General features: G+C 40.2%; 1 protein-coding gene and 1 long non-coding RNA gene across 7 annotated transcripts; one reads left to right on the forward strand and one right to left on the reverse strand.

Moving 5' to 3' along the window:
• Positions 1-11,920: 11,920 nt before the first annotated feature.
• On the reverse strand, positions 11,921-24,961 carry LOC102547683 (uncharacterized). Of its 4 annotated transcripts, XR_005501316.2 has the most exons (6): positions 24,819-24,961; positions 24,099-24,215; positions 23,578-23,774; positions 19,925-20,072; positions 15,107-15,223; positions 11,921-12,388 (listed from the first exon to the last, which is right to left on the reverse strand). It is a non-coding gene; the product is annotated as an uncharacterized LOC102547683 (long non-coding RNA). The 4 variants fall into 4 exon arrangements; XR_005501315.2 differs by lacking the exon at positions 24,099-24,215 and having other exon boundaries at positions 24,819-24,936; XR_005501314.2 differs by lacking the exon at positions 24,099-24,215 and having other exon boundaries at positions 23,578-23,926; positions 24,819-24,934.
• On the forward strand, positions 24,913-59,619 carry Gimd1 (GIMAP family P-loop NTPase domain containing 1). 3 transcript variants are annotated; one of them, XM_063282220.1, is made up of 4 exons: positions 24,913-25,262; positions 42,829-44,910; positions 49,659-50,053; positions 58,677-59,619. In XM_063282220.1, the coding sequence occupies exons 3-4, from the start codon at positions 49,661-49,663 to the stop codon at positions 58,935-58,937; spliced, it is 654 nt and encodes a 217-aa protein (XP_063138290.1). In that variant the 5' UTR covers positions 24,913-25,262; positions 42,829-44,910; positions 49,659-49,660; the 3' UTR covers positions 58,938-59,619. The 3 variants fall into 3 exon arrangements, with proteins under 3 accessions (XP_063138290.1, XP_038958650.1, NP_001107254.2); XM_039102722.2 differs by lacking the exon at positions 42,829-44,910 and adding an exon at positions 31,911-32,102 and having other exon boundaries at positions 24,923-25,262; NM_001113782.2 differs by lacking the exon at positions 42,829-44,910 and having other exon boundaries at positions 24,936-25,262.
• The last annotated feature ends 1,329 nt before the right edge of the window (positions 59,620-60,948 follow it).

Consider the following 60,948-nt stretch of genomic DNA (forward strand, 5'->3'; position numbering starts at 1 on the left):
TTGTTTAAAAAAAAAAAAACTGTGTACTGATGAGTAAAAACAACCATCGTTTTAGGTACAAGGAATAAAGAAAACAAAAAGCACTCAGTTAATTTCAAGACCGTTATTTTAAGTACAAGAGAAAAATCGCTGACACTAAAGGAGTTAAAGCAAATTGTTAATTATGCTGAACATGATGCACCTTGATTTTCTTTGGAGAGGGAGAGAGATTTTTCTATATCTCTAGGCCAGCTTTTTCCCCTGCTGGCTTAGTCAGCCATTTTGAGAGCCTGTATGTTAGTGTGCTCACCAGTCGAGCATACTGCTTACTGTTATGAATTTGTCCATCTGTTGACCTTTCAGTTATCACATTTTTTTTCATGTAAACTAGTAAAAATAAAAAGCTAATATCAGGAGAAAACCAGGTATAGTAAGTCTACTATTTTATCCCCTCACCCCTATGCACAGAGATGCTTTATTACAAACAATAGTAAAAATAAGGCTTTCAAATTTTCCAGTTAAAAACAGCAGAGCTGACTCCACAGATGCCCACAGAAGTTCTACATCATCTCCAGTCTGAGTCCAGAGTCTACCATTGTTATTAAGCTGCTGAGGAAATTATGCTTTCATTTATAGTATGTTTAGTTTCACAAACAGATTCACTGTTACAATGGCCTTAAAAAAGTCTATTCTTGCTCACGAGGTAGTCTAGAGCAAGGGTTCCTGGACAAAAATCTCTCTTGGATCCCTTTGTTTCAGAGATGTACAGACCCAAGACTAATCTATAGGTCCTTAGAGTCCCTGACACCCATCTGGAAGATGGGAAACGGAATGGAGAATTAAATGTGAGTGAGTTCCACCAAGAAATGCTAAACCATGGAGTCCTGTTTAAATGAATATGAAGCTTAAGAAGTGGAAAAAGTTTTTATCATAGACATTAATGTTTCCAGGTAGCCAGATATGTTGATGCTACATCAATTCTCAGCAGAATTCAAAAGAGTTGTCTAAGCACTCCTTACAACATTTATTTCTGGGTTTTTGATGGGACACCTGGCTAGCTCTCCTCTCCAATCTATGAGCAAGGCTGCTTTTCTGACTCCTCCCACACCCCAGCTCAGCAGCCAATGTGCTGTGACCCCGCACTCATTTCCATGCCTTATTATCATTATACACATCTTTCCTACAGTCTCAGTCAGCCTTCCAGCTACAGGTACAATTTACATACAAAGAAAATTATAATTCTGGACCCAGCTCCTCTATGACTCACAAGCTTCAAGAGGCATCCAGCAGCCTGCTTTAAATAATGACTTAGAAATCTGACCGGCAAATGCAAATGTAACACCAACCTACCTCACTAGAATTATGAATTAAGTCAACAGTGCAAATGCTGGCCAGAATGTGAAGGAAAGCAAATGATCCACATACTACATAGTGGGAGTGGATTGCCTCAAACTATCAAAACTACTCAGCGGTGGATCTTGTGAACTCCAGTACTGAAGGCCATGATAGGACATACCCATGGGTGCGGTATCAGCATGAATGTGATGGAAATGACCAACTGCTTTCTGATTGAATATAAAGCCTATTCCACAGGAACTAGCACATGCCCAGTACTGTAAATCTGACCAAGCATTGCTCTTCCTCTGTTAAATAGACATAGTATCAATCTGCCTTTTAAATTCCTATTTCCACTCCCATAGATCATACAGTTTTCAGACCTCATCGCAGATGTGTCTTTGTGTGTGCAGAAGATGGTGGTTAACGCAGAAACTCGCAACTTGTCAAAGTACAGAGTGTTCGTTGAGTATTCAGCCACAAATAAGACATCTATGTCACACCCCCGCACACATGTGCACACAAGGGTCACAAACCACTGGAAAGTGGGGAGAGACTATAAAAGCTACCAGTGGGGGAAGACTAGAGCAAAGCAGTGTTTTCTAGACAACAGAATCACTATGCATGAACTCATAATAGCTGTGGTTTCTTCCACAAGATCAAACCCTTCAAGATTCTAATGTGGAAGACTGGAGGGATGGCTCAGTGGTTAAGAGAACTGACTGCTCTTCCAAAGGTCATGAGTTCAATTCCCAACAACCACATGATGGCTCACAACCATCTGTAGTGGGATCCAATGCTCTTTTCTGGTATGTCAGTGACAGCATACTCATAGACATAAAATAAATAAATCTTAAAAAATATATAAGATTCTACATGGAGTGTGAGAAGGGAGTGTCACAAACCCCTACCTTTAAATGAGATCACTATGTATAGTCAATAGGAGAGGGGAGAGTAGGGGCAGCATAAGTCGGAATCAAGAGATATTTTTTTTAAGAGAATGAAGGTAGGCATGGTGGCTCATGTCTTCAATCTCAGCACTTGGGAGGCAGGCAGGCAGGCAGATCTCTTGTACGTTCAAGGCTAGCCTGGCTTACATGGTGAGCTTCAGGATATCCAGAGCTACACAGTGAGAACCTGTATAAAACTAAGTAAACAAATAAATGAGAGAGAGGGAGAGAGAGAGAGAGGGAGAGAGAGAGAGAGAGAGAGAGAGAGAGAGAGAGAGAGAGAGAGACAGATTGGGAAGAGTGGAGTGGATTGAGGAGTAGTTAGAGAAAGGAGTTGGAGGTGAATATGATCAAAATATATGAAATTCTCATAGAACTAAATATTTTAAAAATATACTAAGAATAGAACCATATGTAATATTACCCCATTCCTGTTTCTGGATGTATAACCAAAGAATGTTATCCATTACCCCACTCTTTATAATAGTTAAAATGTGGGGTCAGCTAGGTGTTCATTAAGAGATGAATGGACAAAGAAGTATAACACACACATACACACATATGTATGTGTGTATATATATATATACATATATATATATATGCGTGCGCACACACCCACACACACACAAATTTTATCTAGCCACAGGGAAGAAAAGTATTGGTGACAAATTATTATTATGTTAACAAGAGAGTGTTGACGTGGAAAGGTCCTTTTAATCCAACTTCCTCTTATATTTTTCCTTTTCTTATTTTCTTCCTTTATTTTTCAAACAATTTCTCTTTGTCTGCTGCTGAAATATGAGTGGGAAGTAGAATATTAGGCCTGGATATTTATCTCAAAGATACCTTAAGCTACCGACACCATGTAACTGAGCCTTAGCATTTGGCTTGGTTAGAAGACAAATGTGTGCCTAGGAGCCACCTAGAGGGATAGGGGACAGAAAGGACAGGTAAGGAAAAAAGTTTGTCACTTAACCAGGATCATCTATCGCTAAGGATGTAGGTCAATCACAGAGCACTTGTCTAACAAACATGGGCCCCTAGTTCCAGCTTCAACATCAGCATGAAAATAGTGACACAAATGAGACTCTGTAGCACTATAAGTGTGGCACTAACAGATGGGATGCAATCTGCTTTCTATTTTCCATGTACATACTTGCTTTTCTTCTCTTCCTGGCCTCTTCCTGAAGTAACCAGCATGTTCATTACACACTATTCATAACCCTGAATCCTCCTCAGTGACCATCAACATATGAATGATAAAGAAAATGTGCTATACTAATCTTTGAAAATGCCACAAGGTTGGAAGGATACTTAATATATTATATACATATGCATGTGTCTTAATTAGGGCTTTACCACTGTGAACTGTCCCTAAGACCAAGGCAACTCTTAAAAGGACAACATTTAATTGGGGCTGTCTTACGGGTTCAGAAGTTCAGTTTATTATCATCAAGACAGAATCATGGCAGTGTCCAGACAGGCATGGTACAGAAGGAGCTAAGAGTTCTACATCTTGTTCCAAAGGCAAACAGGAGAAGACTGGCTTCCAGGGAACTAGGATAAGGGTCTTAAAGCCTATATCCACAATGACATACTTCCTCCAGTAAGGCCACACCTACTCCAACAAAGCCACACCTCCATATAGTGCCACTCCCTGGACCAAGCATATTCAAAGCATCACAGAGTGTATTAAATGCAGTTGTGATATGTCAGTTAGTAATGCTCTCCTCAAACGTCATAGACTATAATCAAACCCTAGTGCCAGGCACAACTCCCCTTGAGTCAGTTATCAGTGGAATACAAGACACCCCCAAAACAATACAGACTATTAACATTGTCCTTGGTTCCCTTCCAGATATTAAAGGCAGGCCACATTGCTGAAGATACCACAAACTTTGGGCACAGGACTTTGAGAAATGCAGCTGGAATTGACCTGGAAGCCTCCTCCCTGAGAGCTATCTCACATAATATTGGAAGATGCTATGCAAGCTACCGAGGGAGGAAAGTAATCAGTAATCCTATCAGCTGTAAATTCTGTAAGCCACAACTGACCTAGCAAGAAATCCCCAGAGAGGCTGGAAAGATGGCCCAGTAGTTAAGAACACTAACAACTCTTGCAAAGGACGTGCATTCAATACCCAGCACCTACATGGCAAAGCACAACCACCTGTAATTATAGTTCCTGGGACTCTAATGCCCTTTTCTGCCTTCTGAGAATACCAGGCATGCAGAGGTGCACAGACACATGTGCAAGCAAAGCATTCATATACCACACACATAAAAGAAAATAAAAATATTTAATTAAAAAGGATATATCCAAGGATATATAATAATATATAGTAATAGTGCTACTTTTATCTTGTGGGTAACCAATGTCTAGTTTGACCTAAGACAATTCATGCCTGGTGCTTTAAACCTAGTAAACTACCCATGGCTGGAGACCCAAGAGGAGAACCCACTATCGCCATCTTTCTAAATCAATATAATTTCTAAACACTTATCCTTATGCCTACCAATTAGTGAAACTACCACTCTCATCAAAGCAAGTTTTTTTGTGGAAAAAATGGAGATTGTTACAGAGACACACAACTATTCAAAAGGTAGAAAATAGCTGACTGTGATGTCTAATCCCAACCAATACAGTTACAATGCAGCCACTACCCCTAAGGATGAGAAAGCATCTTGGAGGAAGAGGAGAAAAAGTTTTAAGAGCAGAGGACCGTTCTGTCACATGTTGCTTAGTAGTATCCTCTAAACATGACAGACAGGGAAGCCACACCCCTTACATGTCAATTATACCACTGCCTAAGCAAGAGACCTGCATAATGATAACACCAGTTAACATGCCAACAAGGACAAGGTCTCATTCCTAGATGAAGAGCTATAGGCAATCAGTGACTGATGAGAAAGAGAGAATCAATTTTATTTAGAGAGATTCCACTGATAAATTTTTCAATCCCAAGTGGCCAGCCCTAAACAGAACTATATACAAGTCATGCTAAATGCACTCAGTGGGTTTTATACATATGAACACACACACGTATGTGTGTGTAGCAATAATGTTTAAATAAAAAGAAGTAATGAATTCGAGAGGATGGACATTGGAGTAGTTAAGAGTTAGGAGAGAGGGTGCAGAAATTATGTAAATGCATTATACATATATGAAGTTCTCGAAATATTTAAAAATAAATAAGGCACAACTATAGAGGCAGAAAATATGCTACATATACACAATAGAATATTATTCCGTCATAATGCAAGATAAAATGCCATTTGAAGGAAACAATGTGGAACCAGAAGACATTGTCCTCTTCCTCCTTCCTCCTCTCTCTTAGATCATGTCACTGAATGAAGGTACACAATTTTGAATAGCACTGCACAGCAGAAGATGGCACACAATGAAGAAGAAAGTTTCTAGAAAGTTCAAGAAAGACAAAGCCACTCTGACTTTTCTGCTGCTTTTGCTGATGCTGCCCCACAGCCTGGCAGTGAGGATCCTTAGAGCTGACTTTGGACAACAGAACCACTGGCCTCAGTAAGTGTATCCTCGTGTCTGCTAAAGTCTTCACTCTCTGCTGTGGACTCTGATGCTTCCGGCTAGGTCCTTTCCCCTGAACTGTCCTGAGTCTTCTCCAGGGCCTCCTGGGTTTTGCCTGTGGTCTGCTTGTCCTTCTCCCCTCTTTATGTTCCTCGTACACTACACCACAGTCACATTTCAGCATTAAATAAAGAGAATGTGTTGAAAAAATGAAGGAGAAAAATGAGAAAGGGAAAGAAAACAATAAAAGGAAGTTGGATTAAAAGGACCTGTCTACATAAACATTCTCTTGCTAACACAGTGTGGTAAATTATATCGTGAAGCAGAAGCCCAGAGGGAAATAGGATGTTTGCAGCATTCTGCTACGCTTTCTGTTTAATTGACTTAGGAGCACTAATGGCCGTCTATAAATACTCTTTCTCTGTGATAAATTAAACTAATTATTGCTGTGCCAGTATATCAAGCAACTCAGCCAAGCATGGCTAGGTTAACCAGGAAGATAAACAGCCGTTTTCATTCTGAGGCTGTTTAAAGATCTGGAAGTTATCACAGAGGTCCATCTCCTTGAGTTTAGAAGGCCAAGTATTCTCAGGAAGCTCTTCGTCCTCCAGGGATGGTTCCAGGAATTTGGATTTCACCACAAGGTGATCACCCACAGATGGGAAATGGACAACGACATGTCTTTGTTTGGTCACTTGATAAGTCCAGTGAAAGCTTAATGGGACACAAATTAAATTTGCTGGGTGCCCTCAGTGGAAATGTTCAATGATATAGGCTACAGCCATTTCTCCAGGGCCATCAGCGATTACTTGCTTCATTACCACATTTATTTCAAGTCTCTATGAATAGACGTTTAAGCACACAAAGAGCTGTCATTTGTAGCAGATAGGTATAAATGGTCATACACCATGTAGCCATTTATCACATTATGAATTTTGTTAGACTGCTTGCTCCTGTGACTTACTGAGTCCTGGGAACCTGACCGAGGCAATTAGGAAATGAGTAGCAGCAGGTGCACCAACACAGTTTAGCATCTTTCAATAGACAACTTAATGTTTGTGCCTAAGCTGCCTAACTTTCTTGGGCACACAAAGCTTAACTCTATAATGTTAACTCAACTTCCTTTAATTATCTTCTTCCCTTTCTCATGTTTCTCCTTTATTTTACAGCACATTCTCTTTTATTTAATGCTGAAATGTGACTGTGGTGTAGTATATGAAACCTGTATATTTATCTCAAGGCTTCTGTTAGTCTTTTTTAGAATAGATTACAGTGATTATGTAAGTTGACATTAGTACCAGGCATAAAGAGAGACGGAGTACTGAAGAAATGACTGAAAAGGACCAAGTAAGGGGTTTTGTATGTGATTATTGAAGCTCAACAAATAACTTAGCTAGCCTGACCTTATCCTGCTTACTCAGCACAGGTACTGTGGAGTACTGAGCTGAGCTGTAGTCAGGTGAGCAAATGGCAGCCACATCTGTTTTTATTCACCTCTAACCTTGGAAAGAGGGCCAACATCTATACCATTCTCCATCGCTTCCCTGCATTTATGTGCGTCTTTGTTTGCTTGTTTATTGATTAATTTATGGAGAAAGAATCTTGCTGTGTATCCCAGGCTGGCCTTGAACTCACACTCTTCCTGCCCCGGCCTCCCAGTGCTAGGATTGCAGGTGTGCTCCACATTGTCTGGCTGATATTGACTGTGATTAATCAGTCTTTAGTTGTAGTAAATTCTTTACTTAAAAATGACATCCAGGGCCAGAAAGGTGCAGCTAAAGGCGCCTACCATGCAAGCTGGAAACCTGAGTTCAATCCCGAGAAGTAATACAAAGGTGGAAAGAGAATCAACACACACACACACACACACACACACACACACACATTGTGGTGTGAACACTCATGCAGAGTAATACATTGAAATTTGCTTTGAAAATAAATACAATTAAGAAAGTCACTAAATAAGCTTACTTGAAAGAAGTTTCAAGATTATAGCAAGTTTCTAAAATATAAGTTTCAAGAGTCATAATTTCTTTAGAAAGTGTTTGAAAATAGCTTCAATGATTATCATGGAGAATTGTAGTGTTTGGCTACTACATGCTCAGAGTTCATGTCAACAGACAAGACACAAGATCTAAACATAGGTAAATATGGTGAAGTTGGAGCGTGATAAAGAACTCAGGCATGGTGGCACATACATTTGTTCCCAGAACTTGGGAGGCAGAGTCAGAACTCTGTACAATTGAGGCCGGCCTGGTTTACACCGAGAGTTCAAGTTCAGCAGGGTGACAGAGTAAAACCCTGTCTCCAAAAGAGAAAGAGCACAGGGCAAGCCAGTTTAGAGAACAAGATTTCATTTTCAGTAGAATGGAGAAAGGTTCACTGGCAAGTTCATGGGTCAAGAAAGACTTGAAGAGTGAAGTTGATGTGGATATCTGTGGGATTTCAGGTGGAGGGATTAGCCTGTGAAAAAGTTCAAGTCGGGGGCTGGAGAGATGACTCAGGGGGTGAGAGTTCTGTGTGTGTGTGAGAGAGAGAGAGAGAGAGAGAGAGAGAGAGAGAGAGAGAGAGAGAGAGAAGAGCTTTCTTACAGTGCTAAGGAAACATCAGAGAAAGCAGTGGAAGGAATGAGAAGGTAACTGAAGTGGTCGGAGAACTATCTGGGGAGGCCTACATCACACAGATCCACAGGACCCTTCACCACATTTTTTTATATGGGACATAAAATATCCTTATGTTACATCCAGGCCATTGTAAGGTGACAGGTTTTACAGCTTAGTAAAAGTGAAACCATTGAAGATTTTTGATTGGAGAAGTTACATGATATAGCCTATTTTTTAAATATAAGATCACTGCTTTAAAAAAAAAAGCATAGCATTGAACAAGTTGGAAACAGTGAATTTATTTGAAGGGTTGTAAGCCAGTGTCCTGGGCAGCTGGCTACTGAAACCAAGGTTCTTCTATCAAAGTAATTCTTTAAGTGCCCATAGTCTGATGTTCTGAATGTGTTCAGAAGGCAAAACCAGCAGGATTTCCCAATTGCTTGATTGTGGATATTAAATGAGTAAGGCTTGGTAAGGAAGTAGCTGTTGTTGAATAATGAGCACACTAATTTTGTGAACGTCTCTTGGTAGCTAAGAAAGCAAGCATTGGGTTTTATGTATGACTCTGGGATGACAGAGCAAAATAGGGATTATAAAAACACACAAGTGGCTCATTTTTATGGATAGACATTCCAGTTATGAAACTGGACCACATCAAATGGGGATCAGAGATTTACTTTAGATGCCACTCCAACAGAAAACAGAAAAAAAAAAACACTTACATAGAAGGAACTTCATAGAAACTGGACAGGCTCTATTTATACATGTAGGAATATGCACAAAAGTATAATAAAAATAGAGACCATGCATTTAAGAGAGAACAAGGCAGGGTATAGCAAGGGGTGGAAGAAAGAAAGGCAGGGGATGATAAAATTACATTTCGACTTCAATAAAAACTGTAAAAAGAAAAGAGAGGAGAAAGCAGTCGACAAAGAAGTCTGACTAGAAAAAACACATGATGCAGGAGGAGAGCTAACATTTGGGATTTGAAGAAAAGAAAACACATGAGAGAAAAAAGATGCTCAGCTAAGTCCAAAGTTTCTAGAAGTTTCAGAAGAAAAAAAAAAGATAAGAACTGAGCAACAGATTCACCATGAAGATTATGTTGGAATTCCTTAGAGAAAACCAAAAGCTGTAAGAGGATGTACATGTTTAAACCACGGGTGAATGACTCGCTAAGTGCTCAAGGCACCCAGAAAATTATGCTGTAAATGGATGTACATACCTATACAGTGGACATATTAACATCTACTGTTGTCCCGGAGGCACATCCTCTGCAAAAAAACCTAACCTTTCCTAACACCCCCTAACCCTTCCCAAGCGGTTCCACCAACTTCAAACTAACTATTCAAATGGATGAGCATGTGGGGGCTATTATCATTCAAACCACTACAGTAATCTATTTTGGAGGAATATGAACTCCAAAGGAACTTACTGTGCAACGATAGGAAATAGACCACTAGTCTCTGCTCCAGTCCCTGCTAACGGAGCTTCGAAACCCTTGGAACCCAGAGGATGGAAGTGAGCGGTCGAGTCTCCGCCCCAGTCCGTGAGTCAGAGCCGCTAGTCTCCTCCTCCTCCAGCACAGTGGTACTACAGCGACAGTCTTGTCGCTGTTTGTGTTGACGCTCCTCTCCACACTGATCTTCAGAATTCCTTACAGCATCCTAGGATGATGAGAGCATCTTTTGCTCCACCATAGGACCAACTCGGGGTGTCCCTGTAAGGAACTGGGTGCCAGGAACTCCAATATTATAAACCTGGAGATTTCAGTTTAAGTCCTTAACTATCCAAAGATGGGGAAAGAGCTGGAAGTGGAATTAGTCATTTGCCATGCATACATGAAGCCCCCATAGAAATTTCTGGGCTGTGAGGTTGGGTTTGAGGTACATCTGAGATGGTGAACACATCGGTGAAGATAGGGTGGTACATTTCAACTCTGCAGCGTCAGACCTTCTCCGCTCAGGACCCTTGCAGACCAGGTGTCTTTCTGCACCTAGATATTCAAGCAAATCCTTTACTGTTTCCTTAATTAATAAACCGGCAAACACAAGTACAGTGTTATTTTGAGTGATGTGTACCACTTTTAAAAATCAACAGGACAGACAGCTCAGTGTGTAATGGTGCCTACTATACAAATGTAAGGGCCTGAGCTTAAATCCTAAGAACTCATGTAAAGATCGTACAAGTGACATGATCCTCTGTTTTCTCGGAACTTTCACAGAGAGATGGGAGGCAGAGGAAATGGGATGATCTGAAGCTATCTAGACTGGTGGCGGGAAGGGGGGAGGGCAAAAACAGACCCTATCTCAAGTTAAATGGAAGGCAAGGGTTACTAGCTGACATTTTCCTCAGCACCTCCACACACCTGTTTCACATGTATGAACACGCACATGGCTGTGCACACTGCACACACAAAAAGAAAAAAGGAAAGGGGGAGGGGGCAAAGAGAAAGTTAGTTTGCAAGACTCCTAAGAGAAGGGCATTATGGAAAACCTCATCCCATACCTGATTCATCAAAATCAGGTTTCAATCTCTACTTAACAATTGACATCCAAAGTAGGAGGCAAGGTTGAGCAGTCAAACTGTGGGATCTCACATTATCTCCAAGTAGAGACTGTGAAAGTTAAGTTCAGGGACGCTTAGCTGGTGACCTCTGGAAAATCAGCCAGGGGATTGCTTGCTATGTAAGGGAAATCCCTTTTCATCTGGTGTCAGGAGTGTTGAGTGACTGGGAGAGACAGAGTAAGAAAAACAACTTGGTTTTCCTACATGCTTCATACCCTATTGCAGAAAAACTATTATGCTCCCTTTTTGCAAAGGAAGGCAAAAAAAAAGAGTATAATTGGGTTTTACGAACGTATGTACTATTTTAGTCGGGTGATAGAACACGTTCAAAATCAGATTTTATTTTATTTCTTTAATAAGTTCTTTCTCTTGAAACATATAATTAAAATTAATAAGAGAAATACAATATAGCCTCAAATGAGAGCTTATATACTGCATTCCTTACCACAGCTGTTTCTATTTCATTTTAAATTAAGCAAACTTTATGGAGAGTTTGTAGCTGACCTCTCGAAACTGCCGTGGTATTAGTCCTGAAGCATATGTTTCTGATTTTGTATATCTAAGATAACATTTCTTATATTCAAAAATAAGTCTAAGTTCTCTCTAAAGGGAAGAAAATCTAGGTATTTTTTAGCTATCATTGAAATCAGTATGAATATTACCCTTCGAGGTTATGGAAAACTACAGACTTTGTCTCCTTTGCTTAATCCACGATTCCTAGAGATCCCACATGGAAAAAATAAAAACAAACCTTTCAAGTCCGGCATCTGAAATAAACCCTAGGAGCACAGAAAAATTAATATATTTAAAGAGCCATTCAAATATTTATTTCTAATTTTGTGTTTGTGTGTAGTAACTTCCTTCCATGATGTTTAAAAAAGACTCGTGGTGTAATTGTTAGTGAATCCTTTCAACATTTTGAAGAAACAGACAGGAAATTTGTATTGGTCAAGACATAAATGAAAGGCAAAGGCATGCTTTATTATGGACCGTGGAAAAAGAGATCTAATGAATTACTTCACCGAAACAGCTAATTAGCTATTCTTCCTCTTGAGAAGCAAACAGGAGGAAATTGGCTTAATATGTCTTAACAGTCAGGAGAATACAAGACAGCACAATGAAAGGCTCCTCTAAGGGCGAGAGCAAAGATGGGCTTCACTCAGGGTACAACATGCATCCCAACAGTGGAACGTAAGACAACAGCCATTTGGGGGGAATGCTCGCAGCCAACCATTGAACTGAGAACAGGGTCTGCATTGGAGGAATTGGAGGAAATGCCTCTACCACCTAGAGACATTCTTCCCGAGAAGTTCCAGGTCTCAGGGCAGTGTTTGTCCTGTGCCACTGGCCATATCCCAGGCAGGCACCAGAGTTCCATAATACCAACGTCTTGTGAGTCACTGCTCTTCTTGCTGGGGATAATAAATAAAGATAGATATTAGTTACAACTTTTTATATTTTATTGGATTTTTTTTTTACATTTCAAGTGTTATCCCCTTTCCCAGTTTCCCATCCATAACCTCCCTACTCCATCCCCCATTCCCCTTGTTCTATAAGGGTGTTCCCGAACCCATCCACTCATCCCTTCCTGCCTCCCTGCCCTAACATTCCCTTACACTGGGGGCGGGAGTCCATCCTTGGCAAGACCAAGGCCTTCTCCCATTGGTGCCCAACAAGCCCATCCTCTGCTACATATGCAGCTGGAGCTGTGAGTCTGTCTATGTGTACTTTTTGGATGGAGGTTTAATCCCTGGCAGCTCTGGTTGGTTGGTATTGTTGTTCTTATATTGCAAACCCCTTCAGCTCCTTCAATCCTTTCTCTAAGTCCTCCAATGCAGACCCTGTTCTCAGTTCAATGGTTGGCTGTGAGCATCTGCCTCTGTATTTGTCATGTTCTGGCAGACCCTCTCAGAAGGCAGCTATAACAGGCTCCTGTCAGCATGTACTTCCTGGCATCAGCAATATTGTCTGGGTTTGATGTCTGTATGCATATGGACTGGATCCCCAGGTGGGGCAGTCTCTGGATGGCCTTTCCTTCGGTCTCTGCTCCAAACTTTATCTCCACAAACCTGGTTTATAGTAGAAAATAATAACTCCTTTCAAACTCATGGAATTCTGTATCAGTAAAAATGATAAAAATAAGATTAGTCTGAGGGTGAAGGAGGAGTGTTGTGAAGAGTTCTTCTTAAGAATATTGTCACTACTGACCAAAGGGTTGGAAAACTTAGTCAAGACTGCAGGATCTTGTGGAACTAAATTAATGACTTGACATACTGATTCCTCCCTGGATTCAGGGAACAGCTATATTCACAGTTTTATCTGCCACTGTGATTAATCTATAATGTCTTAGAACATGCTATGGATAACGGGTTGAATCAGAAATGTTCCCCACAGACTTATGTTTGACTGGTCAGTCTCCAGCTTGCAGCATTATTGAGGAATCTCTGGGTCTCTTGGGGGCTGCGGCTTGGTGGAAAGCAGGTCATTGGGGAGGAGATGTCGAAGGTCATACCTGCCCTGGTTCTAACCTACTTTCTCTGTCTCTCAGTCCACCAAGATGGGAGAGCTCTGTCTCACGAGACTACTGCTGCAAAAGAACAATCCCCCACCACCAAGGCTTCCTTTCTATGATCAACTGAAATCCCTCAAGACTCCATAAAACAAAACAAGCCTTCCTTCCCTTAAGGTAGCTATGTCGGGTGGTTTTGTTAACAGCAATGTCAAAATAACTAATATACAACAGTTTTCCCAAATGGCTCAGAGCTCTAGGGTAATCATTCCCTCCATCAAACATGAGCTCATTAACTTAATGCAATTGGACTACATAATAGAATACAATCACTGTTTAATGTGAACCCAGACTCTTGGGTGTGCTAGGCAAGTACTGTGTCACCAAGCCACATCCTGGCCCTCTTTTCACTTTAGGTAAGGTCTCCTTACTTTTCCAGGCAGTCCTTGAACTTGCGACTTCCATGACTAACCATCTTGGGCATAATAATTAAAATTAATTATTAACAAATGAGTATTCAAAAAAGTACCTATGCAGAGTATAAGAATAGTTTCATGGATTGGGATTTCAGTAAAATAACCCCAGAATTTTATATGAGTACATGTGTGTCATAGGTATCCACCCAAATGACACAAATCAACTTGACTACATTCACAGGCTTATTCCAAAGGACTAGTCTCGTTAGAATTTCATGAATTCTTTTAAATAAATATTACCTAGGATCCAAACATTAATTAAAAGTTCTTCCAAATATGTTATCTTGCCTTATTTTTCACCCAGTAAAATTTGCAGGTTGAAGTTTTCTAGTATGATGACATTATCAATTTGTACCAAATTTTAAATCATGTACTTGTTCCTTGATTCAATTGTGATTGAAAAGAACAGAAATCTATACCTTTTGCTTACATAATTCATCAACAAATACTCTATTATAATCAGAAATCCAAACCAATATTATCACCAGTGTACCAGTTACTATTGAAATGAATATTTATTTCAAAGCACTTCATGAAGTATTTATAGTATTTCATATTCTTTATAAAAATAACTATGCTTTGTTTATTTTGTGGAGGGTGACACAACAGGCATGTGCATGGAGGTCAGAAAATAATTAAAAGGTTCTCTCCTTTTACTATGTGGATCCCAAGGATTGAACTCACAGGGTCAGGCTTGGCGTCAAGCTCCTTACCAGCTGGGCCATCTCAACAGCCTGTCATTCAGTAAACCATGCCTAAACCCAAAGGTACTCATTGCTGTGATAAGTCGAAAGAAAAATTATTTTTATAAAATATCTTAAATCACTTGAATATTCTGTTCTAACGTAAAAAAAGAAAGTCTTCTGATAAAATAATTTCTCAAAATTTTAACAAGTTTGGAGTACTTACACATAATATGCTTTTAAAGATTGACCTGTTAAAATGTTGGTTCTTAATAAAAAACATAGCCTTCTCCTTTTTTGAGTTATTTCTGGCTATAACTTAAGCTAACATTTAAACTGACATATCTAATTTAATATTTAATATCAATTTTATATATACAAATAATAGAAAACATCAATATTTGTCTTTGAGGGTCTGGGTTACTTCATACAGGATAATTCTTTCAAGCTCTACCCATTTACCTGCAAATTTCATAACTTCCTTTTTTCTGAACAGTTGAATGATATCCCATCATGCAAACGTGTCGTCTTCTCATTGTGTTCTCATCGGTTGCTGGACATCTGGGCTGTTTCCAGTTTCTGGGTATCATGAATAGAACAGCAATGAACATGGATGATCAGGTGTCTCTGTTGTAGGATATAGAGGTCTTCTGGTGTGTACCCTAGAGTTGTATAGTTACACCTTGAGGTAGATTGATTCCCAACTCCTGAGGAATCAGATCAATGATTAGTGGTTGTACCGGTTTGACTCCCACCAGAAAGGAAGAACTATGCCCTTTTCCCCAAATCTTGGCCAACATATGTTGTCTTTTGTTTCTTGATTTTGGCCATTATAACTGGGTAAGATGAAATCTCAAATTAGTTTTAATTTGCATTTTCCTGGTGGCTAAGGATGTTGAAGGACATGTTTAAGTGTTTCGCAACTATTTGTTTTTAATCTTCCGAGAACTCTGCTTAGTTCTGAGCTCCATTTCAATTGGGTTAATTTTTCTTGATGTTCATTTTTTTAGTTCAGTGTATATTATAGATAACCCTTTATCAGATGGCTAAGGTTATTTTCCTATTAGTTGCCACTTTCCCCAAATGATGATGTCCTTTGCTACAGAGAAGTTTTTCCATTCCATGAGGTCTTACTTACATGTTCATCTTAATAACTGTGCCATTGGTGTCCTGCTCAGAAAGACCTTTCCTGTGCCCTCGAGGTCATGCCTACTCCCTGCTTTCTGTTCTATCAAATCCAGGGAGTGTTTTAATCTACATAACCACAGAAGTTAGGTACTAGTAAGGGACCAGAGCAGGAGGAGGGAATCTTCCAAAGAAGGGGAGATAGAATGGTAGAATGTAGTATTATAGAGAGACAATGGGAAAATGGGAATGGAGACAGTAGGTTAAGCAGAGAGGGAGAAAAAAGAGGAGTAAAGGAGGGGATATGGGGAGGGTCAACAGACCCAATTGAAAAGTCATATGCAAATCTCCTACTGCAGAAACTCCCTAAAAATAAATACATATATGAAAGGAATTCGAATGACGTCACTGTATAACAGGGAGACAATACCCCAGTTACACATCTCACGTAGTCAAGTAATATCTCCAGTTTCTGGAATGGGTTACATCTTGTTGAGTCGTTGGCTAAAAGGGGTGTCCTAGATACCCCAAACATCACAGACTATCTTCAAGGCTATTGATTATTATTCATAACCTGATGGTAAGGCCCTATTACCGAAGACACAACTCATTCACATGATAGAAAATGGAGAAATCATGGGGCTGGATGGTCCTTTCTAGATTGACTACTAGAGAAGCAAAGTATTCATCAATATCACTCAGCTACAAAACCCGTGACCAAAACCAGCAACCTTCCTGCAAAATATACTAACACAACAATAATTCGTAGCATGAATGTTAGGGGTGAAACTACAACCACTTTTTAAATTAGATATAGGCCCAATCCATGAGATGGGACACAGCCCATTCCATGAGACCCATACTTGAAAGTACTAAAGCAGCCAAGAAGCAGAGAATAGATGAGGCCTATGGAGAAACCTACTACTATTATTCTGTTAAAGAAACATAGATAAAATGACTCCTAATGTAATGATACATTGCATTAGCCATAGACGAGAATACTGCTCAACATTAAGATGCCCCTTTGCAGTGAATGATGATTAACCACAAGTAGACAATGTTCAGAGATGAGAAACTTTGAAGCACTGAGGGTTTTTATCAAACGTCTCGTTCAAGGCTTAGAGAGCTATAAAAAACGTGGAGGGAAAGAGACTGTGAGAAGCAGAAATAGAGGCTTCCAAGGAAATAGTATCCCAGACACACAGGTATAATAGCCACACTAATCCACAGGGCCTGCGACAGCACAAGCTCCAGCACTAAGGAGAAGTGGATGTGGTGCTCCATTCTAACCCTGAGGTTATTTTCATTGATACCTGCCGAGAAAAGAAAAGAACTCAGCTTGTCCAATGAACTGTCAGTGTCTCTATCTACCACGCTTTAAGATGGGACCCATGCCCAGATGTGGTTGGCCCATTGAAAACATACTCCATGGTTTGACATGCACTTTTTGTATTGTTTTATTTTTGTCCTATCTTACTGGGTTTGTCTTTCTTTTTTACTTGTTTGTTTGCTTACTTAATTGTTTGTTTTGATTTTTCTTGGGGGGGGGAGGGTAAAGAAAAAGAAAGTACATGAAGTTGGGTGGGTAGAGACATGAGAAGGATATGTGAGGATTTGAAGAAGAGTAAAGACTATTAGAAAAATAAGTTGTGTGAAATTTTAATTTAAAAAATTAATTGATTTTCTAGGAAAAGATTGCATCTGAGGGATGGAGAGATAGCTCTTCAGTTAATAGGACTTGGTCTAGAAGAGAGCCTGAGTTCAGTTCTTTGCACTCACAAGGCAGCTAACTTTAACTCCTGGGGATCTGATTCCCTCTATAGGCACAGTACAAGCAAAGCATTCATACATATAAAATAAAAACAAGTATATACTCTTTTTTTTAAAGGACTAAAGTCCTGAGAGTCAGCAGAATGATTGGAAACAGGCAACCTTGGGAGGTAGGAGGTTGAGAGGACCCTCCAGAATGTACCAGAAACCTAGGAGGTGAAAGACTCTCAGGACTCAAAGGGGGGTGGCTAGATGAAATGTCCTATAGTGGGGAGAGGGAACTTGTAGAGCCCACCTCCAGCAGAAAGACAGGGCATCAAGTGAGGGATGGGGTTGCTATCCCACAGTTCAAAACTCGGACCCAGAATTGTTCCTGTCTAAAAGAACTGCAGGGATGGAAATGGACAAGAGCCTGAGAAAAAGAAGGTCCAGAGACAGGCCCAAGGTGGGATCCAGCTCAAGGGGAAGCCCCAAGACCTGACACCATTACTGAGACTATGGGGCATTCACAAAAAGGGACCTAACATGACTACCCTCTGAAAGGCACAACAAGCAGCTGAAAGAGTCAGATGCAGATATGTGCACCCAACCAATGGACAGAAGCTGCTGACTCCTGTGGTTAAATTAGGGAAAGGCTGGAGGAAGCTGAGGAGGAGGGCAACCCTGTAGGAGGACCAGCAGTCTCAATTCACCTGGGCCCCCCCCCCCCCCCGAGAGCTCTCAGACAATGGACCATCAACCAGGCAGCATACACCAGCTGAGATGAGGCCCCGGCAGAGGACTCCCGGGTCTGGGTTCAGTCAGAGAAGATGCACCTAACCCTCAAGAGACTGGAGGCCCCAGGGAGTTTAGAGCTCCGGTGGGGGTTGGGGTGGGAATATCCTCGTGGGAGGAGGTATGGGATGTGGAAATTTTGTAGGGTGAGAAATAAAATCTAGAGTGGAAAAGAAAAATAAATAAATTAAATTTATTTAAAAAATAAAAATAGATATTACACTTAATTGAAAAAGGTATTCTGAACCAATCCATCTCTGCTGGCCTGAGTGAGTGATGTATATGGTTTCATATGCTTTGTACATAAGTCAAAGTATTTACTTTTATATCGAATCTCAAATCCATTTCTTGCATGTGACATGACTCTGTGATTTGGGGGTGGGGATGGGGTGGAGGGGGATGGCAAATGCTGAGAATGCTCTCTGCATTGGAGTTTATTTAAACGCACTCAGTTCTCTGCTTTTCCCAAGGCTTCTCCCTTGACGAAGGAATACCGCAAGAGTATAAGAGAAGGTTACAACACAGCCGGAAATAATGTCTGTGGGGTTTGTACACTCAAACACACTTGTGAAATATCAGATCTGGCACTAACCATTTCAATCACCTTTCCTGGATAGCTGGATTCATTCCATCTTTAATATCACTCTGATTATCCTTCCAAGACAAAAATATCCAGGTTTAACTACTGAGCAATTTCCAGTTCTCAAGACTGAGCTGCAGTCCTTAGCCTGGTCTATGGGACACCTCAGATCCCAGCTCCCACACATGCGTCTCAGGCCTCTCTTTCCTTTCCCACTTCCTCACAAAAGCATCCTGAGTTTCTGGCTCCTGCTTCTTCCCGAGTCCTGCTGTTCTTCTTGACACCTGTGTCCTTAGCCACCCTGGGCTTCAATCAATAAAGTATTGTTAGAGCCCTGCTCAGTGCTACAGGCCAGCTCTTCCTTACAGGGAACTTCCCCACACACACACCGTCCATCTTTGTTTGCTTGCTTGCTCACTATGGAGTCTCTGCTAGTCTGAAACTCACTTTGTAGTGCAGTGTATTCTGAGGCTTATGATAATCTCGGGCCTTAGGCTCCTGGGTGTTTGGATTATAGGTTTCTCCCATAACCCTGGTGCTAGCTACCTTTCTCATATGCAGAACTGCAGAGCTGCACACTCCTTTCTCTGTGATTCCCAAAGCACTTTGCTAGTATTTCTACACAACAAACACACACACACATATACACACACATACACACACATATACACACATACACACACACATGCAGACACACAACACACACATGCACACACAACACACACACGCACACACACAACACACACATAGCACAGACACAACACACACAACACACACACAACACACACATGCAAACACACAACACACACATGCAAACACACAACACACACACATACACACACGTACACACACAACACACACACATACACATACACAACACACAACACACACAACACACACAACACACACACATACGCACACACATATGCACACACAGACATACACACATACACACACGCACACACACACGCACACACACACACACACACGCGCGCGCACATTTTGAAAATCACATCCACTTTATCATGTACCTTTTGCTTCCACTTTAGACAGAGTCCTGAGCATGGTGGCACATGGCTGTAGTCCCAGCACTAGGATGGTGGAAACGGGAAGATCAAAGCGTCAAGGTCATCCTCGGCTAAGTGAAGTCCGAAGCCTGGGATACAGGAGACCATGGTTCTAAAGAAAATGAAATACTCTCTTTCATTTGCATGGACCCACTGTTTACGCTCACTTTTCTTACATAACTATAGTTCCCTAAGTAACTTCTTTCAACTTTATTCTGTCAAGCACAGTGTCTGTCTGGTATGATGCTCAGACTTGATTCTCTTCATCCAATGTTTATTGACCCAATTGGCTCGATATGAAAGGCGGAAAGGTGTTCTTTGTTTGTGGCCTATGATCTCCATAAAGTGAATTTGGTACTGTGTATAGAACTTCAGGGGAAAATGTCGAGCCAATGTATGTCATCCACACAGGATCCATGTAGAGCTCACAAACTGCCCCTGTCTTGGAGAACTACTAGCCAGCTCTGTGTAAGCATGAAGCCTGCACCAGCTCAGCTCTAGTGAGGGTCTCCTGGCTACCATGACATGACAGACGGCATTGCTGTGGTAGCATGCACAAGGAAAAGAGTTTGCCGGGCAAGACGAGAAGCAGAGGAATTCAAAGTATAACTATATTCTTTTATAACTATGACACCACCAAAAGCTGTCAGATCTATTTTTTTTCTTTCTGTTTTGGGTCACTGGCACCGTGCTTTTTATTAGCTTCTCAGACATCATCTGGAAAGAAAATATCCTGAATAACATCATTTAGAAGGGTTCTGCTAGACTGAACCAACCATCAGGGAGCCTACGTGAGTCTGACTTGGGTCCCTTTGTCATGATTGTGTAGCAGTTTTCTTGTGGGACTCATATCGGGTGGAGTGTGGCTGACTCTGACTCTTTTGCCTGCTTTTGGAACCCTTCTCCTCCTATTGGGCTACTTTGTTCTTAATATGAGGGGAGATGCCCAGTCTTACTGCAACTTGATCTTTTCTGTTTGGCTGATAGCCCTGGAGGCCTGCCTTTTTCTGAAAGGAAATGGAGGAAGAGTAGACAGGCTTTTGGGGGGGGGGGTGGCTATAGGGTAGGAGGAAGGGAAATTGCTGTCCAGATGTAATATATGAGAATAAATATATTTTTAAATAAATGGTTCTGATAGACCATAGTCACTACTACATATCATCAAACAGGGACAAGATGTTTTTATGCAAGAGGTATGGTGCAATATTGCCCCACACCTACATTCTAGAGGAATACAATTCATGATTTGACTCTTCTTTTCTAGCAGAGGGTCCAGAAAAGGAAAATAATTTTGGACTCAAGTCTATTGGAGGCTTGAAACTTCCAAATGTGAGCTGGAGACGTGGCTAATTCAATAAAATATTTAACTTGCAAGTATGAAAACCTGAGTTTAAGCTGCAGGCACACATGTAAACAAACAAATCAATCAGCCTGACATGGTAACATGCTTGTGATCCCAATGTTGGGAGGTGGACATAGGTGGATCCCCGGGGTTTGCTGGACAAAGCTTATTCTCCAAGGTGAGTGGGAGGTCCATAAGACACTGGCCCTGGGAGAAGAAGGAAGAGGATGATGGGATGGGGATGAGGAATAAAACTTGATATTGTATTCTGACATTCATATACACACATGAAAACACACACATGCGTGCACAGGCGCTCACATGTGCCATAAAGAAGAAACTTCCAAAAGAAGACTTAGAGTAAATTGTAACCAAGTTTCTTTAGCTTTGCTCAGAGCGGCTTCTCCCTCCCCTCCCACAGAGGCAGGTGGTGTTGTATGTGTTCCCTGAAGACCTCAGAGACAGCTTCAGGAACCAGAGTTGCAATAAGACCCTGTAGTACAAATGCGGAGTATTCTGGCCTCTGATTGCTGCTGCTTCTCACTGAAATGCAGTCACAGAGGCAGGCAGCCATGGTTGCACTAGCTTCTCCCCACTGCTGCACCACTCTCCCCTCCCTAGCTCAAGTGATGCACAGGGCTTTCAAGGACTACCTTCTCCCCTTTCTTTTTTTAAACACTTTGTGGAGGCAGACCTTACGACCAGAGTTCTTAAAAACCATCTTTATACATAAAGCAAAAAGTTGCTACCTTTGCTCAGTGAGGAAAATTACAGACTTGCTGAAGACTTAACATTGACCTCAAGTGTAAACTTCATGTCCACTCTTGATTGTATACAGATAGCCCATAACAATAAGAACCAAGACAAAAGGATATCCTGGAGAGGAGGATACCCAGAGATACAGCACAGGTTCAAATAGCCAGTTATTAACAAGAAGAAATCATACTGCTTACAATGAAAGAGGAAAGTGAAACCAGATTCATTCAACGAAGGAGAGATGATTAGCCAGTCTCTGGGAAAAACTGCATGGCACACCGAATAGATAGTCTTTAGAACAACTCTTTTAAAGGTGCAAGGAACTAAAGAGAGCCATAAAATGAAGAAAATTATTGTGCAGGAGCAAAATGAAAATATCCTCAAGGAGCTAGGAAATCCAAAACAAATAAAGGCAATTAGCTTAGCCTAGAAACTCAGGCCTTTGATCTTGGCACATGGAGGACTGAGACAAGATTGTCACAGGTTCAAAGCCAACTTGTACACAATTCCAAGCCATCCCAGATTACACAGTAAGATAATGTCTTAGAACAAAAATTATTTTTACTGAAAAAATACAATAACTAGATGTGTAACTAGAATTTTAGAGAGAAAGCAGTGACTCCAGGGGTCACGGGAGACCACACTCAGCCACCTGTCCTACGTCCATTACTCAAAGGAGGCAGCAGTAGTCAACAAGGAATAGGGGAACTTTAATCGATGTGGCCACAGTGGAATGAACAGATGAAGAGGTTTAATGACCCCACATCTATCTCAAAGGATGTGTCTTAGACAGAATTACTATTGCTATGAAAAAACATGATGACCAAAGCAATTTGAGGAGGAAAGGGTTTATTTGGCTTGCACTTCCATATACCCACTTGTTCAGCATTGAGGGAGGTCAGAACAGGAACTCAACAGACTGTGAACCTAGAGCCAGGATCTGATGCAGAGGCCATGGCGGGGTGTTGCTAACTAGTTTGTTCTTCGTGGCTTGCTCAGCCTGTTTTCTATAAAATCCATGATCACTAGCCCAGGGAAAGCACCACCCACGATGGGCTGAGCCCTCCCCTATCAACCACAAAATTTAAAAAGTGCCCTACATCTTGCCTGCAGCACACTTTCATGGAGGCATTTTCTCAGTTGAGGTTACCTCCTTTCAAATAACTGTAGCTCGTATCAAGTGGACATCAAATTTGCCATCACAACTGACCTTGTGTCAACGTGACACACAACACATCACATGATCTTCTCTTTCTTGTTCTCCCCTAAATTAAACATCTCAAATGTTTACATTATAATGTCCCACGGTCTTTAAGAATACACTTAGAAATTCAGTTTCTTCAAAGTAGCCAGTCCCTTTTGAATTCAACATATTTTAAGATTCAAAGACTCTCAACTGTGGGTTCCTATAAAATCAAAAATAAATTACTTTCTCACTTCAAGAGGGAAGAACCATGGCATAGTCGCAATCTGAACGGAGTATAAATAAATCAATGTCCACTGCCTAGGATTCACTTACCGTCTTTTGGGCTTTTCCAAGGAACCTGGGTTTCTTCTCCAGTAGCACACACCATCCGTCTTCTAGGTTCCCACCGACTCCACTCCATCTCCGCTCTTCTTGGTACCAGCATCTTCGAAACTTCCAGGATCCCTTGCTGCAATTGGGCTGCACGTTTACCAATAGCCTTTCCTTGGCCCTCTTCTGGGACTCCATCCCTGCCACACAATGCCAATCCTCAGCTGTGCTCCATGGCCCATTCGAGCCTTGGAAACCAGTACCATCTGGGTGACTCTTACACTACCAAGTTTGGCTGCCAGTATGAGGTAAAACCTTGGCCACCTCTGAAGTACAGCTTCTGTGTGCTGACCTGAGGAAACATTTCCCAAAGGACGTCATCTCAATGAAGTCAGTGTGTTCTTAATCACAGCTGACTGTTCACCCAGAGCTGACTAGCATCCATCGTCCCAGCTAAGCAAAGGATTTACTTTAGAGATTTCGGGTTTTTGTTAATTACAACTGATTCTTCAGCTCCAACTCACCAGACACCCCAAATTCTTCACACAAAAGAGCCAGTAGAGTCTTTGCTTCCCTCTGAAGCTTCACAAGCCAGGTCTCCATCATCTGCACTGCTCTCAGCATTCTCCTCTTCCAGTCTCCTACAGAGCATCCCACTGAACTCCCAACTTTCCAGCCCCAAGTCCCAAACTTCTTCCACAATCCTCTTGAAAACAACATGGTCACATGTGTCACAGTAATGCCCTACTATCCTTATTAGGGTTACTATTTCTGTGATGAAACACCATGACCAAAACAATCAGGGGCACAGAGATCCATTTGCTTTGAGCTTCCATATACTACTCATCACTGAAAGAAGTCATGACAGGAACACAAACAGGGTAAGAACCTGGCGGTAGGAACTAATACAGAAGCAATGAGGAATGCTGCTTACTGGCTTGTTCCTCATAGCTTGCTCAGCCTGCTTCCTTACAGAACCCAAGACCACACCCATGGATGGCACCATCTACAATGGTTTGGGCCCTCCCCCATCAATCACTAATTAAGAAAATGCTGTACAGCTGAATCTCATGGAGGCATTTTCTAAATTGAGGTCCCTTCCTTTCAGGTAACTAGTTTGTATCAAGTTGACGTAAAACTAGCCAGCACAAAATGATTTTGTAGGAAAAAGAAAGTAGGCAGAGGGTTAGATTTTACACCGTGGTCTATCAAGTCATCTTGGTCAGACCAGTGATCCGGCTTACCATTATCTCACTTTGACTCTGGCATTATGGAGAAGTCATCTCTGTTTCTACTTGATGGAACATTTCCATGAGGTGATGTCACCTGTTCTAGAATGTGGCCTCCATTCCCATCTTAGGAAATGGTCCTCAGGAGGTCAGTGATCTCATAGTCATTGGAGGTTCACCTTGTTTGAAAGTAGTTTTGACCTCTTACCATTGTTGTGTGACACTATTTCTAGGAAGAAGTGAGCAAATATCTTCTCACCTCAGAGAGGGAGCCGATAAGAGAGCAAGTAGAAATACCACTAAAGTCCAACATAGTGAGTCAACTGTGTTATTGGTATTAGTTAGTGTAATGTGGATGAGGGTTTATTTCCTGCAACAGAAATGACTCGAAGACAGCTGCATTACTCCAACATGAGTGACAACGCGGGGCATACTGCACAACTTGCAGGTTCTTAAAAGGTTGGAAATTGTTTCTTTCAAGTAACTCAGATGCTCTTGTTGCTACTGGTAACTCAACTAATCTCTTCTTTGATGTAGCTCATTTGGTCTCTACTTTGTACAGGCAATTTAACTGGTCTGAGCCTCTTCTAGACAGCTCAGGTGGTCTGGGAGCGTGTCTCAGCTGTTCTTACGGTTTATTTATGCTTGGGGAGGGAGGAGCCTAGTGAATCTGTTTGGTTCCAGAGACTTCCTGAAACCTTTAAGATGTTGTGTTCTAAAGTTAAGGTACTTTCCGGTGAGAGGATGTTTCACCTTCTCTCAGAATATCTTGTAATATCCTGTTTCTTAATGAGCTTTCTTCCAAGATAGAAGGTTTAACCTTGGAAGAAACTCCTCTATAACAAGCATCAATAGGCTAGATATGGTCATAAATCTAAAGTACCTCCAGGAAAGAGTCACTCAGGACAAAGGGGTGGGGTAAAATAGCCATAGAAAAACAAACTAGAGTTCTCAGGCCTGAGATCAGCTGTCTCCTCTCAGAAAATGCCACTGACGGTGTTAAGGGTAGAACAGAGTAGACAGGAAAAAAAAAGCAAAATTACCATGTGGGAAATGAAAAGAAAAAAATACTAAGTAAAAATGAAGAGCCTGGTGGCATAGGGGACGCCATCAAATGGGAGTCTCGAATGACTAGAACAAAGACGTAGAAGGAATTCTTGAAAGGAAAAATAGTCTAAATTTCAAAACCTGATGATGTTAAGCAGGACTCATCCTTCCCCCCCAGAATATCCTCAGCACTCAGAGATAATGAGAACCCTCTTCAGTTAGCACACAACTGCACCCTTAGCTATTGCTTAAGGAGGCCCAGCCCTAACCCACCCCCCAAAAATTCCTATAACAGTATTTCATTCAAAACAGACAAACAACAAAACAAAACCACCAACAGTAAAATACTTCCTTAAGCGAAGATGAGCGAGTAAAGCAGGGCTTTGAAAAGATGTTTGTGTATCTTGTGATGATCGTGCCATTGTTACCATAGTAACATTACTATAAGACATGGGACACCCAATTATATACCAGCAGCTGAGTGAATAAGCAAAACAAAACAAAAACAAAAAAGTCCCCAAACAGAAACAAATGTGTGCATATATAATAAGATAGTACTCTGCCTTAAAATCGGAAAACTGACATATCCTCGGTAATATTAGACTGAGTGAAGTAAGCCTGTCAAAGAAAGATAAAGAAAGAAACAAAGAAAGGTAAAGACACTCAACAGCGTCTTAAAATAGTCAAAAGCAAAGAGATTAAAAAAAAAAGAATGGACAGGTCAGGATAATGGACTAGTATTGTTTAATTGATATATAGGAAGAAATGGATGGTGACCATGTTTGCACGATGATAACACTAACTTCATACATAAAACATGAGTAAGAGTCATGGTTAGGTGGTATTGCATATTCCATGCACATCACTCACTGCACACATTAAACAGAAGTAAGAGGGTTAAGCTGTGTGTGCATATTACCACAATTTAAACTTGAAGGAAGAGCAAGTCCAAGATTTAACTGGCAAACATTCTCCTGATGCATCTGATTAATTAGAATCTGAACAAAAATGACACTCGCGCTACAATGAAGCCTGTGCTGTGCTAGTTCTCATTTGAGGGTGTGATAAATACAATCTGGAAAAGAGGTTAAAATTCACTTTCATATTATGCAAAATGTAAATCTGCAACATCATTATTTTTATTCCCTTTAGACAAACATGGATAGGGAACAAAAGAAAAGGCAAGAACATGTAAATTATCCTATCTGTGAGTGTGTGTCTGTCTATCTGCATGTGCCTGCAGTGCTATTGTTGTTGTGTGTGAAAAGCTCTGTTTGTTTTCAATCTGAGCTTAATTAAGGAGAAAATAAGACCTGGAGGATACCCTGTGCAGCACACAGCTCAGACTCAGACTCTGTATCTTCGCCTCCTTTCCGTTTTCCCAAATGGTCTCGTATGCTTGCTTTACAATAGAGAAAAACAAAACTTGGGAACAGGCACAGAAAATTGTTTTCTGTTTCCCCAGCATATGTTTTGTCTTTAAATACAACATTAAGTAAGAAAAAAATCATCAAAATAAAATAAAGTCATGTGGAAATTAAGCTTTTATGAAGACTGATTAAAACAGAGAAAGCAGGGTGTTGCTTGTTCTGTTGTTGTTGGTTTTGTTTGCTTGTTTGTTTGTTTGTTTTTGTTTGTTTTGGTGTGTGTTTCCTACTCTATTTCTACCCTAGTGACTTCACAGTAAGTGACTCTCTCTCAGAGTAGCAGAGCAGTTTTCTTTGGAGCAGGAAATCAGTGAGAGCTCAGAAATCCAGCAGGATCATTTTATCCCTGGAGTTGAAATTCTCTGGTGAGGGTGCTCACCCACCCACTCCTGCCTCCCCGCCCTGACATTCCCCTACTCTGGGACATTCAGCCTTCACAAGACCAAGGGCCTCTCCTCCCACTGATGCCCGACAAGGCCATCTTCTGCTACATATGCTGCTGGAGCCATGGGTCCCTCCATGTGAACTCTTTGGTTAGTCCCTGGGAGCTCAGGAGGTGGGAGTGTCTGGTTGGCTGATACTCTTGTTCTTCCTGTGGGGCTGCAAACCCCTTCAGCTCCTTCAGTCCTTTCTCTTACTCCTCCATTAGACTGAGCATGGGATCCCCAATGGAGGAGCCTTGAACCTCTAAACAAGTTTCTTTCTATCAGCCTTGAGTTCGCGAGAACAACAGGAAGCAGCTCAGCGCATGCCCGCTGACCTTTCTCCACGAAGACAAGACTGACAATGAACCTCAGACACAGAGCAATCAAAGCCAGGTCTACAGAAACATTTCCTTACTCCGAAAACATTGTCTAAGGGACTGTCAAGACCATGCATACTTTTAGCATATAACGAAATTTAGTCTTGGATGCACTTTGAGAAACAAAGAAACTGAATTTGGCACCTCTTTATAGGTATAATATTGCCACGCATTCATCCAGAGTCCATTTGTGTATTATACTGCCAAGTACTATACTTTAGACTTCAAGGTGCTCATGATTGAGAGAAAGCTGGACAGGAAAAGCGAAGACAGGAGAGTAACATAGTTAAGCACTCCGTGAGGTCTATGTTCTGGCTTAGTTGGAAGCACTCACAAGAGGCATTTAATCTGGCTTGGAGTAAGGTGAAAAATTTAACGAAACTATTTCAACAGAGGTTCCCTGAAGGGTAAGTTTCACCATAGCGGGCGGGAAAGGTCAACGAAAGTGTCCAGGCGTGAGAGGTATCGGACGACATAAGGACCACCAGAGAATAAACCTGCACTTCCAGGTCACAAGCCAGAGATGAAGGAGAGAGACTAAGCTCCTGGTCAAAGTCATCGTTTTAAAAACTAAAAGTCCTGTGAGGAGTGGGGCTTTGAGGATGTAAATCCCATAGGCAGGGTTTATAAAAGCAAGCACAGAAAGGAATGGCAGAACTCAGATGCAGGGGAGAGAGGATTCCTGCTGGATATGAAGGTGGGACTTGTAAAATGGTAGCAACAAGGTGCCTTCTCTTCTACTGTTTTTAGAGCTTCTGGGATTCTTCTTGCTAAGTTCTGATTCACTTCTCAGACACCCAGCAGATGAGTGCCAGCACATAGCCTTTTGTGCCTTCTGTCTTGAAAATCTGGACTTTAAAGCTGGAGGGGAGACAGGAGTGGGAAATCAAAAGTCCCCAAATAAACATAAAAACTCAAGATTAGCTAAAACGAAGCATTCCACTCTCCTGGCTAGAGAAAGGAACAAGCAAGAGATTCAAGGTGGGAGCGTTGACTCCTAGGCCCATGGTCCTACTAGGGAACTGGTGATTTACCCACAGTTCCCATCTTCACCCCTACAGGAAAGAACACACACACACACACACACACACACACACACACACACACACACATACACACACACGAGACAGGGGGCCAAGGGGGAGGTCCTGAGAGGAGGGAGAGTAGGAGAGAGAGAAGCAATAGAAAACACTCCTAGTAGGGATAAAGGAGAAACTAAATTACAACGTTGTTATGAATGGCAATAGGGACCATTGGGACCTTATGGGGGAAAGAAGCCAGCCATCCTTGTTCCTCAATACAAAACAATCTCCGTATTGAACTGGAAAGAGAATGGAATGCTCATCAATTATATTAAAAAGTGGATTGACTTATTAAAAATGCAGCGATGTTTGCCAAAAGCAGATGGAAAACAGAAATTCAAAACAAGGTGAGGTCATTTGCAAAACCCCAGCCTTGCCACTAACTCCCAGCAGCTGACAGTTCTCCTACATCAGTGGGATGCTGATGGCTTGTGGGCAGGAAATAGGAGGCCAAGAGGATGGGAAAGAGAGGGAGTAAAACCCAAGAAATGGTTATAGGCCTTTTCCCCTCCATCATTTCTGAATGTAGAGACAAGTGGCTTCATTTCTTTGTCAAAGTCTTAGGTCAGACGTAGGGTCATGCATCCTGGTGAAAGTTGGACTCTCCGTCCTGTAGCTCTCGTCTATGAATGCTCATCAGACACTACAATTCTGTACAGCTAACACCTGCCAAACTCCAGCAATGCAGGAGCCTGCCCTGGGATGGTCACTTTGCAACTTAAATTCTGAACTTGAAATAACCTTAGAAATATCTAGTCCTTGGCTCTTAAGCTCTCTAGTGGGGAAAGTCAAAGCCCAGAAAAGGCAGGTGATTTGCTTCAGCTTACACAGCCTGTGAGCAGACAGTCCATGGCTAGAATCTAAGACTTCTGGCACATGTCATAGGATGGAATTGAAGGAGAAGAACTCACTGGTTCAAGACTTGAATGCAAGCAAGCCAATGGGCGAGCTAACAGCACTTTCTTGTATTGTCTTCATCAGCTCTCTATATATGCTGGGCAGGGTTGTATTTGCCTTTCATCCCACCACTTGGGAGGCTGAGACAGGAGGATGACAAGTCCAAGATCAGCAGTGCAATCTGTATAATAAAACACCATCTCAAAAGCAAATCTAGTAAGTGGAGGTATCATCAAAAGATCAGGAACGATAAACACGTCTGAACTTTAATCATGACACATTATACAAAGTCCAGAAACTAAAAGACTCTCCTTAAAGCTATTGCCACAACAAAAACTGACTTTACTTACAAAACAATGGAAGGGGTTTGACAAAAGCTTTCCCACCTATTTCAGAGGAAATCAAAAAAAGCTGCTGTGATTGACAAAGCGTGTAGAGGAGAGATCAAATTAAAAGAAAATCAACTCTTACTGCTTTAATCATCCGTCCGATGGAAATCTTTCCGACAACCACTGTCAATTTGCACATAAGTCACTATTCAATTATCCAAATTCGAAACAGAGACTACAGTTTTCTTCTTCAGTGGGATTAGAAACTAAGACTTTACAAATGGCGAGAATGTTGACTATAATCAGTTCTTACGATTTTTATTCCTAATGAGTTCTTCAAATTAGGGCACATGGAACATGGTTTCCAGAAAGACAGATGTGGGCGTATCCTGGAATAGAATGAATGATGCCGTTTCTCAAGAGCAGGAAGCACAATGCGTCTGAAAGTGAACGAAGCAATTGGATGGAGCGTCTCCGTGATCTGAAGAGGAAAGGTTCCTGAGCATGTGTAACGCTGAGACTTGCGATTTGGGCTACTATTCACTTACCTCTGGATAATGTGCTCCATCTCAGAGCTCTGGCTTTATGTGTGAAGCCCATGTCACAGAGTGATGGTTTTCTAGTGTTGTTGAGTTGCCAAGGACCAAGAATGACAATATGACAATAAAAGACAGTGCTGGCCCACTTTCAGTGAGTATCAATATACCACTAAATGTTGGTGGTCCTAACCCAACTGCTTCATAAGAAATGTAGAACAACCTGAACACCACCCCCTGCCTTCCCAAGGTCCCCATCAGAATGATAAGGATCTGCTCACTCATTGGTGACTATAATGGGTGGAAATAGGAGGTTTAGTATAGCTCAATGGAAACCAACGTTACTATTCTCACAACCCTATTTGTACACAATATTGTACATAATTTCCCTACCTAACATAACCCTCAAATGTAACTGCTAAGTTGTATCTCATTATATTCTTGCTTACAACCCTAAACTGGGCCTAGAATCTAAGTCCAGTCATCTTTGTTCGCCCAATGGGATGAACACTGTCTACCTTCCCACCTTCATCATTACAAATGCCATGTACCCTCTCATAGAGAATTACTCTTCATGGCTTCATACTCAAGCTTTGCCCTTCCTGGAACCTTTATATGGGGGTGTATCTTCATTGCAGGATAACTTGCCTTCTTGCTCATGTTTCTTACTGGAAAAGGTTTTCTCCAGCCACCAAATCCGGAATATATCCTTCACCATCCATTGACCCTGTGGCTCAGCCACTTGCTCATTCCTTCTGTGCCATCGATTGCAATTTGGAGTTCTTTATTTTTGTTTTGTAGCGATGTTTTGTAGGTCATGCCCAAGGAGAAAGACCATATCTGCTTTGTTGACTAGCCCTTTCCAGCTTTCCACATTGTGCCAGACATGAGATAACATACTCAATAAATGTTGTTACAATTAGTTTTTGGCTTTACTTTTACGAAGACAGCTTCTAAATTTGATCTCTCAACCTTCTTTTCCCCCAGAGTACACCGTAGTTCCACATCTGAAACCATTTGCTGAATATTCATATCTAGGAATTTGATGTTCAATTAAAATGACGACACAAAACTCCACTGATGTCCAATTCAAGAAGATAACTCATCGTGCAGAGGTTCTATTTCCATAAGCATTTACAGCCTTTCTGTGTATCAGATGTGCTTTGGGGAAGAAAAGAGGTATATTAGTTATCTTTTGCTACAATAATGCTATGGAACAAACCCACACAACCTTGGGGGCATTTAATGAGCGCTTATCATCTTGCATCTGAGGCAGTGAACTACAAAGCCCTGCTGATCTTAACTAGGGTCACTCGTGCACCTTATGCTGTCTGAATGTTGGCTGCTCGAGGCTTTCATGATTTTTAAACGACTGAAGAGAATTTTGGATTAGAATTATCTTCACCTTTTTTTTCTGTTGAAAACCACTGTCAGTTGTAATGACTACTCTCACAGCAAGTAGCTTCTTCCTCTTCGACACCTCCAGTGACTTTGCTGGCTAACTCCATGGCACCATAGCATCCTCTTTCGGTTCCTCCAGTCTCTGCCTCTGCTTCTGTAGAGAGCCCTTTGTTAAGACTTGGCATTCACCTCAGGTGTGTGTGACATCTGCTGCTGTTCTAACATAACCCAGTTTAAAAAAAAAAGTTAAGGTTAGGATAAACCAGGAGTTCAAACACAAACTTACTGGCTAAATAAACCGGGGCAAGTAATGTGAGGATGCTATAACTTTATAGACAGGATAATAATATCTGCTGCAACAGGTTATTGTAAAGATTAAATCTGAAGTAGCTTACTGCACGCTACGTAAGAGACGCCTGATAAATACACACCCCTGTTCCCCAGCCTCTCCACTCCAGCTTACTCCCACAATTTCTAAATTAGAACCAGTTGGTTCCAAGGGCACTGATTTTCCACAGCTCCAAGAGCTACCTCCCAGGTTGAAAATGTAGAGCTCGTTCAGGTAGCTCTCACTGCCTTCACTCATTGCTTTGCTCTCTGTCAGACACAGCCGATAGAGTAATAGCAGCAGAGTCTTCGGTTTCCCCAAGTAAATTCCAAAACAGAGAGAATATTGTGAATAATGTTGTTAACACAGCTCATAAGCAATTGGTATAAAGAAAGGATATATAAAACATTGCTGTACCATCTAAAACTGCAATGATATATTTCCTGCTCTATAAATGAACTGCAAAATGACCAGAATAGTTAATGTATCTGTATATGCATGTTTGTATCTACACTCATGTATCTTAAAAAATATTATCATACATAGATATGTATGGGTCTATAGTATATATAATAGAATATTGTATAACAGTTATGGACTATATAAAGTCATTGTGTCAAATTAACCAAATTCAACTGCTCTATCATAATTCATACACAGTATATTTTTATTTCTATTTTATAAATAAAAAAGTCAAGGTCCAAGGATGTATAAATTAGACTAAAGCCCGAGAGGTTGAATGAGGCCAAATTTCTCACAGACATAGGTCTCCCTTTGGTAGTTAATGTTCTTTAAAAATTATTATACTTTCCCATATGCATACTATGTCTTATAGTATTCCCCAAAGCCATATCAATAAATGTTCGATAGTGACAAGAGCATTGAAAGTTATTTAATGTAGGACAATAATAAATACTAAGTACATCCACAGACAAAAGGGAAAGTATTAACTAATAATTTGATGAAAGGGGGAAGGAATCATGGAAAATAATTATGTTTTCATTAATATAGAAAACATTTGATCCCTTCAGGGGGTTATGAACTCAACCCATTGCTTTATGCATGTGTTTGGATAATATGTTCAATTCCCTTGACACATATAGAACATAATTATGAAAAATAAAACGGAAGTAAAGAATACACTATGACACACCAACCCATTTTTTATTGAAAATATTTTTTTCATAAAATATAGTATGCTCACAGTTTTTTCTCCCTCAGCTCCTCCCATATCTTCCCCCACCCCACCCACCTAACTCCTCTCCTCTCTCTCGCTCTCTCGCTCTCTCTGGAAAACACTCAGACTGGCAAACAAACCAGAATGTAAACAAAAAATAAAATAACAAAGAGAAAGCACAGGAAACATAAGTATACAACAACAAGACCTATGGGAACATAAAATCAAAAATTGTAATATAAAGCAAAAGTCCAGTAAGATTTAAAAAATGCACAAACAAAACAATATGAGACAAAATGTCTACAAAAATACCATTGAGTTCACTTAGTGCTGGCTATCAACTGCTGGGCATGGGCCTTCTCGTAATGTGACTAACATTCCTAATGTGACTCCATTGGAGAAAACCAATTCTTCCTCTGCAAGCAGATGCCAATTGGACTTAGCTTCTTGGCTGGTGATGGGAGTTTGGGTACACTTCTCCGTCTCAGGGCTGGGTCCTGTCTGACTTACACCTGTGCAGGCCCTGGTAGGCTACCACAGTGTTCCTGAGTTCATAATGTGTCCGTGCTGTTGTGTCCAGACGGAAGAGAGTCTCTTTAGTGTCATCTGTTCCTTCTGTCTCCCAACCCTACTTTTGAATATGTTAAAATCAGACAGAAAAGGCCTGTGTATAAATAACTGCCATATGTAACTGCAAAAGGAAATTCTAAAAGTATTACCAAGCACAGTGGCTGCACATACAAATTATCATTATAATATTGACAAAAGCCTGGGAGACAGATGAGAAAGATAGAATATTCAACTTCAGTGGAGTACTGAAGCAAATAAATGATTTCCCTAAAAGCTCATCTCCTTTATTAATAACAGATTTATCGATAAAAGAGCTCATCCACAATTTAAAATCAGACATTTTAAGTGTACATTTCCATAGACTTGAGAACATTCGTGGTCATGCCAACATCACCTCAATCTGACTTTAGGATATTTCCATTATTCTACCAGAAAGTGGATACCCATTGACTAGTCCCTTCCTATCCCTGCCTCAGGAAATGTCTAACCTTTCTCTTGGTGGATTAGCTTACTCTAGATATTTCATATAAGTGAAGCAGTCAAATGTGTGAAGCTTCCTGGCATCTTCAGGATGCTGCTTCCAAGACTCATCTGTGTGGTAAGACATATATAATATATAATATATATTATATATTATATATGTCTTATATATGTATTAATGTATATATATATATTACTAGATTATACAGTAACCTTGAACTTAGCAGTCTGTGAAATCATAAGGTTGCTATCAAACTGGCTTCAGCAACATGAGCAATATCTCTATACCACTAATAACACTTGCTCTTATCAGTTTCTTTTTTATTGCCATCTTGGGGAGATTGGTATCTTGTTTTGGGTTTGATTTGCATATACGGAGTGCAATGATGTTGACCATTGATTCCTGTCCTTATCCACCATTTATGTCTCATTTCTGGCAAGTATCTGGTCACATCCTTTGGTCTAATAAAATTGTTGTCATTGAGTCATAATCATTCTTCCTGTATTTATGAGCTACAAAGTTTTCTCACACTCTGTGAGTTACCCTCTCCCTTTCTTGATGACGTCTTTTGAAGCAAAATATTTTTAACTTTTATGATGTCTGATCTATTATTTTCCTCATCCCTCATGTCCTTGTAATTCCATCCCAAACACCACTGGACAGGCAGAAGTTAGAAAGATGCATTCCCATATTTTCTTCAAGTAGTTACACAGTTTTATTTTCCATTTAGGTCTACCATCCAATGTTTTTCAATTACACCCTGGTTGGTTTTTGATTGGTTGGTATGTTGATTGGTTGGTTTGTTGATTGGTTGGTTTTTTGTTGGGTTTTGTCTGTTTCTTTGTTTGTTTGTTTGTTTGGTTGGTTGGTTGGGTTTTGTTTTTTGTTTTTGAGACAAAGTCTTACTCTGTATTCCTGCCTTGCCTGGAACTCACTATGTTGACCACGCTGGCTACAAATTCACCCATGTCTTCTGTCTGACTCCCTAGTGCTGAGATTAAAGGCATATGCCAAGACACCCCAGGATTTACTTGGATGTTGGTGGTGGTGGTGATGGTGGTGTTTTAAGACACTTTCTCCCATAGAATTGCTGTGAACCCTGGAACAGGATTATGGTTTATTCTTGTACTTTCAGTTTTAATCACAGATGCACATATCTTTTATATGCTGCTAATTTTTTTTTGAGTTGTTAAAGCCAGTGGGCAAGAACAGGAAGTTGTCTTTGGTCAGTGCAGAGTTTGGGAAACCACAGGAAGTGGCCAAGAGAGATCAGACTTAGGACTAAGGAGTCAGAACTCTGCTGTAAAGAAACACACAGCCCACGAAGACTTCTGCAAGTGAAGTCTTACATATGCTCTCTATGCATTAAGCATTATGTCACTGGTTTGACATCAGTAGCTCAGTTCTTGTATATGTGTTACTAGACTAGCCCCATAAAGTTTTACTGAATCTGCTTTGGAGAGAGAAAATTAAGTGTATCCATTTCATAAGGCAGTCAGTAATATGGGGAAAATTTAAACCCAATATCTGTAAATTTTAAATAAATTAAGATAGTCTTTTCAAGTATATTTCATTCAAGAAAGTTATCTTACAAGATGTAAATTACGTATAAATTCAATTTATAAAATCTTGCCAGTTTTTCCTCTCTCTATTCCTCTCCACTACAGTTTTTGTGATGGTCTCATTTATAAGGACATAAAAATATGTTGGGATGACCTTAAGACTAGAAAAGAATTGGATTTAAAGTGTCATTTTGTAAAGATGAATTCAACAGCGATGTATTAAACTTGCACTCTTCCCTCCTCCTCCTCCTCCTCTTCCTCCTCCTCCTCCTCCCCCTCCTCCCCCTCCTCTTCCTTCTCTTCTTCCTTTTCCTCCTCCTCCTGTTCCCCTTCCTCTTCCTCCTCCTGCTGCTGCTGCTGCTGTTCTTTTCCTATAACAGGATACCCAGTTCTGGCTGATGTAAACTGTAATATAAAACTTGGTTTTAGCCCCTGAGTTTTCAGTCCACAGTCAGGATAATGAGAGCTTTGCCTTCATCCTGTTTAGTAGGAAAGGGGGGTGGTTGTGGGGCACAGGCTGGCATCTGCAGAGGAGAAGCCAGAAGGCCAGCTTTGCTTTACCATCTCACCATAACTAATCCCATCCCACAAGCATGAAAACTCACTCAAGGAAAGCCTCATTCCTCTGAGGAGGTCTCTTCACTCAGATTGCTCATGCCACTTCGAAGCTGGCATCATGCGCCTTGATGGAAACAAAGCCAAATTCAGCCCTTGCATCTACCTCAGAGAGACTTTGTAAAACACATTTTCAGGTCACTGCCCTGACCTACAGCAGCCCTGTGAAGTTAATCATTGCTTCTCCTTACTACAGAAGTAAAGGGGCTTGGAAGTGCCCTTAATTTCTTTAACCGATTTTCTACTTACGTTCCTATTATGCCTCCGATAGAAGTACCCTCTTTTCTTTGAGTGAGCGATTCTGCTCCTACAAGGTCAAAAGGAGAAGAAACAAGGCAGCGAAGCCTTCACCCACTGATTAATAACAATGAACTGAAACCCGAGTGTGTTTCCTTTTAGTTTCGATAAGAATTTTTATCTTGGGGGCTGGAGAGATGGCTCAGTGGTTAAGAGCACCGACTGCTCTTCCGGAGGTCCTGAGTTCAAATCCCAGTAACCACATAGTGGCTCTCAACCATCTGTAATGGGATCTGATGCCCTCTTCTGGTGTGTCTGAAGACAGCTACACTGTACTCATGTACAATCAATCAATCAGTAAATAAATAATTCTTTTTTAAAAAAAATAATTTTTATCTTATGAAATACAAACAAGATTGAGAATACAGATTTACAAATAAACCTTGTATAATTTATGCTGCCTCGCGCTCTGATTTCCAGAATGTAAATCGCACACCCAAAACACAGCAACCACTCAACATTATGACTTATATTTATTAATTAATTGTTCATCTATACAGCAGGAATGAAGACTCTCCAGAGCTTTTTTAAAATCTACAGTTTTTACATAAGCTGTAACAAACATTTGTATCTTGTTTTACTTTTCAAATAAAATTACTTCAAGATAATATTCACTTTAGATAGCAGTGAGATTTACTTAATTGTTCTTAAGGCATACAAGCAAAACACAGATGTATTCTTTCACATTGTGTGCTGTGAATACTGGTCATGGTACTTAATTATGGTGCCAGGATGTAAATCCATCTATGTATTTATTTAACACTCTAAACAGTTTTTATTCTGTGATTATAAAGTAAATTCTATGTACACCACAGAATTCAGAAATAGCTCTAAAGAATATCTTAGTCCTTAAAAAGAAGTAGTATGACCCAGGACTGAAGATAGAATTAGCATTATACAAAGGACCACCATGGGTCGTGAAGCTGTTACTCTCTGACATATGTAATCTGTTTCTCACTGTTCGGTTGTCCAAGTTAAGCTTCCTATCAAACTGTATGAACACAGTCTTTATTCCGTTTTCTAATATCCTGTATACCTTCCCCCTCTGGCTAGAAGGTGAAATTCAACTCTTCCCCTGCATCTGCAACAACAATATGTTTCAGATGCGTTTCCCCAAATACGATGGGCCACAGTTTCTTTCCGAGCCCAGCAATTTTATAGCATTACTGTAAAGCATTGACTTCAATTTCATATAATCATGCTTGGCACAGAGAGTGGCTCTGATCCAGACATATTCCGTTTCACCTTTTAGGAGTTATGTAAATATCATATGTCTCTTTTCAAACTTTACCACTTCGTTGTTGCATACTGACCTCATCTCTCACAGACCACACAGCGCATCAACCTTAGCGTTTGTCTCTTTGTGCTTAGCTCGTGGGGGCAAGTGCCTGAAAACCATTTTTAAAACTTCCCACCCACTCTCTGGCTCTGAGTTGTAAATCACACTTACCAATTTCTGGGGAGCCTTGGCTGACAAGCAGGGCGTGATGAACTGTGTAGACCGTGATTACAGAGCTTTAGTACCAAATCAGTAGGGGGTGGATTTTAACACTAGAGTCATTTATAATAGTTTGGGGGTATGTCCTGGATCCCTTTCTATTGTTACACTGTGACTTGGGAAGGAGTCTTTTCTAGAGATTCTTCATATGGAATGACACTTGTGCCTACAACACACACTTGTTATTTGAAGTTAAAAAATGCTTATAAAGCACTTATCCCATGCCTGCTTAGTGGTAATTGTCCCATAAAGAATTTTTTGGTATTACTATTATTAATATTGTTGCTGTTATTGTTGTGTGTTGGAACCTGTATGATTACAAACACTGAGATCAACAAGATGGGTACCAAACAGAAACCGAGCAGATTATTATTGTCAACGTTACAATATCTTTGGACAAAGTCTCTTTACAAAACTCTATAGTTCCTGATTTTCTGCTTTACCCATTCGCTCGAAATAGTTCTAAGGAAAGAAGAACAAAAAGAAAAGCTCTTTTTATATGTACAGATAAATTGCATGCACACATACACACACACACACACACACACACACACACAAGTATACTAATACACTAAAGGAACCAGGTTGTAAATTTACTATACATGTATTTTCCTAAAGATCCATTTCAGACTTTAAAGGTACAAAAGTTAATTGTGTTTAAACACAAAGAAAGCATTTCTTGTTGAATAAATAAAGTCCCTCATCACACTAACATAACCTCAACACCCTAGCCACTTCTGAACAGAAGTGGAGAACTAGTTCTAGAAACAAGGGTCATTGAACATTAAAAGATATTAAAATGTGGGTAAAATAAGTGTATACCACAAATCACCAAAATGTGTGCAAGCAGGGTCAAATTACTGTGGTAGAATTTTTAAGTAGTCCAAGAATCAGTTCTAGAACGCTGTTCAGTTCAGCTATCTTCTTGGGAGTTTTATAAGTCTTCTGAGGATATGTGGTATAGATTATAAATTATCACAAAGCTCCACGCAAGAGAGAATTTCCCCTAATTTCTTTTAAGACGGCAGCGTATTCCTGAGCATAAAACAGGACAAATGTAAGATGACTAGAGCTGCAGAGAATGGAAAGATGGCTTCCTGGGGAAAGCACTTGCTGTGTAAGCATGAAAACCTCATTAGTTCCCCAACATATGCATAAAAGCAAGCTGTGGTAGTGTAAGCCTGCAACCCAGCCATAACATTGCGAGCCAGACATTCTCACTGAAACACTGAGCCCCATGTTCCATGACAGAGACTTCCTTTCAAAGAAAATGTAGAGAGCAACATCAACTTGTAGCCTTCTTATAGATGTGTGCACATACATGTGTACACACATGCACGCCACAGAAATAAAATAGTAAAGTTTAAATATATAATGCTATAAATCAATTTGATTTATTAATAAAGTTTGTTAATAAAATTATACATTTTAAATATTATAAAATTGAATCAGTAGTATATTAAAAAGCAGGGTGAGTTAAGTGATTGACAAAAACTGCTTTTGCCTCCACACAGTTCAAAGATTAAGGCTTTTTTCTTCATGAATGCTTCTCATTGCAAAAGAGTTTCTTAAAGAAAACGAGTAAATGGAAGGAGTGCACAGTTAGAAACAAGAAATGTCCCCAAAGGAGCCAATAGCTCATGGTCCCCAGCAATTGATACCCAAAAGTAATTCTACATCCCTGTAGTTTATTAATTTTTATTTCTGCATTTATAGTGCTTTGAAAAATATGCACTATATCTATAGTTTGAAAAGATCTACAAAATTCTGTTCAGAATAAAACTAAGCAAATTACAGCAGAACAAAATCCAAATATCCTAACTGTTCTGCATGGGGATGTGAATGTTGGAAGCTACAAGTTACAAAACTAACCTGCTTTGGACTGAAGTCTTCATTCCCATAGTCCTGTCCAAACCTGAACATTCTTCATTGCTCCAACAATATTCAAGTTAAGATTATTTGTCTAGTATATTTGAACGTCTGACCAGTGTCTCGATAAAAGTGAAACCTGATTCCTTATTCTAAAACCAACTTGAGCCATGTCATTCAAATCACAATCAGCCTCAACCTTCTGGTCAGCTGAAAGTTCAAATTTGTGCAGTACTGGCCAAGATTAAAACATAGGCCATCGTAGACAACCTGGCTACTTTATGGGTCTTATTATTATAAAAGAAAAGGCACTAAAACCACCACCCCCAGAATACCCAGGATGGATCTATGGCTTCAGTGACATATGTAGCCGAGGATGGCCTTGTTGGGCATCAGTGGGAGGAGAGGCCCTTGGTCCTGTCAAGGTTTGATGCCCCAGTGTAGGGGAATGTCAGGGCAGAGAGGTGGGAGAGAGTGGGTGAGTGGAGAAGAACCCTTATAGAAACAGGGGGAGGGTAGATGGGACAGCAGGTTTCTGGAGGGGCAACTGAGAAAGGGAAAAATATTTGAAATGTAAATTTAAGAAATCCAAATCCAATAAAAGAAAAAATGGGAAAAAAGCAAAACAAAAAGAGAAAAATGTTTCAAAAAATATAAGAAGAAATATAATCAGAGCAATGAACCAATGAAAATGAAGATTCACTAAAATGTAAGCACATTCATTAACCAAATTGCTATCTGGCAAAAATTGCTTATAAAAATTCATTTGATAATGATGTGGAATTTTATTGAATGTATAGACAATTTGTAGGCTTTGTTCATATGCGCACATACACATGAACACAGAGAGATATATGCATATGTGCATGTGTGTAAATAGTGACTATATACCAGTGGTTCTCAACCTTCCTCACACTGCGCACTCTTAATACAATGTCTCATGTTAAGGTGACCCCAAGCCAGAAAATTACTTTTGTTACCACTTTATAACTGTAATTTTGTTACTATTACAAATTATATGTAAATATCTGTGTTTTCTGATGGTCTCAGGTGACCCTTGAGAAAGGAACATATTCCACACTCCGTTAGGCGTAGCGATCCACAGGTTGAGAACTATTGCTATATACAATGCCTATGTATATAAGTTTGAAATCTAATACTCAGCCGCTAAAGTGCTGTCATCTCAAAATATAAGATTTTGTGGATTATGGGAAGTCTAATATCCTCTGAATGGCTTCTACAAGTCCCTGGGAGGCACCAGAGACCTTCCATTTGTGACTTAGTTGTCACATGGCCTACTGCCATCTCCAACTTGTGTGGTCCTTATCCTAAGATAATACATAGATCATCATCATCATTATCATCACCACCACCACCATCATCATCATCACCACCACCACCATCATCATCATCATCACCACCATCATCATCATCATCACCACCACCATCATCATCATCATCATTACTTTTCTTTAGTCTCTACCAAGTAAAATGAAATAAAAAACAAACCTAAAATAAAAATGGAATGTCATCATATTAATGTCGAACATTAGCATTTTCTCCTCTGAAGTTGTCCCCGAATTCTTTCCATCTTCTGGTTTAGGAGATTCTCCCAGGCTGTCATGCTGCAATCCCTATTCCAGGCCACAGGCCCTTCTCCTCCCAGCATTAATGTTTGCTTGGCTTTCCCACTTCAGCCACCAGCAGGCTGGCATTGCTTTCCGTGATTTTATCTAATATTTTCAGGATCAACTTTAATTTTCTTAAACTTGGAGCAGCTTTCTAGCATGCATCCTGAAACCATCTAATTAAGGATAATGCATTTTTAGTCCTGAAAAACATGTGCGTGTGCTTGCACGCCCATTCATTAAACCGTGTTCCCAGGTGTGTTTATAGACACTTTTCTAGAAATTCAATGAGTGTGCTCTACTGAAATGGTGAGACTATTGGGCGTGCATGTTAATTATTGAAGAGTTTATGTTTTATCACACCTTGGTTTATAGAAGCAGAAAAGGGTTCAGCTGTGGCGACAGTGACAAAGGTAAAAACAAAGAACCTTTGTCTGTTTTCTTCTCCTCACTCTGATACTGGGTCTCTGGATTTTTAGGCACTTCCATTTCCTGATATTCTGACATTGACTCCACGAGCTTAGACTCTAAACTGAGTGGCTACCAAGAAATCCTACACTGAGGTAAAATTACTACCATAGGAGGTGCCATTAGAAGATCTGTAGGGAGACTTCCCTGGGATAGTGGCAACTCAGCTGAACATTAGGGCATCAAGTACTTGAAACAGAGGTGGGAGTCATGGGAGGAGGAACATTCCTTATACACTAAGCAGATCTGATCTCAAAGTGTGTGTGTGTGAAGGAGTATATGCATGTATATCTGTGTGTGTGTGTGTGTGTGTGTGTGTGTGTGTGTGTGTGTGTGTGTGTGGAGTATATGCATGTATATCTGTGTGTGTGAGAGAGATAGAGACAGACAGAGAGAGACAGAGAGACAGAGAGACAGAGACAGAGAGACAGAGAGAGACAGAGAGACAGAGAGACAGAGAGACAGAGAGACAGAGACAGAGACAGAGAATGACCCAGTCTGCATGTGGAAGAGGACAGCCACTCCGTATGTCAGACTAGCTGGCCATGAGCTTCCAGGGATTCTCCTGTCCCCACATCTCTCTTCACTATAGGAGCACTGACTTCCCGTGAGGATCCAAACTCGGTCCTTACACTTGCACCTTAAGCCTTTACCCACCAATATGACAGCATAGTTAGTAAAGTCAGTAAAAAGGTACTTTTTCAAGTTGTTCTTTTCACCCGATTCAAAGCAAACAGCAAGGAAAACAATAATATTGTTAGCTAATTTATTTAATATTTGTCATTTTCCTCCTATGAATCTATAGTCTCAAATCTAATATAACATTAGACAATGTGTCTAAACATCTGCAGATCCGGTGACATTCATAACTGTGCACAGTCCACTTCCTTTTATAAACATCAAATTTCCTTTTATACTCCTTCCTTCTGTATTCAGCAATGACCTAAACTCTCATCCCAAAAGTGAGAGGTTTAAAAATTAGGGTCTGTGTGTGCTTGCTGCATTTCAAAAAGGAACACGGAAATAAAGGCCTGCTAGCTCCCTCTCTTTAAAAAATAAAATAAAGTCCACCCTACAACGGATGCAGGTTGCTGTAGACGATTGGACGTCAGTTTAGACTTTGAGGCAGCAACTTGAATTCTGACTGAAGATCCCCTTCTGAGGGAACACGCTGCTACTGCCACCTGGGGGAGGTTCTTTTCTACTTCGTTCAAGAGAACCAGTTGTTCACGAAGGATGGATTCCACTAGCATCTGCCTTGTCAGGTCCACACAGGAAGAGGAAGGCCCAGCTGTCTCCAGAATGCCTTCACAAAGTACTATTTGATAGACTTCTGAGGGCTGTAAAAAAGGGCTAGAGTGTAACTACAAAGCCTCTTCAGTATCTCCCACGTGATGTGAATGAGTCTGGGGAAGTGTGGACTATATAATGACAAGAGGAGGAAGAAAAATCTGAGATTTTTTAATATCAAAAACAAAACTAATTTTAAAGAAAAACTATTTAATGGCACCTTACAGTTCACTGTGTACCTTAATTATGTCATCAGTAGTTGCTTATGAAATTGCATGTCTTTGAGCACACAGAATATTTTAACAGGCTAAGTTGATACATTTCAAATATGTGGAAATAACCTAGAGAATTTTCTTAGAAAAACTCAAATTTGTGAATTTAACTTTTACATAGTCTGTAAACAATTATAAACATGTATATATTCACCAGCATTTTTCATGAAGTGACATATGGTTTATTTGTTAAAATGGAAAAGTTTTAACTGTCACTAAGAATGTTTCATGCTTTTGCTCTGGGTACCTTGTTACTTATTAGAAACATACTCAGACTTTAATTCTGGAAATACAGGTTTCAGGAAGTATTGATTAAAAGGATGGTCCTGTCAGATAACATCCGTAGGCTCTGATTAGAAGATAGCTAATCACTTATAAAGAGGATGTCTGGTGACAGATTAACTAAACGAAACGATGAGGTATCAGTCCCCTGCTAGTGCCACACAGTCAGGAGACCAAAGTTCATCTCAAAGGATAAACTTTACCAGTTTCAAGGAAGTCTGTAAGAATACGTGTCCAGGATCAAAAGGGGTAAGTGGATTTAAAATATATTATATATGTGATTGGGACTAAACAGAAATGAACAGCAACTTGATGCTGTGACACAATCGAAGGAGCCGAAGGAAGGAGTGGCTACCTATGTGTTGTTCGACTGTGGTTTCTTGAAGATAAGACCTGGAGATCCTGGGTGAAAAACCTTAGAGAACAAGCAAAAAAATAGCTAACACCTCTTAAAGTATTACCGAGGTTGTGTGATAGGTTACCAGTAGCTTTGCTTATAAATCGATAAAAATGGCAAGCGGGCACGGGAGGGCTTTCCGTCTTCTGATATTTTCTTCAATCTCCTCCTTCAAAGTCTTGAAGTTTTTATATGGCAGGTCTTTCTCTTGCTTGGTTAGTTACCCCAAGATAGTGTATATTATTCGTGGCTATTGAGAAGGGTGTTGTTTCTCTAATTTCTTTCTCAGCCTCTTTGTCATTTGTGGACGGGGGGGCTATTGATTTTAAGTTAATCTTGTGTTCAGCCACTTCGCTGAAGATGTTTATCAGCTGCAGAACTTCTCTGGCAGAATTTTTGGGGTCGCTTATGTATAGTGTCATAGAATCTGCAAATGGTGATACTTTGACTTCTTCCTTTCCAATTCATATCTCCTTGATCTCCTTTGGTTGTCTTTCTGCTCTGGCTAGAACTTCAAGTACTATTTTGAATAGATAGGGAGAGAGTGGGCAGCCTTGCCTTGTCCCTGATTTTAGTGGAATTGTTTTAAGTTTCTCTCCATTTAGTTTGATGTTGGCTATGGGCTTGCTGTGTATTGCTTGTATGATTATGTTTAGCTATGTGCCCTGTATCCCTGATGTCTCTAATACTTTTAAAATGAATGGTGTTGGATTTTTATCAGACACGTTTTAGCATCTAATGTGATGACCATGTGATTTTTCTCTTACATGATGGATTACACTGACAGATTTTCATAGGTTAAACCATTGTTGCATTTCTGGGAAGAAGCCTACTTGATCATGGTGGATGTTTATTTTGATGTGTTCTTGGATTTGATTTGCAAGTATTTTACAGAGAATTTTTGTATCAATGTTCATAGGGGGAATTGGTCTGAAGTTCTCTTTGTTGAATCTTTGTGAGGATTAGGTATCAGGGTGACTCTGGCCTCATACAATGAGTTTGGCTATGTTCTTCTGTTTCTGTTTTGTGGAATAGTTTAAGGAGTATTGGTATTAGCTCTTCTTTGAAAGTCTGGTAAAACCATCTGGCCCTAGGATTTTATGGGTTTGAGAGACTTTTAATGACTGCTTTGTGATATTGATTCAGACAATTGTCCATTTTCTTTAGATTTTCCAATTTTGTGGAACACAGGGTTTTGGAAGTATGACATAAAGGTTCTTTCAATTGCCTTGGTTTCTGTTGTTATTGCCCTCCCCCATTTCGTTTCTGATTTTGTTAATTTGGATATTCTCTCTATGTCCTTTAGTAATTTTGGATAAATGTTTGTCTATCTTGTTAATGCTTGCAAAGAACCAACTCTGTTTCATTGATTCTTTGTATTGTTTTCTTTGTTTCCATTCTATTGACGCTAGCCCTCAGTTTGTTCATTTCCTGTCATCTCTTCTATCTGTTTGCTTCTATCTGTTCTAGAGCTTTCAGGTGTGGTCTAAGGTGCTAACATGAGATTGCTCCAATTTCTTTATGAATGCACATAGTGCTTTGAACTTTTCTCTTATCTGTGCTTTTGTTGTGTCTGCTAAGTTTGGGTATGTTATGCATTCGTTTTCATTGAGATCTAGAATGTCATTAATTTCTTTATTTATGCCTTGATCTCATAGTTATTCCGTAGTGTGTTGTTCAGTTTATATGTATCTATAGGCTTTCTGTTGTTTCTGTTCTTGTTAGTATCCAGCTTTAATTCATGGTAGTCTGATAGGATACATGAAGTTATTTCAATTTTCTTGTGTGTGTTGAGACTTGCTTTGTGACTGGGTGTATGGTCTTTTGAGAATGTTCTATGAGGTGCTAAGAAGAAGGTATATTCTTTTGTTTTGGAATAAAGTGTTCTGTAGATATCTGTTAGGTCAGTTTAATTCATAACATCTGTTAGCTCCATTATTTCTCTGTTTAGTTTTTATCTGGATGACCTATCAATTGGTGAGAGTGGGGTATAAAAGTCTGTCACTATTAATAAGTGAAATTCAGTGTGTGGTTTAAACTTTAGTGGTGTTTCTTTTACAAATATGAGTTCCTTTGCCTTTGGGGCATGAATGTTAAGAATTGAAATATCACTTTGGTGGATTTTCCCTCTGATGTGTATGAAGTGTCTTTCTCTATCACTTTTGATTAATTTTAGTTTGAACGTATATTTTTTAGATATTAGAATAGCTATACCAGATTGTTTGTTGGGTCCACGCTTATGGATCAGTTGGACTAACATAGTAAAAATGGCCAACCCACCAAAACCAATCTATAAATTCAACACACCCCCCTCCAAAATTCTAACACAATTCTTTACAGACCTTGAAAGACCAATACTCAATTACATATGGAAAAAGAAAAAAAAAAACCCAGGATACCCAGGGTAGCTAAAACAATCCTATTCATATGGAGAACATACAGAGGTATCACCATCCCTGACCTTAAGTTGTACTTCATAGCTGCAGTAATATAAACCACATAATACTGGCATAAAAACAGGCATGCTGATCCATGAAATCAGATTGAAGACCTAGATATAAATCTACACACCTATTGTCGCCTAATTTTTTGACAAAGAAACCAGAACTATACAATGGTGGAGAGCATCTTCAGCCAATGGCATTGGTCTAAGTGGATGTTGGTGTATAGAAGAATGTAAATAGATCCGTACCTATCTCTCTGCACAAAACTCAAGTCCAAGTGGAGCAAAGACCTCAACCTGACACCAAATACACTGAAGAGAAAGTAGGGAATATTCTTAAACCCAGCGGCACAGGAGACAACTTCCTGAACTGAACATCACTAGTGCAGGCGCCAGGATCAACAATTAATAAATGCTACCTCATGAAACTAGAAAGCTTTTGTACAGCAAAAGATGCTGTCAATAAGACAAACAACAGCCCACAGATTGGGGGATGTTCTTTACCGACTAACTCCACTTCTCACAGCGGGCTGATATCCAGAATATAAAGAACTCAAGAAACTAGACCTCAACAAACAATCTTAAAATGAGGTATAAATCTAAACAGAATGCTCAACAGAGGAATCTCAAATGTCTGAGAAGCACTTAGAGAAATGTCCAGCATCCTTAGCCATCAGGGAAATGCAAATCAAAACGACTCTGAGATTCCACCTTACAACAGTCAGAATGGCTAAGATCAAAAACACAAAGTGTCAACTTTAACTATGTTAAAAATCTCTTTTAATTCTAAGCCTCGTATTTAAAATTAAACTAATTAAAGCGAAGCTAAATGGACTGGACATGGTGCCTCGGATCTGCGGTCACTGCATTCAAGGCAGGTGAATTCAGATGAATTATTTGAAATTAGTTCAAGCTACATAGTGAGTTCAAGGTCAGCCTGAGCAAGAACAAGACTCTTGTCTCAAAAGATTAGGGAATGCTGGAGAGATGATGCAGTGGCTAAGAGAACTGGCTATTCTTCCAGAGGACCAGCATGTGACTCCCTGCACTTACACTCGGGAGCTCACCACCATCCTTAACTCCAGTTCCAAAGGCTCCAACGGCCATCTCTGGCCTTTGTAGGCACCAAGCATGCGTGTAGTACATACACATTCACGCAGACAAAATACACAGAGATGTAAAAAGAGATAAATTTAAAATTCAAATAAAGAGAGAAAGAAGAGAGCTGAACTGGCTGTTTCTTCTACTGTTCTTCAACAGTGAGAGGATTTCAAATCCTCTCCATGGATTCCGGATCGCAGTAATCTCAGTCCTGAATTGTCTCCTCCACCATACCTGGGCACCAAGATGTCCCTGCTAAGTGAGCTTGTCTTCATGGGATTTGGCTTTCCCCTCCTTTTCCCGCAGTGAGTCCTTCTCAGACATTCCTCGCTTCTACTTATTTTCCCTTTACATTCCCCACCATCAGTTACTACTGTCCCAATCCCTGCCCTGTCTTGAGACATCCATACTGGAGCACACAGCCCTACTTATGCTACTGAGAAGGAGGAGGAAGCTCATTTCAGGCAACACAGGAAGTGCTCTCCATCGATGGATGCTGCTTTAGTAGATTTACCCAATCATAGGCTGAGAATAGTCAAAGACAAATTATGTCTTTGGTTGCATACAGACTTCCTTTGACTCTCAAAATATAGAGAATGATGGTGCTTACACTTTACAGTTAGTTTATACTAATTAATATAATCTAAATAGCATTTAGAGCAGTGGTTCTCATCCTGTAGGTCTCGACCCCTCTGGAGTTCTAAGACCCTTTCACAATGGTCACATATCAGACATCCTGTATAACAGTTACTTACATTAAATTTTATGAAAGTAGCAAAATGATAGTTATGAAATGGCAACAAAATAATTTTATGATTGAGAGTCACCATAGTGGGTTACCTCATTAGGAAGGTTGAGAACCTCTGGTTTAGAGTATTATAAAGGGTGCTCTGTATAAGTTGTTTAAATACTACAACATTTTATATAAGTAGGTTGAGTATGAGTAGGTTTTGGTAAATTCTGGGTCAGTAAGTCATCCCCCATAGACACTGAGGGACAACTGTACACCAAATATCCCAACCTAACTGTCCTTGTGGTGCCTCTGTTTATTCACAGCTATGATGGACGCCAACAAGATGATCATCAATTTGGCTGTCCTTGGCAAGACTCAGAGTGGGAAAAGTTCTGCTGGGAACGTTCTTTTGGGGAGTGCTGACTTCTACAGCAGGTTTGCTCCAGGTTCTGTAACCAAAGATTGCAGCCTGGGTCGCAGTTGTCATATCCATGGCTTCATGCGTCGAGGAGGACACGAGATTAGTTTGCAGATACAGGTATTGGACACTCCAGGGTATCCACACAGCAAGCTGAGCACGAGATGTGTAAAACAGGAAGTAAAGAAGGCCTTGGAGCATCACTTTGGACAAGAGGGTCTCCATCTTGCTCTGCTGGTCCATAGAGCTGATATGCCTTTCTTCGGACAGGAAGCATCTGACTCAGTCCAATTGATTCAGGTAATACAAAGATGTAATTATACCAGCACCATCCTACATGAAGGCATTATCTTCATAGGTAAGGCCTTGGGCGAAAGTGGTTCAAAAGATACTTGAACTATAAGGTGTTAACCATAAGCAACAGTCAGTAAAGGGGATTTTTTTTCTGCTAGGAGTTCTATTTTGTCGTTTCTTTTAGATCAGTGGTTCTCTACCCTCCCAATGTTATGACCCTTTAATACAGTTCCTTATGTTGTGGTGACCCCCTAACCATAAAATTATTCCAGTGCTACTTCATAACTGTAATTTTGCTACTGTTATGAATCTTAATGTAAATCTGATATGCAAGATATCTGATATGTCAGCCCGAGGGGGTTGCAAATCACCACTCAAGAACCGCTATTTTAGAGGGATTCAGTCAGTTAGTCTACACTCAGTCATAGACAGAAATTTTTAGACACTAATTTGTTGGAGGTAAGCCTAAAATCCCTAAAAACCTTGAACTTGAGAAAGTTTGCACAATGTAACCCCTGGACTCTACCCACCAGAATCAGCTGGGCAATTTGTTGAAAATGCAGGTTCCTCCATGACTATTGAAATAGCATCTCAAGAGTGAGATCTGTGTACCTGCATTTCCATGTTTTCATATAGGCTGATGAAAACAAGGCGAGGTTCAAAACCACCAACTGAAATGCCCACACACCATGCAACATCAAGAGGACAAGGTGTTCTAATTCATCAACAAAAGCACATGTGTTCACTGAGGACTGTCATGCACAGCACTGAGTACTTGCAAGGCAGGAAGCCTAGCTGCAAACAGCTCATAATGGAGAAGGGGCAAATATATGTCAAAAATGACAACGTGTTAACTGCCCAGGCAGTGTAATGGGTAAGGGGAATGACACAAGACTGGGCACCATGGCAAATGTCACAGGAAAGCTGTGCACGACTCCCAGGAAAGAAACCCGTAATTTCCCATGTTCACCCGCTACAGCACTCGTATGTAGGTCTTATTCCATCCATGAACTACAAAGACTTTAGGCAGAACCTCGATGGCATTTGTCGTATTTGGTTACACCAGTTTACTTGTTCACTTATTAGCAGTTGCAAAGTTGGGGGTTTCATTCTTTAAACAGTTAGCAAAGGGTCTAGGGAAAGGAAGGGGGTCTTGGCATGGCCACAGCCCAGAGGAGTGAAGAGTGTATGTATTTATACTGCCAGAAGTAGTGTAGTAAACGGGCCCGAGTAGACTATCGTGTTCAATTCCTGGAAATCATTCGTTGATTTGCTTGGTTCTGGCCAAGCTCTTGATTCTCTAGACAGGGTTCACCCAAGTTTAACTGCTGGGCCTCCGAGTAGAAGCTGCTCTAGTCACTGAGTTCAGATGATTAACTTAGTGACTGTCATTAGTGAAAAACAAAAGATTGGCCCAATTGGCAGACACACCATTTGTTTCTCAAGGGTTATATGTGTTTTTTAAAAGTTTAGGGGGAAACCATGCATGTGGTTACAGGAATGCAGTGGAAAAGTTAGGGTGACTAGAACAAAAACGTTATCATGCAACTCCTGAAGAGTCAAGTCATGCTGTCAGCAGTAAACAGGACGGTTGCAATTAAGATACAACGTGAAATCTAAAGCAACCATGAAGCGCCCAATACTATTAAAACTTGTATTTCAAAGTATTTCTGGTAGAAATTAAGTGTCAGGACATCTGTACCAAATAACCAGGATAATTTTAAGGACAGATTTATTGTTCTCTGAAGCTGCATTACACATAAATTCCCAACCAACTACTCAGAAGCCATCTTGACTCTCTCCATAGCCATCCTCACACTTTCCCATAGTACACTACGCTGAGCCCAGGATTTCAATATTATACACTTTGGAAATAGATTCTTCAAATGCCATTATACAGAACCTCATAATCCACAGTTTTCCTACAGTGCGATTTAATTCATACTTGTCTCCTGTCTTCCGAGATGGTCTCTGAATAGCTTTCCCCAGTAGCTGTCTTCCTTGAGTCATTGTCTTCCTCAGGAATTGAAGACCAACATGAGAAGGGTGGAAACCAAGTTCAGATCCTGTTTGGTATTTTTGTAATAGAATAAATAATTTCTCTTTTTTTTCTGAACATCAGCAGACAAAGTTTATGAATCCTCAGAACAGCCCCATGAGTGCTGGGAGTGTTTGCAGACCTATTTGGAGCACCTCTTGGTCTTCAAATGATGGACTCTGAGGTGCAGGTTGATGCTTATGCTTCTTCCTGAAGGTGCCTCCGTTACTCATGGCAGCCAGCTGTTTGTGCTCCCAGATCAGGAGATGTCAGATGTTTTCATATTTGACAAGATGAAAAGCAGATATCTAAAGAAGTGTTAAGGCCCATGGGTTCCAGGCTTGTCCCAGATTTCTTTTCTTTCTTGGCTGATAAACAAGGAGAATGGCGTAACTGTTTTTTCCTTTCTGGGTGAGGGAGGAGTCCGACACAGAAGGATTGACCTCATCTTTCCTGTGCTCTTCTGTTGTCTCCTGGTTTGTGCTTTAATACTCTGAAGAGGAGTCATAGTGTGCCAGCTGTGACAATTGAAGCATCCCTCCAAATGGTATGCTTCTTTACTTAATTAGGTCCATAACAATTTAGAGACGTGAGTTGTATCCTCCAAAGTAGGAAAGGACTGACTCCCATGAGTGTTGGTAGGAAAATTATCTGAGTGTTAAAAAGAAAATTCATAAATGTATCAGAGAAGACATAATAAAGACTCCCCCAATAAAGGGCCAGCATGAGGGAGACAAAGTCACTCTAGGAACTGAAACGATGAACTGAATAGAATCGATATTCTTTTGCACAATCGATCATAGACAGTATAATTACTGTGAATGAGAAGACTTAAGAAATTAAGAAATTATTTTTGACTTGGGATCAACAGCTCAGCTGTTGATATTGTAGGTGGGTGCTCATAAAACAATAGGCTCACAAAGGCCAGTGATGGGTCTGTCTGCATGTACTAGAAAAACCTCATGGACCCATTTAGCAGTTGGAACAAGTCTAATGTTACTATCCTTTCTTAGTTTTCCATTTACGGTCACAAAGGATGCTGATTTTATTGATATTAAAGACTTCTATGCACTAGCGTTAGTTAATCTCACATGCTTAGCACGGAGCTCACCTTGTAGGAGAGTCACTGAAAGTTGCAAAGCACCCCTGTTATAACTGCTACTCTTCTGCACTGAGATATTCACTCAGTCAAGTGAACCACAGTGAGGTATAGCTTATTATAGATGTGAAGAAGATGGCATCTGTTATACACACCCATGTTCAATCTCCTTCTTACCTACTCGTTTGCACCGTGACCTTGGGTAAGGAACTTCTCTGAACTTCATTAGAAGTAGGTATGAGTTGGAAATATCTACTTAACTCGTTCCTTTTTGGATTTTGACATGAGCCTGGCAGTAATAATCCTTTGAGACACTGTCACATTGTGTTTAGATATGGGGATTATCATTTTATATTACTATTAACCAAGGGTTTGGCAGTCAGGGAACCTTTCTTAAAGGCCCAGGCCTGCCGGTAATCAGCCATCTGGTTTCCAATTGAGCCACTTAATTAAGCCACAAGGCCTTATTACTCTCATCTTTAAAATGAGGCAATTTGGATAGATGTTTTCTAATGTTGAATATTCCCTGATTCTGACTCGAGATGTTATCACTAAAATTTGACTCTGGAAAGAAAAACTGGTATTTTAAGTGAAATGAGAATAAGGGAATCACACACACACACACACACACACACACACACACACACACACACACACGTATGATCCTTATTATTTTCCTATTCTTCTTTGATAACTTTTTTCTCAGCTGATGTAATTGTTGGCTTTTTTCTAAAGTTTCCCCCTAAAAGGTCCAGATGCTATGATTTCATCAACCACAAACAAATGGGGCAGGGCTGGTGAGGTCCTGAGAAAATGAACAATTCCTGGAAAACAACGTTTATATCCTAACTCACTGTCCCAAAAGGACGAGATGGCCTCCTACCCACTAGCACTGGGAAACCAGACAATCCGTGGTTGTAGTGTTTCCAGTCGGCTTATTGCTATATTTAAATTATTATCACCAGATAAATTACTTTTACTTATTTTGCTCTTGAATTTCTTTTGAGACATTGATCAGCTGTAATTGTTCAGTCTCTGGGTCCACAGAGAACATGTTTGGCCACTGATATGGCGACTATCACCAAGTGACACTGTGTTCAAACATTCAACTATTTCCTGGCCATAGACCAATCTAAAGATTATAAAGTAAATCAGCCATTCTTTTCTGGTTTGGGCAATAACTCAAAAGTGCAATTTCTCTCACAGTTTAAGAGGTAAGTATCCTTTCATAAAAAATTATCAGTCTGTAAAAATGTCCCAGTGGCTGAACACACAGGCCCGTGAGTGGTAGGGCACTTAGTACTTCCACTCATTTATCCTGAGTGAGATAACTTTGGAGTATAAGAACCATCTATGGGAGAAAAATGACAAAGAAGGAAACATGTTGTTACAGAAAACCAGAGACTATGAGAGTTGCACCACGTACTTTTTAAGGTATTAGCTTAGTGAGAAAAACATTGTGCTAAGTGATATTGTACAAAACAGTATTTTAGCATGGACTTTTATTATGACGATTACTCAGAAATATTTAATGGCGAGTATGGTCTTCTGAGAGCTATTAAGATGGTGGGTTTGGGGCTGGAGAGATGGCTCAGCGGTTAAGAGCACCAAACTGCTCTTCCAGAGGTCCTGAGTTCAATTCCCGGCAACCACATGGTGGCTCACAACCATCTGTAAAAAGAGATCTGATGCCCTCTTCTGGTGTGTCTGAAGACAGCTACAATGTACTTATATATAATAAATGAATAAATAAAAATTAAAAAAAAAAGATGATGGGTTTGGTGGTGCTCAAGGGCTAAGAGCACCAGTTCTTTACCGACCTGTACATTTATAATATTTAAAATATATGTAATATTTTAGTATGACAGTTGGTGTGGTCCAGGAGTGGTAGGCTGAGGCTCTAAAGTGAGAAATTCTCAGATCTGAGTGTGACCAAAGATCAGAAGCTGGACCTGGGTGGAAATAAAACCCAAATACCATATGGTCCCTACTCTTCCGTTATTTCTTTTGCAAGACGTAATTATCTATCATTGTTGTACATGCGTGCCTGTGTACGTGCGTGTGTGTGTGTGCATGTGTGTGTATATGTATGTGTATGTGTATCCACAGCCTGAGTGTGGAGGTCAGAGAACAACTAGGATGGGCTTTTGTGTGGGTTCTAAGGACCTAATTTAGGCCATCATGATACTGGAATTTGGGGGACTCCTTTGTGGTTGCCTGATGATACAGGGGAAATCCAGGTCCCTTCCTGGGGTTCTTATCTCAGAAAAATAATTTAAGAATGGGTTCAAATGAAAGCTCAAGGACAATTTTATTAGTTTAAAAAAATAATCAGTGCAGGTCAGCTGCAAATCTCTGCAGCTGCTTGGAGGAGAGCAACAAAGGAGAGAAGGAAAAGGCCACACACCCTTTGCCCTTTACGCAGGAGTGGAAGTCAGAAACATGGTGGGAGAGCAGCCACATCGTGGGGAGGGATCCTTTAAAGAAAGAGTAAGAGAACCCCAAATGCTGGGGAAACTCTAAGTGTTAGGAAGAGTATAATTTCCAAAGATATAGAAAGGTTCTGGGGGATTCTGGGGAGGAGAAGCACAGTACCTCATTAAGGGTAAAATGATTGCACCTTTCTTTTTAGCATGACTTAGGTGACTCTGCCTTTCAAGAGGTAGCCCCTTGGCACGGCTGAGCTGGGACATTGGGTCTCTATCCAGGTCAGAAAGCTCATTCTCTTGATGAGAACTTTGTTTCTTCTAAGGAGCCTTTTCTGTTACTCAGACATACAGGCTCGACCCATAAGCACCTTTATTCCCTGGGGCATCTTGCAGGGCCATGTTAATTTCTTTGTAGCAAATAATAGATAGCTATTTATTGGCTCTTGGCTCTTGACATCAGAAGTCTGGACTCATAGAATTGGCAAGGTTGGCTTCTTCTGAGAGCTGGGAGCAAGTGGTGTGCCCCAGCCTTCTCCTGGCTGCACGTGACTATTTCAGGGCCCGCACCATTGCCTTATATTTGTCTCTGTTCAAGTTTTTCTGTTTTACATGGATAGTAATAAATTTAGATCAGGAGTAAACCTAATGACTTAATCACATCTTTAGGACACTTTTTCCAAATAAGGTCACATTCTAAGGAACAGGGGATTAGGACTTGGCATATGAATTAGGAGAAGGACACCGTTTAATTATAATCTCGCCATTTATTCATATCACAGCCTGTGTCTTTTCTTTACTAGAGATACATACAGTACACTGCAAACACAACAGCGTCCCACAGATGTCCTTTATTTTGACACGCCACCATCACCTACAGTGGATTGTTGGCATCATATGGATACTTAGATGTATAGAGTTATGACCTTTAATACTTGAGCAAGCACAAGCTTTCTAATGGCCTCGGATTTAAAAGCACATGAGAATGTGAGAAATTATTCACCATTTCATGAATTCCCTGTCAAATTTACTCATGTACCATTAAGAAAATATTTTCTGATATAATGATCTTGGAAAGTTGGCTCATGTTTTCTTACAACAGGGCATTTTATGGGAACCTGTAATTCTGTGGAATAGGTAGACAGATTCTGATTGGTAAGGGCAAGCAGGTGGACTCAGTCCTACAGAGATTTGCTCCAAATGAGAAGGGATGCACAGTCTGTGGGAAATCCACCACAGGGAGCTGTTGAACCCAGAAGTACAGGATTGAGTCCCAGAGAATAAAATTCAGAGCTGAATCCTCAAAACTAAGCTAACTGAGCCTAGAATTTGATTCAATCAGGAGTACCATAATCCCAAAATATTCAGCAGATATTGTTGAGAATTCCCAATGTCCTGAAATCTTCTCATGATAATGCAGACACAGAGAATGGACCTTCAAAGAAGTCACTGCTAAGTTTCAGTAACATTTACCTTAAATAGATGGCTCTGGTGAGAGCCTGGCTTCTCTCGTGGTTGTAATTAGTAGTCATGGCCATTGCTATCTCTGATTCAAAATCCGGTGTCTCAGAGTTCTCATGAGTCTTTTCATATTAGACATACTTTTCCTGATGCTTTTCTTTCTTCCCCTCCTTTACTCCTTCCTTCCCACTCTTTTCTTCTCTTTACATAATAAATAACAACCATATATCTGTTTCCAGATTATTTCAATAAAAACATGACTACAATATAGTTCAAAACCTCTCCATGTGTCGACTTTCGATGCCACAAGAAGAGTAATAGTATCATGGCAAAGATTCGATGTTTAACATCAAGAAGTTATGTATGGCCAAGCATGGTGGGTGCCTACCTCTATCCCAGCACTACACATGCAAAAAGCAGGGTTGATATGTTTGAGAACAGCTCTGGGAACAGAGTAAAAATCTGTCTCAAAGGACTCAAACCAAACCAAATCAAACTGAAAGGAGGGAGATGGGGAGGAGATGGGAGACTGAAAGAGATTGCCCACCCGAAAAAGCTTAATACCTGACACCAGTTCTTCATTTTAACTTGTCTGCTTGCTTGCTTCTGATTACTACAAGTCCTTGCTAACTCTTGCTAAAGTCATTCATGGATATTTTGTATTTACAAACAGTGTTATGAACCAGTAACACCTCTGTATGTATTTCCGCCATAGGCGCATATAGAAGGGAGAAAGTGTTTCTTTACTGTCACTTGGTCATGACTTCTTGTAAGTTTGGAAACATCCACGAGTTGAATGGTTACTCCCAGCTGCCTTTATGCATTGCATGAGCAATATGCCACATGCTGTAGCTTCTGCTTTCTATCAGCTAATTTTCACTCATCAAGCAAGAATTTATTGCACAATCAACTCACACATATCACTAAACAAAGGGCCAAGCTTCTTCGGTGCTTTTCAAGCACATTAGAAGAAGCCATTTGACAAATAGTCTTTGACTCCAGGCATGTGGCAAGAGGAACACGAGGATTACAGTAACCTTGTGCAGCTCTTCCAACTCACCAAATAGATTTTGATCTTAGCCTTTCCGTTACTTGTCATCTGGTTAATCAATAAAGCATAGCCAGATTATGTCATTTTAATCCCTCAGTAGATATTTTAGTGGTGATAGTACAGGATTCAAAAAGATAAAAAAAAAAAGATTCTGTAGCAGTTGCTTTGCTCATGGTACCGCCAATTAAAGGAATTGGGTGGTTCTAACAGGGTCTCCGGTTGGGAGGAAGTGTAAGTGATCACTGAGTGCTGGCCATACCACATTCATTGTAGCCAGATGCTCTGTAGCAGTAAGCCTTTGCGCATCAATTATAACAGCAAAGTAAAACAGAGAACCAAAGCCCTTTCATTGTTGTTCGGAAATCCCATCCATCTTCCTCAATGTGTTAACAACACTTGAGCTCATGTTCACTTCCCATTTCAGATATCAGCTTTCAGAAAGATCATGACACACGGGTCTGTTGGCAAATGACATTGGACTTTGGTAATGGCTTTGCTCAGTTTTGAGGAATAGAGTCCAAGGCAAATAGTCATTTAACTTCTCTCTCTTTCAGGAACTTCTGGGAGATTCTTGGAAGAACTACACCGCTATTCTTTTTACCCATGCAGAAAAAATCAAAGAGGCTGGGTTAAGCGAAGAGGAATATTTGTGCGAGGCTTCTGACGCACTGTTAACCTTGCTAAATTCTGTTCAGCACAGACATATTTTCCTATATGAAAGAGGAAACTCATGGAGTGAACAAAGAATTAAAATCTTAGAAAGAATCATGGAATTTATAAAAGAAAATCATTTTCAAGTTCTTAGTTTTACATAAAGTTTAAGTGAAAAGAAGAGGGCACTGGTTATCAATCAGGGACTGATATCCGATTTTAAAATCTGGGGCAGGAGAATTCCCTGTACAGCCATTGAGTCATTTTGGAAAAAAATTGTAAATAAAAACTAATATTAAGGATTCAAGATTTCATGATATCAGAGTTATACTCACAAGTATTTATCCAACAGAAAAGTGTGCACTTGTGCATTTAGACACATGCATATACAAGAATGTCCATGGTGGTACCATTGAGCATAGCTGAAGACTGAAAACTATCTAAATGCTCATTTAGAATAATATTCAAATTGTGGTAATTTAACCCACTGACATGTACAGTGTGAGAATGGACAAGCTCACTCTCCTGTAATAGCAGCTATCAACTACCTAAGTAGAATGCCAAGAGAACGAAGCACAGAAACTGTGCTCAATGGTTCCATTTGTATAACGACCAGAGACAAAGACCAGTGCAACTCTCTTCTAGTGCAGAGAAACGCTGGGCATCAGCAAAGTCACAGGATGCTGTGGGATGGCCGCAGAGGTGTTGGCAAGGCTATTTCCCGATTTGGAAACCGGTTTCATTTGGATGTCTACCTTGTAAAATGGAACAAAATTTCCTGTAATGTATGAGCTCATAACGATATTTGGGAATATAATTGCGAATGAATAAAAGATTTTTAAAAGATTCGCGTCACTGCTTACTTGACGCAGGAAAAGGAAGATTGTGTAAACTTGCCAGAGCATGTTTCCCCAGGTACACTGTGTGCACAATGGGCACTTAAATATGTTCTCCATAGTTACTGCAATGACTAAACGAATAGCCATGTGATAGAGACTCCATATTAGCTTTCTTTTCTGCTTTTGAGAGACCTGCTAGCCCCACTTTGGTTTATAAATATTAAGGAAAATTCAGAGCAAATCCTCAGCAAATTCCTATAGTAGTTATCAGAGCTGGCGCTAACTGCAGTTTTGACTACAAAGTGGTGACCCTTACTTGTTTGCGTTGCTATAAGTACCAGAATTATCTGTCCACTTGAGAGAGCTCTTCAGGGTGGTTTTAATGAACCAGTGATAGTGGAAAGAAAGCAATTGTAGTTATCAAGAGCCACATCTATCACAAAGGCAGAATCATATCACTTTCATATATGATTAAATATGAATCTTCCCAGACAGCCGCTAATTCATAAACTGTTTTCATGAAGTTAGTTCATGTTTATTTTATTTTTCTTACGGTGACAGTTTGTAGTAGTTTCCATTAGAAATAGGATTGAAACTGATGGGTTTCCTCCAAAAGCAGTTCTCAAAAGACTACTATTGTCTGAACCCTAGCATAGATGATATTTATTAAGCTAGTCATCAACTTCCTACTTGTTAGGTAGACAGCTACAGATGGACAGGGACAGAGACTCAGTCTTAATGCTCTCCCATCATTTTACTATATTGCTGTTAACACCACAAAGACTTAATTATAATGGATGTTTAATTGATGATAATATTTGATAATATTGATGATAATACATCTCTATAAGTACATTATGGCAATTCATTCCTTGTTATATAATACATAATGATCAAATCGGGATAATAAGCATTTACCTTCTTAAATTCCTAGTCATTTTTAAATGTTGGGAATTCTGTACCTCTCTAGTCAATTTCAAAGACATCATGGACAAACTAGGGATGCAGCCCAGCTTGCACAAGGTCCTAGGTCCAATCTTGTCAAGGTGAAACCAAAGCAATAATAAAGGGTGGACGGGTGCGGGGCAGTGTGAGGCTAAACTGGTAGGCACTCATTTCCTATGTGTGACACAGAGCAGCTTTAATACACGTCATAACTTACAATAGGTAGACTGAGCTGGATGGAAGCGCCAGGGATCTCTCCGACTCCGTGATTTGCTCAACTCCTTGATACTTAGAAGTTCAAGTTTTCCATGTTCTTTTTCTTTCTTTAGAAGATTTCCTGATACTATCAGGTGGATTTTTCCAACACTTCCCTACGTTTATTTTGTAGTTT

This window comes from Rattus norvegicus, chromosome 2 (genome assembly GCF_036323735.1).
Source record: "Rattus norvegicus strain BN/NHsdMcwi chromosome 2, GRCr8, whole genome shotgun sequence".
NCBI classification, from domain to species: Eukaryota; Metazoa; Chordata; class Mammalia; order Rodentia; family Muridae; genus Rattus; species Rattus norvegicus.

What these genes read in the sequence shown, in the direction of transcription:
- Gimd1 (XM_063282220.1), top strand. Translation starts at nt 49,661, where the DNA reads ATGATGGACGCCAACAAGATGATCATCAATTTGGCTGTCCTTGGCAAG. An exon ending in ACTCAGTCCAATTGATTCAG is followed by an intron (nt 50,054 to 58,676) that starts GTAATACAAAGA and finishes TCTCTCTTTCAG; the next exon opens with GAACTTCTGGGAGATTCTTG.